The sequence below is a fragment of the Primulina eburnea genome, chromosome 1 (genome assembly GCF_022965805.1).
Source record: "Primulina eburnea isolate SZY01 chromosome 1, ASM2296580v1, whole genome shotgun sequence".
Classification (NCBI taxonomy): Eukaryota; Viridiplantae; Streptophyta; class Magnoliopsida; order Lamiales; family Gesneriaceae; genus Primulina; species Primulina eburnea.
This window is the reverse complement of record NC_133101.1, coordinates 52,916,783-52,988,871: the sequence shown is the minus strand read 5'-3', so window position 1 is coordinate 52,988,871 and position 72,089 is coordinate 52,916,783. Positions and strand designations below refer to the sequence as shown.

Below are 72,089 nucleotides of genomic sequence, written 5' to 3'. Positions count from 1 at the left end.
TCTTGCTGACTGAGAATGTATGAGATTCGAACAGACATGTATGATATAGACAGATTAGATCAGTCGTGACAGAATTTGTACAGAAATGTTGGCAGAAATTGTACTGATACGTCTGAATCGCTAACAGAGAAGACAGAAAGAAAGAAATCAAAAGATTTATTACAGACTTAGTATATTTCTGATTCGACATAGGGAGTATATTTCGATGAATTTCGTAATAAGATTATCCCAATATTTTCCAGATTGGGATATAATATGATTATGATTGACAGATTGTTCAATCTATCTATTAGTTTGTACAAGATTATGTACAAACAGAACCAAATGACACAGATTGATGTCAGAACATAGTCAGAGTGACTAGAATGTAGAAGTAAACTATATCAGATTGTGATTTTGATTAAGTTTGCAATTATGGCAGACCATACCATTAGTTATTTTGCAGATTATTCACAGATTGACAGACAGTCAGTGTAACGTCCCGAAAATTTAAAGGTCCACGCGAACCACATGCTTGCAATTATTAAATTCTCTTGTATTTTGATTATATGTTTTAATTGCATTATTTAATTATGTGGTGCATAATTGCATGTTTAAAATATATTTTTCTACATTGTTGCATTAAAATGTAATTTTTAAGGAGATTCAAGTGATGATCGAGGAACGGGGACCGAGGGCTAAAATGTAAAAGATTTTTATTAAATAGTTATTCTTAATTATTTAAAATGCGGTCGATGTTTTTAAATTTTGAAAGTATCGGGTTGTGAGGTGATTTTATAAGCCGGAACGTAATTTTTATCGGTATTGGCTTTTTAAATAAAATTCGAGCTTTCGAGCATCCCGGCTATTAAATTCACATTTTTATTTAAAAGAAAACTTTACTATTATTTTATTTAAAATCCAAGTAATTTAATTGGGCTTTAATTTATGGCTTAATAGGCCTAAGCCTATTTAGAAAAATTAAACTAGTATTTAAAGTGTAAATTGCCACAATTCTAGAATCATCCATCGGCTACTCTCTTTATTTTTTTTTAAACTCTCTCAAGCTCCAACACACACACACGCACGGCACTTTTTTCTGGAAATAAGAAAACCAAGGGCAGCAGCCGTGAGTTGGAGGGATTTTCGTGCGGTTCTTGCCTCGTCGTTTCCTCCGTTCTTCGTCGTCGTCGAATATCCGAGCGTTAATAACGCAAAGGCACACCCTAATCTCCTTTTCTCATCCATCATATCATATAATTGTTTTAAATATTGGTTGCATGAAGATCAAAGAAACTTTCTGAAATTTTCGTAATATTGCATGGGCATGTATATAACTTGGGAATTTTTGATCCAAAATCATGTTTTATGTGATCTAATGGGGCTGCCATGACTAAGGATTGTTAAGGGGCGATTTTACACAAGTTATAAGGTCCTAGACACACACCACACTCGCTGCACAAACAAAGGAAACAAGCTGGACCCAAACTCACGTTATTTGGTGGCTGTGTGTTCGGTTGTTGGGGATTTGGGTGCATGGGCTTGGCTTGGTTGCATCCAGGGCTGGGCTAGAGTCAGGAGGGGTCGAGGGTCGAGTCCTAGCCAGGCTAGGACTCGAGGAGTACGGTTGGGGAGGAGTCCTAGCAAGCTAGGACTCCACCCAAGTCCACCCGAGAGCAGTTTAAGGGCAGCACAGGTTTTGCTGGTTCAGGGAAGGAAGTAGCTCGGCTAAGGGGCTTTGGGGCTGGGCTAGGCTAGGTCTTTAGGGCCCTAGGAGGGTGCATAATCGTCTGGGCAGGGGCCGGGGCGGCTTGGGAGGCTGCTGTTTCAAGAAAACGTGAAGATGCACATGGCAGCATGAGTGGCGCGCGAGGCTGCTGTCTGGTGCAGGGCTTCGTGCGCGCGGTCAGGGCCTGGGCTAGGCGTGGGTCGGGTTTAGGCGTGGTCTAGGGTCAGTAAGGGTCATGGGTCCTCATTGGTTAAGGGCTGGAAGAGTTCTAAGGCAACTAGGAGTCCTAATGCCACTAAGACACTCACGTACACACACCTACAGCACATGGTTTGAGTTTCCAGCAAGCTTTTGGAGGGTTTAAAGGGCTAGTTAGGGGCCTGGGCTTTGACAGTAGGGTCCCTAGATGGGTTGGCTAGGTTTTGGCTCGAGGCGGCTCGGGCGTGGCTCGAGTAAATTAGGAGATGGCTCGGTACGTTCGTCGAAGGGTCAAAAACGAAAATTTAAGAACAAAAATGATCCAAGGGTCCACGGGGGTGGCTCACGACTTGGAAGGGTAGAATAAATCATAAAAAGGTTATGTTTAAAATTTGGGATCAAAATAACGAGTTTTGGATTTATTCGGGATTTAATCGCCGCACAAAACGCTAATTAACGAGTTAATTGAAAAGTATAGTTTTAAGCTTCATAAAATCATGAGAAATTAGATTTAAGCTTAAATAATTATTATAGGTCTAAGTTTTTAATTTGGGAATTTTATTATGAGATTTGGGATTTTTCGGGATTAAAACGCATTAATACGTCTCACTTAAAGGATAAATTAAAAGTCACTGATTTAGGCCAAATAAAAATATGAGAAAATTCATATAAGCTTAAATAATTATTTGGGACATCTTAGAGTCATAAAATCAAGAAAATAGCCGAATTCGTAAAAAGTCGAGTCCAGGGGTAAAACGGTCTTTTTACGTCGAAAAACTAGTAAAGGTCATGGCAGTGCCCGAAATGCTGTTTTCATGTTAAAAATGATATTTTTAAATGTTTATGAATTTCTCATGATTCAATTATGATTTTTAAATGTCTATTTGATTTTTATTATTTAAGAAGACATTTAAAATACATGTTGCATGATTGGTTTCAAAAATGGAAAATGTAAATGTATTCATGATTTTTCTAAAGTGATGTGAATGAAAAATGTTGAAGGATGTGAAGTGATTGTGACTAATTCGTTAATGGTGGCGACGTCGTGAGGGTTATGGTCCCAGTGGGAGCCCGACGATCGTGTTTCCATCATTGCGAATATGTGGTAACGGATATGTGGTAACGGTTTTGTGGTAACGGAAGAATGGGAATATCGTGAGGGGAGAAGGCCCCAGAGGGAGCCCATTTATGGGAAAAGGCCCCAGAGGGAGCCCCGACGATCGTATTTCTATTCGATCATGTTAGGCCAAGGCTCAGTTGACCGGTGAGAGTGTCGCTGATGTCCCCGCCGCCCAGTACTGTGGTTTTATGTAGATGGATCCATCGTCATGTCATGTCATGTTGAGGAAAGTCACAATTAACGATCTGAATTCAACAAAGGAAAAGGAAAAGGAAAAGGAAAATGTTTATGATCATGTTAAAATGTTATGTCATGTTGAGGAAGAAGGAAAAAGATTAAGGTTTATTTATGCATGTCATGAAAATGTTTATGTTTAAAGTTTTATGCATCATGAAAATGTTTACGAAAATGTTTATGTTTAGGCATCTTTATGAAAACGATATTTTAAGTACAAATATTTTTCACCGTTATATGTTGACTGTATTACGTATTACTCGTTATAAAGATTATGGTGTGTTGAGTCTTTAGACTCACTAGGTGTGATGGATGTAGGTGGTTCTGAGGGAGGACTTGACGGGTGATACTACTGGACTGAAGGTGCACACAACCCGAGGACCAGCGCTTCTACTTTTCCGCATTTACGATTATGACTTATGAATTATGTTAAAGATTTTTAAGATTATTTACTTAAGCTTTTTGAGAGATTTTTGAGAGGTTTAGTATGGGTTTTACTTTTCAAATTATTGCTTTTTAAGTTTGGTAAAACGTTTGACGATTTCTGGTTTGACTTTTCCCTTTCAATTTTCAAATACTAGTTGGATGATTTACTTTAAAATGGTGCAAGATTATTTTATTTGCATGTGCATGCAATGACCGAAAATGTGAGAGATTTTTAAAAAAAAAAAAAATTTCTAGTACTTTTAAAGCAATAAGAGATGAGGACGTTTCAGTTGGTATCAGAGCAGTGGTTCTGTAAAGGGTTGTGCCACCATCAGCGCCAGGAAGATCAGTCGTCAAGCCTCAAACTTGTAAGTTTACATGTTTTATATGATTTTATGATGTTACCTGCTTAAGTACATGAATTATATGTTTACGTCACATGTTTAATAGTTTTATGAGAATATATGTTTTATATGCTTTGAATTTTTATACGAAATACGATATGAAATGAAAAAAATTATTTTATTTTAACGCATGTTGGCTTTGTGGTGGAATTGGACGATGTCGATTTTTGGGTTTTAGTATCGATGTTCTATTTTTGGGCTATAAGTTAATCGTGAATATTATGAACGCTTTTGGGACACGTAGATTTTTGTAAGAAAATATTTATGATTCGTGGTTACTAGTCGATATAATTTTTGGGAATTAGACGTAAGGAATAATCATTCGAGGATTGCAACGACTTTGGGAATAAGAAAATGAATAAATTGGGATTTTAAGTTGATGAAAAGAAAGATTGGTTATAGGAATTGATTTTGGGTAAATAAGTTTAAGTTTATTGAAATGATATTATGGGAAACCTGTAGAAGAAATTAAGAATGCCAAGAACTTATGGGTTAATTGTAGGATTTTTGAAAATTTAAGGACGAATTAGGATAAATTTTGAGGAAATTAAGAATTGACTTTTGCAATTGTTAAGAAATTCGGGGACTAGTTTAGCAATAAGCGATAATTGAATGGTTTAAATGATAAGAATTTTGAGGAATTAGACTTTTAAGAATAGTTGAAACATTGGGATACCTTGGTTATAGTGCTATAAGAAATGTTGAATTGTGAGTTTTTAAGGATGAATCAATATTAAGCTTGAAGATCTAAGTGTTAGCGAATGTGTTTGGGATTCTAAGATTGAAATATGATAAGTTGATTAACATTTTGGGTATAAAATAAGGAAAATAATATACGATAATTTGGTTATGCATCTTTTAATATGAGGAATTGTAAGAAAAATTGAAATTCGAGGTTATAATAGTAATAGCACAAGTCATTTGGGTCTTTTTAAGTTGCGATTTGAAAATAAGGATTTAGAGGGAAAATTTAATTGTGATCAAAGAGACGTAAGGACAATTAGAATTTAAGTTTGATCAGAGTAACGCAGCGGAAGCGTGGATTTTTGGGATACTAGAACTGAATCTAAACTTTGGGTTATTAAGGATAAGCGAATTTCGAGGACGAAATTCAATTTAAGGGGGGAAGATTGTAACGTCCCGAAAATTTAAAGGTCCACGCGAACCACATGCTTGCAATTATTAAATTCTCTTGTATTTTGATTATATGTTTTAATTGCATTATTTAATTATGTGGTGCATAATTGCATGTTTAAAATATATTTTTCTACATTGTTGCATTAAAATGTAATTTTTAAGGAGATTCAAGTGATGATCGAGGAACGGGGACCGAGGGCTAAAATGTAAAAGATTTTTATTAAATAGTTATTCTTAATTATTTAAAATGCGGTCGATGTTTTTAAATTTTGAAAGTATCGGGTTGTGAGGTGATTTTATAAGCCGGAACGTAATTTTTATCGGTATTGGCTTTTTAAATAAAATTCGAGCTTTCGAGCATCCCGGCTATTAAATTCACATTTTTATTTAAAAGAAAACTTTACTATTATTTTATTTAAAATCCAAGTAATTTAATTGGGCTTTAATTTATGGCTTAATAGGCCTAAGCCTATTTAGAAAAATTAAACTAGTATTTAAAGTGTAAATTGCCACAATTCTAGAATCATCCATCGGCTACTCTCTTTATTTTTTTTTAAACTCTCTCAAGCTCCAACACACACACACGCATGGCACTTTTTTCTGGAAATAAGAAAACCAAGGGCAGCAGCCGTGAGTTGGAGGGATTTTCGTGCGGTTCTTGCCTCGTCGTTTCCTCCGTTCTTCGTCGTCGTCGAATATCCGAGCGTTAATAACGCAAAGGCACACCCTAATCTCCTTTTCTCATCCATCATATCATATAATTGTTTTAAATATTGGTTGCATGAAGATCAAAGAAACTTTCTGAAATTTTCGTAATATTGCATGGGCATGTATATAACTTGGGAATTTTTGATCCAAAATCATGTTTTATGTGATCTAATGGGGCTGCCATGACTAAGGATTGTTAAGGGGCGATTTTACACAAGTTATAAGGTCCTAGACACACACCACACTCGCTGCACAAACAAAGGAAACAAGCTGGACCCAAACTCACGTTATTTGGTGGCTGTGTGTTCGGTTGTTGGGGATTTGGGTGCATGGGCTTGGCTTGGTTGCATCCAGGGCTGGGCTAGAGTCAGGAGGGGTCGAGGGTCGAGTCCTAGCCAGGCTAGGACTCGAGGAGTACGGTTGGGGAGGAGTCCTAGCAAGCTAGGACTCCACCCAAGTCCACCCGAGAGCAGTTTAAGGGCAGCACAGGTTTTGCTGGTTCAGGGAAGGAAGTAGCTCGGCTAAGGGGCTTTGGGGCTGGGCTAGGCTAGGTCTTTAGGGCCCTAGGAGGGTGCATAATCGTCTGGGCAGGGGCCGGGGCGGCTTGGGAGGCTGCTGTTTCAAGAAAACGTGAAGATGCACATGGCAGCATGAGTGGCGCGCGAGGCTGCTGTCTGGTGCAGGGCTTCGTGCGCGCGGTCAGGGCCTGGGCTAGGCGTGGGTCGGGTTTAGGCGTGGTCTAGGGTCAGTAAGGGTCATGGGTCCTCATTGGTTAAGGGCTGGAAGAGTTCTAAGGCAACTAGGAGTCCTAATGCCACTAAGACACTCACGTACACACACCTACAGCACATGGTTTGAGTTTCCAGCAAGCTTTTGGAGGGTTTAAAGGGCTAGTTAGGGGCCTGGGCTTTGACAGTAGGGTCCCTAGATGGGTTGGCTAGGTTTTGGCTCGAGGCGGCTCGGGCGTGGCTCGAGTAAATTAGGAGATGGCTCGGTACGTTCGTCGAAGGGTCAAAAACGAAAATTTAAGAACAAAAATGATCCAAGGGTCCACGGGGGTGGCTCACGACTTGGAAGGGTAGAATAAATCATAAAAAGGTTATGTTTAAAATTTGGGATCAAAATAACGAGTTTTGGATTTATTCGGGATTTAATCGCCGCACAAAACGCTAATTAACGAGTTAATTGAAAAGTATAGTTTTAAGCTTCATAAAATCATGAGAAATTATATTTAAGCTTAAATAATTATTATAGGTCTAAGTTTTTAATTTGGGAATTTTATGATGAGATTTGGGATTTTTCGGGATTAAAACGCATTAATACGTCTCACTTAAAGGATAAATTAAAAGTCACTGATTTAGGCCAAATAAAAATATGAGAAAATTCATATAAGCTTAAATAATTATTTGGGACATCTTAGAGTCATAAAATCAAGAAAATAGCCGAATTCGTAAAAAGTCGAGTCCAGGGGTAAAACGGTCTTTTTACGTCGAAAAACTAGTAAAGGTCATGGCAGTGCCCGAAATGCTGTTTTCATGTTAAAAATGATATTTTTAAATGTTTATGAATTTCTCATGATTCAATTATGATTTTTAAATGTCTATTTGATTTTTATTATTTAAGAAGACATTTAAAATACATGTTGCATGATTGGTTTCAAAAATGGAAAATGTAAATGTATTCATGATTTTTCTAAAGTGATGTGAATGAAAAATGTTGAAGGATGTGAAGTGATTGTGACTAATTCGTTAATGGTGGCGACGTCGTGAGGGTTATGGTCCCAGTGGGAGCCCGACGATCGTGTTTCCATCATTGCGAATATGTGGTAACGGATATGTGGTAACGGTTTTGTGGTAACGGAAGAATGGGAATATCGTGAGGGGAGAAGGCCCCAGAGGGAGCCCATTTATGGGAAAAGGCCCCAGAGGGAGCCCCGACGATCGTATTTCTATTCGATCATGTTAGGCCAAGGCTCAGTTGACCGGTGAGAGTGTCGCTGATGTCCCCGCCGCCCAGTACTGTGGTTTTATGTAGATGGATCCATCGTCATGTCATGTCATGTTGAGGAAAGTCACAATTAACGATCTGAATTCAACAAAGGAAAAGGAAAAGGAAAAGGAAAATGTTTATGATCATGTTAAAATGTTATGTCATGTTGAGGAAGAAGGAAAAAGATTAAGGTTTATTTATGCATGTCATGAAAATGTTTATGTTTAAAGTTTTATGCATCATGAAAATGTTTACGAAAATGTTTATGTTTAGGCATCTTTATGAAAACGATATTTTAAGTACAAATATTTTTCACCGTTATATGTTGACTGTATTACGTATTACTCGTTATAAAGATTATGGTGTGTTGAGTCTTTAGACTCACTAGGTGTGATGGATGTAGGTGGTTCTGAGGGAGGACTTGACGGGTGATACTACTGGACTGAAGGTGCACACAACCCGAGGACCAGCGCTTCTACTTTTCCGCATTTACGATTATGACTTATGAATTATGTTAAAGATTTTTAAGATTATTTACTTAAGCTTTTTGAGAGATTTTTGAGAGGTTTAGTATGGGTTTTACTTTTCAAATTATTGCTTTTTAAGTTTGGTAAAACGTTTGACGATTTCTGGTTTGACTTTTCCCTTTCAATTTTCAAATACTAGTTGGATGATTTACTTTAAAATGGTGCAAGATTATTTTATTTGCATGTGCATGCAATGACCGAAAATGTGAGAGATTTTTAAAAAAAAAAAATTTCTAGTACTTTTAAAGCAATAAGAGATGAGGACGTTTCAGTCAGAGTGTATTATCCAGATATTGGAAGATATCCAGAACTGTGATGCCGGATGTTAGCACTAATTGATATGACTTATTATCATTGTGTGACAATAGCTATGAGCTTATCAGATAGGTAAGGAGATAGTTATAGACAAGACAGTATACGGTGAATACTACAGATTTCTTTTGAAGAAAATTCGAAAGAAGATGAAGATAGTTCAGAATGAACAGATTGAAGAAAACAACGTCGGATGATGACGATTGGTAATTGAAGCTGAAGATGGTATATGTCCTTGATTGGGATAAACAGACTGGATAACACTATTAGCATTGGGTTGTTATGAACTGTGATTGGTTTATACGGATGTTGTATAACCAACATGGCAAGATTGATTTTGTCAGAGTTAATTTAAGAAGTATTATGATAGCATACTTCATGAATTCGTATTCCAGATGGGGATCAGGGAGTTGAGTTTTGATTTAAACTCTAGTATACATTTCTTCTCGTATATCTCTAAATTGATAGTTTATGAGTTCGAGGACGAACTCAAATCTAAGAGGGGGAGAAATGTAAGGCCCAAGAATTATGGAATTGATAAACCAAGATTATCAATCTTCATTAACGTGAGACTCGGAAGATATGAGAATGCATGACATGCAATGAGGGAAGAAAAGACATGAGAAAATAGGGTTTGCAAGACCGCACCCGCGCCCAGAACAGGAGTGCACCCGCGGTCATGCAATGATGGATTTTTGCAAAAAAGGCCGAAGCCACACCGCACCCGCGGTGCAACCAAGACCGCACCCGCGGTTGAGTGGCAGAAAGTTGGGAGTTTTTGGAAATGGCCAGACCGCACCCGCGGTGCTAACAGGAGCGCACCCGCGGTAGGGTCACCGCACCCGCGGTACAATACATGACCGCACCCGCGGTCATGCGTGTCGCATGAAAAATGATGCCACGTTTTATGATTTGCATGCAGTATATATATAGAAGAATTACACGTTTATTCTTCAGAAAATTCAGAAAGGGGCGAAAACTTTTGAGAGAAAAATCCTTACGCCTTTTAGATTTGTGATTTCGAAGAATCCGTGTATCAGAATTCGAATCCGAACGCAGTATTGTGTTCCTCTCGCTACGAGCTATACAAGGACGTAAGTTTTATTACGTTTTGAGATATTTTAGAAATATCATATTGTCAGAATTGAATATGATTCAGATATGGTGTTTCTGCTACCGTAGGTATTGTATAATCAAAGTCAGATTAAAGAACATACTGGTTATACAATTGTTATGAATTTCAGAAGATATTATCTGAGATTAAACACTGGAATTGTATTATTCTTGATTCAAGAATAGAGAGATGATCATGCTTATGTGTTCTGGATAGATTATTCAGTATGTTTATGAAGTCAGATCGAAGAAATTATACAGTATGTTTGTATTATGAATTTCAACAGATCCTGAGTTGAATTCAATAGATATTGACATACTAGAATTAGAAGAAAGATGATATGGTATTGATTATGCCTTTAGATATGATATCTGTGATGTTGAGATTGACAGGGTTACAAGATTGTATTATTATACCGTTGAAACATCAGTTGAGTTAGATTGATCAGATTCAGTATTGATTTAGATTGATCAGATATGATATTGATTGAGATTCATGGTTATACTGTTGATTTTGATCAGATTGTATACCGATTTGAGTATTGATCAGAACAGATTCTGAACTGAGATATATACTGATATTGTATTTCTGTGATTTGTCATTATCAGATTGATATGGACAGATTTGACTTCGAGACTTCGTCTTCGTCAGACCGGGACGGCAAATGTATAAGTCAATGTGGTATTGGGAGATCGACTTGAGTCGGTTAGACTTGAGTTTCCCTAAATCACATACTTTATTTTATTGCATTGATATTGCATTGATTTGATTGATATACTTGTTCTCTTGATTATAGACAGCAGGTATTAGACGAGTAGTCTTATGACAGAAGTGCCTGATAGTGGTGGGATCACCACGGGCACATTGCACGATGTCATGAGATATTGTATTGGCGGAAGTGCCATAGTCTGCTACTGGATAATTGGCTATCGATGTGGATAGAACTATAGCTCATTCTATTACTGATGATCAGTACTGTATCGATATGGATAGAATTATGACTTCTTCTATTACTGTTGATCGATGTTATATCGATGTGGATAGAATCAAAGTTTCTTCTATTACTGGTGATCGATACTATACTGATGTGGATAGAACCAGAGCTTCTCTATTACTGGTGATCGATATTATATCGACGTGGATAGAACTGGAGTCTTTTCTATTACTGTTGGTCGATATGGAATGCCAATGTCTGGAAACCGGGATCCCTAGACTAGGATTGAGTCTAGTCTGAATTATAGAATCATGTCGACAGATTGATATTGATTATGTTTCAGATTTTGATACATATATCTGTTACCTGATTACATGCTTTATATTGTTTTATATGATTGCATGTTCCGTTGATTTATACTGGGATTATATTCTCACCGGAATTATCCGGCTGTTGTCTTGTCTGTATGTGTACATGACAACAGGTGGGACAGGACCAGGGTCCAGGAGATGAGGAGAGATCGTGATTAGAGTGGAGGCTCCGGACTTGGATTAGAGATAGGGTTGAACACTTGACATTAGTTGTTAAACCTTAGTTTATTTTAAATGCATGCAGTACAGGACTTGTATTGTATTTTATACTGATATGTATATGAGTTTGATTTCACTACGTTCCGCATTTAAAAAAAAAAAAAGTTAGACCATGTTTTTAATTGATTAATTAGTCCCAATTATGATTAAGAACTTGATTAGCGTCCGGGTCCCCACAATCAGCAAAACTTGAACCAAGCTGCTCAAACAGAACAGATTGACTTGTGAAACGTCCACCAATTTTTAACTTTAAAAGCCTACTAATTTTTTTAAACATTATTTTGAAAATTAATAATAAAAATAACTTAACATTTTCATAAATCCAAATAATTTAACATTTAAAATCTCAAGTGCATAAAAATCCTTAAATCGTCCATTAACAAAATTCATCATACACATCTTAACAAGATCGAAAATATCCTTAAAATAAAGCATAAAAATCTCTAATCAAATCGTTAAAAAAAATCTTTTAAAACTTTGACTATCAAGCTAATACGGAAAATAAATGTCCCTCGTTAGTGTACTGCTGAACTTGATCCACTCAAGCGTCAGCGCCTCCCTCAATAACATCATCACCTGCAGCATTCAAACCTAGTGAATTTAATGACTCAACACATTCTAAACATTAGTAACAAATAATATATATACAAGCACATACATTAAAATCATACTTTTATTTAAAATAACTTGTAAGCATAAATAAATCGTAAATCGTCAAATCATAAAGTTTTCAATCACTTATCATTTCGGTGAAATTTGATTCTTGAAAGTGAGTAGAACTTTATCATCTGGTCGGCTGATCGATCTTAGCTCACCATTGCGCTTGGGGAGCTAATCAAGCTTACAAACACTTGTATTTCTCTCAAAACTTCTCATTAACAATCAAAATGTCTTCATTTGTTAGCAACGCTCTTCAAATCGACTTCGATGCAGTTTATCTATTGATGGATGTTGACATGGTTGCCATGTTCAAAACTCTGGAAGCCACTGGACTGAAGGGATTTCTTGGTTGCTCTAGCCATATGTATGAAGAAGGACCATCTCAGTTCTTTGCATCTGCAATAATTGAATATGAAGCTATTGTCTGTACTATCGTTTATCAAACATTATCATTTAACCAGCAACAGTTCACTGACACGTTCGATATGCCAACAGAAGGAATAACTGAGTTCAACAAATTGCCATCTGCAACCATTGAAGCAATGAAAGTCAAGTTTTCTCTATTGGGTGAACATCTCAAATCATTCGAGAAAAGAAAGAAATGAAGATTGAATTAAGACTGTTGAATGACATGGTGGCCAAACCTCTGACAGCAAAGGCAAGTTCCTTCGATGCATTCACAGTGGAAAGATTGGAAATGGTGAGTGCCATCATTGCAAGTATAAAATCAACTAGTTTGTTGTCATGTATAACATATTAGTGACAATGGTCTCTCATCCAGACAAACAACACCAAGGTTTTGTTGTTCAAATATGTCGACAGATGGAAAAGACTCAGGCACAACTTGGGCCGTCAACCAATCTTCAAGTTTATAAGGTGCTCAACAAAAAGTCAATTGATGTTTACAAATCAAAGAACACCATCACCACATATAATGACCTGTTTAAGGTCAAGAAATGAGTCGATGACTAAAAGAAGAAGAAATCACCCAATAAGACACCCGTCAAAAGAAAACTTAAAGTTGCGGTGTCTGACTTAGAAGACACTTATTCTGATCAAGAGAAGCTATCTCTCACTCAAGTATTCTCAGTAGCGACCAAGAAAATAAAACTTGTGAAGCACTTCAATGAACCTATCAGACCTACTTCAATCCTAGCTGTTCCAATCAATAAGGTTCTATCAGACATCAAGATAGTTGAAAAAACATTGCTTATCATGAATCAAGCTTACCTCAGATTGACCCTAAAGCAAAAAGAAATGATATTCTTATTGAACCACCCAAGCTGTTGTCAGCTGTTCAAACATATGTCAATCTGACCATGCAAAAAGTAGAAACATAGTTCAAATTTGGCTGAAGAAGTTTGATAAATGGGCAAAAAACATAATTTTCGGACATTATTAAGAGATAAAAAATCTAAAGAAACTCGAACAAATGACAACTCAAGAAAATCCAATTATGGAATGGACTGAGACTCGTGTCATTCCTGAAGCTCTAAAGCGAAGAAATTTTTTGGCCATGATGATAAGGGAGAGAGGTTCACGGCTTCTAATAAGCAAGAAAAGACAAAATTTTAATCCTCAAGACCCAATATCACATGATGACTGCAATAATCAGTCAGTTAGAAATGAATGCACATGGGCTATCCATGAGAGTCAATTTGATGAGAACAGAGCTTCAACTGCCTCTACCTGTTGAAGCACTTCATGATGACAATCTTTCAGATAACGTGGATCTAGAGGAACAAATCAAACACTTTGATAGAGCACAAGAAACGATAAGTCAAGCTGACCAAAAATCAACATCTGATCACTCCATTGATCAGATTCTCAAAGAGGTGGTTCACCCGCAACAAAGTGAACGACTTAAGAAAGACTCAGTGACCAAGCACTGTTCAGAAGCTATTCCTGAAATTTCACTGCTTACAACAATAGAGATGCTGCAGACTATGGACAATATGATTACTTCTGAAATAACTTCAAAATCTACTCAAGAGACTGATGCACTGATCACAATGACTATACCACGACAATCAGTAGCAATAGTCGATTCTAAGTCTGACGATGCATCCCCGACAGAACAAACAAGTGTCTTATATCTTAAACATATCCATACGACATATCAAATAGATGTAGCATCTTTGAGTCGGCTCTTATCTATTAACACAAATTAAGCTTAACATTATTTGACATAGCTTGCATATTGGGTAAACATTCATATAAACGTAATAGTCTACAAATCATGCTAACCAGGTAAACCTCACCGAGCAAGACATGTACGACAATCTCGACCGAGAAGGTGTTAACAGAAGAAATCGAACTCCTGAATACTTTCCAAACATCCATCTATTCCACTGACTCAGACACCGTCTTAATGGCCTCTACTAAATTTTTTTCTATGATTAATTTGGTTTATATTTAAATTAGATTCATACCGTAGTTGTGGAAAATAATAAGGAAATAAACTGTAATTTTGAAATTATGAAATTTTTTTAAAATGAAATGAGAACTTCTATTCTATAGACTATGTTACATGTATTTTGTAATAAAAAAATTGACACTTTTTAATATATAATATAATTAAAAAATAGACCACGACCACAAATCTTTTGACTTTATTATAGAAATTTAATAAATAATAATATATTTAATAAGATATTACATAAAAAGTTCTAAAACAAAGTTCAAATCAAATTACTAATAGCATAATAAGATAAAATTCAATTCAAATTACTAATTACAATAGGTTTTTTTTTTTAAAAATAATTCATTGATATTTTTTTCAAAATACTCGTTAAACATACGACTATCTTAGTCGGAATTGACTAATTATAAATTACGCAGTTTTTTCATGTTTCATATCATCACTCCACATAATTATCTCATCGAAATCCCTAACTACAAATTATTTCTAAATCTCAACGTCATTAATTTTTATGATATAATAATCCAAGACTAAATATGAATCAATTAACAAAAAAAAAATGCCAAATACATTCTTACACACACTCTTCAACCTAAGAAAATTCTAATATGAAGCCAAACAAGAGTCAAATATACTACATGAACCGATTATAAAGGAGGCTTTGTTTTATCGCAATTGGTCCGTAACCATAACGCGCACCGTTGGGGCGTGGAACAGACACTCAGATTTCACCCGTAAGACAGACTTGCTGGTGGCTCCACCGGCATTAAAAGCTCCCCACCACCCCGTTCCATCTCTCTCTTCCCTCCCTTTCACTCAAAACTCCGCTTGTATTTCTCTCTCTACAGTCTTTCTCAAAAGCTTCACCTCAAGATCTTCGCTTTTTTTTACCCTTGCTTTTTCCAAGATCCACTTCTCGTGTGATACACCTCGCATTCTCAAGTTCCCTACGCTTCTAATGTTTGAAAGTTTGTTTAGATCTTCGCTGGAGCTCGTGGATCTGCGAGTTATTCGTTGAAACTACCTGCATTGCTGTTTTGAGCTAGGGTTTTGGACCATACTTCAGTTTAATCGAGCAGTGAGTTGGGTTAGTGTGTGGAAATAGATATGCGGGGTTTGAATTTCCGGGGAGAAGTGAATGCAAGTGTTTGTCGGTGGGGAGGGGTTTACTGTGTCGCGGGAAAGCTCAGGCGTGTGCTAGGTGGTGTCGTTTTTGTTTGAGAACAATGCTCGTCAGTTGCATTTTGGAAAGAGAAGATGCTCCTCTTTCTGTTGCCCTTGCTTGCTCTGCTTCATACTAGTTTCGGTAATTTCTGCCTGCTTCTGTTAATTTTATGCAGTTGGAGTTAATTGTCTCGTAAAGCATATGTGTTTGTTTATACGTGCGAGGCGGTGTATGTGAGAGGCTCTCGAGCAAAGTTACCTGTCTGTGTATTCTCTCAAGTACTCTTAACCATTTTATTTCTACCGGTAAATTGATGCGAATATACTCCGACTAGAATTTTTTAGAATCGTGAAGGGGAGTATAGTACTATCACGTGGGTTATGCTAAAACGTAAGTTTGTTTGTTGCTTCGTGCTGGGTTGGATAGTTCGCATGTAGCTAATGGTGAATTTTTTCTTGTCTGTAGATCATTTCATTTTTCTGCTTTCGAAGGTTTTTACTGCTAATTTGGGTTCTTCTTAAGAGCCAGGCTTGCTTAGAAAAGATACCATGCATGCTGTCACTGACACTGTATGTTGTTTGCCCTTAATTTTAACTATATATAACATAAAATAATAACAAAACTTCAAGATGAGAATTTTGCAATGTGTCCAACTCATCTTCTGTTTTAATTTTTTTCATTTTTCTCGTAAGAATTTTGGATTGAAATTTTTTCTGTTGTTTAGGGATTCCTTCGCAGCCCATTTACTTGTCTCCTTCGATACTGCCAGCCTTACCATCATTTGTGGGGAAGAATTTTCAAGAACATGGTAAGTTAATGAACTCTTTTTGTTAGAATGTAAAGGAAAATGCCACTTCTAATTTTGTTCCCTTTTTGGGATAGTTTCTTTTTAATGACGAGTTTTAGCCATTCTTTATTTTTAGCGACTGCAGCGTCATTAAGTGCTTCATTTGCTCCATTTATTGCTGTCCGAAGGCGCCATTTTAGGCATCCGGCAGCTGCACCAGTCTTATCTCCTCTCTCTCACGGTAATGATGATTCTTAACATCTTGATTCTTGTATAATTTTTTTGAGATATTTTTGATGTAAAATTCTGTTTTAGGCCCCCGCGCAAGTCCTGCTGGTAGTTCGCCGAGACATCACAACCATCATCATGGAGCTAAAAGTCGTGCCATTTCTCCCTCTCCTTCAACTTCCCCAGGTAATCTTTTCATCTATCTCTTATCTAGTTATTACATGAAGACTTGGCTTTTGAGGTTTCTTGAACCTATGTTCAAGAGGGAAAGGAAAAATAACGCTCTAGTTGTGTAAGAGCTTGATAAGTTTAGTCGTTGAATACTCTCACATCAAATGATGAATACTTATTTTTTTTTATGATTTACTGGTTGAAATAGTAGTTCTGCGCACTGTAGGCAACCAACTTTCCTACTTGCAGATCTCTATTGGTGATTCTAGCCTCACTCATCATGTACGATGTTGTACTTTTCATCCTATTAGTAAACCTTTTAATACGAACTAAATGCTGACCAACTTACCTAATATGTAGAAGTGTTAAAAAGGATGTTCTAACATTTCTACTAGATTGCACAAGCTTGAAAATGTTGAAAAAAATAGCAACTCAGTAGAAATCTAGTGAATCCACGTGTTACAAAGGGCTGAGCCAGGCTCAGTATCCTTAGAATTTCATCACATAAGCTTTAATCATATATCAGTTTAATCAATATAAAAGAACTGAAACGCAACTCGTGAAATAATTGGTTTGTCAGAGGGTGAAACCTCAATGAATGTCATATTTGTACTTTTGCTTGTATACCCAAGGGCTTAGCGAATGCTAAATGTCGGTTTTCTTCTCGTTGATCTTCTGGTCACACATTTCTTGTTCATAATCTCTTGTTCATAATCTCTGAACAAGTTCATTAATGGATAATTTGCGGAAAATGTTTTTTCTGGTCAGTATTCACCTCAACTTGCTTAAGTTGATGCTTCATGGTGTTGCGCCATTATATGCCATGGTCTCTTTCTATAGAGATTATTGGCACACTCAATGTGCAATTCTGCTACTATTTTTTCCCCTTTTTTACTGTCATGATCTTTTCTTTGGTGTTTGTCATGACAAGATGCATTTGATAATTTATCTAGCAGGTTGTGGTCAAACTTGCGCAGAGCCACTTGCTTCAGCTCCATTTGGTTCACCATGTGCTTGTGTATTTCCAATGAAAGTCAGACTTCTGCTTAGTGTATCCCTCTATGCTATCTTTCCGGAGGTCACAGAGCTAGAGATAGAGGTTGCAGCAGGTACTTACCTTAAACAAAGTCAAGTCACCATAATTGGTGCCAGCGCTGATAGTCAAAATCAAGAAAGAACAGTGGTTGATATTAATTTAGTTCCGCTGGGAGAGAAGTTTGATAATACAACTGCCATCCTGACCTATCAGAGATTCTTGCACAAGAAAGTGCCTCTGAATAGGACACTTTTTGGTGATTATGATGTACTGTACGTTGCTTATCCAGGTAATTTGGAACTTATTCTATATCTGCTGAGCACTAATTGATTTCTTCAATTAATGATAAAGATACTTTGTGCAGGTCTCCCTTCTTCTTCTTCATCTGGCATTTTATCTGGTGAAGGTCCCACTGGAAGTGTTGGAAATCAGCAATACCCTATTTCCGCTGATTTTGCCAGTAAAAATCAGAAAATGAGTCCTCCAATAATCTTTGTTATTGGTTTGTCCGCATTTGTACTTCTGGTTGTTTGTTGTGCTGTGGTGGTTGTTCTTTTAAAGTGCAAAAAGGCCAGAAGACCATCCAATGCTGTTGGTCCAGGATTCGCACCATCTATAAACAAACGATCTGGTAAGCATCCAGGCTATGTATGTGGTTTGACTTGTCTAGAAAAACATACCTATGTGGGGGCAGTTTTTGGAGTAAAAATTGGAGGTTGACTAGTTATACGGGGGAGAAGCTACGCCTTGTTTGTTTTTGTTCTGGGGAAAGGATTTTCCTTCCCCCATAACTAAAACAATCTCATTAAATCCTTCCCCAAAAACAGGAACAATCCCATCCATTTTCATTTTTGAAAAATATATATTTTACATCCTTTATATATCTCCATATTATTATTTTTAATTTGAACTCCATCTCTTCCCAAAAATACCCTATCATTGCACTATACTATATACCAGACAAAAATATAATATTTAACACTTTAAAATTATGTTGTCAATCAATTTCTGGCATGATTTTTTATCTTTAGTAACAATTCTATTTCCCCAAATAAAACCAAACATACAATTTATTCCCCCAAAATGTATTCTCAAAAAAAATTCTCCAAGCCTCTCCTCCAAAAACTCTCAAAACAAAGCCAAGCAACCCATTAGTTTCATCACCTATGATAATGTGTGACCGATATCGGGGTTTGCGACCACTTTTGATTTCCCACAGAACTTGGATGTATTTATTTGATGGTTGATGGTTATGCGATGTTGGAATATGACGATTGTCAGCCTGTTTAGAGGTTTTTAATACCATCAATTATATTCATTTTCTATGTTGCAGGAATAGGATCGATGCTATCAAGTAGCCCGGCCAGTTCGACTTCAGTTTCTCTGGCTTCTGCCATGCCCACAGCTGTGCTTTCCGTCAAAACATTTACTCTAGCGGAGCTTGAGAAAGCCACAGAAAAATTCAGCCCAAAAAAGGTGTTGGGTGAAGGAGGATTTGGGCGTGTGTATCACGGGATCATGGAAGATGGAACTCAAGTAGCCGTGAAATTACTAACAAGGGACAATCAAAATGGAGACCGTGAATTCATTGCTGAAATTGAAATGCTAAGCAGGTTGCATCACCGCAACCTTGTGAAATTAATTGGTATCTGCATTGAAGAACGCACACGCTGTTTAGTCTATGAGTTAATTCCAAATGGCAGTGTCGAGTCTCACTTACATGGTATACTTTTTTCTTTCTTCCTCTGATTCAACATATTCTCTTTTCATTGTGATTAGGAGAAGAGCTGGAAAAATGAGTAAGCTATTCTTTTCTGTCTTATTGATACCTGGTAGAGAAGCATAGCAGCATCTGGCAACCTTTTTAGACTCAATCATGTGCCTGTTGTTTCAGCTGCTGGAACTAACAAGGGACCTCTAGATTGGGATGCACGGTTAAAGATTGCTCTTGGTGCAGCAAGAGGGCTGGCTTACCTTCACGAAGACTCAAATCCTCGTGTCATTCATCGAGACTTCAAAGCTAGTAATGTTCTACTAGAGGATGACTTTACCCCCAAGGTGTCAGATTTTGGTTTGGCGCGGGAAGCAACAGAGGGAAGTCATCACATTTCTACTCGGGTCATGGGAACTTTTGGGTATGTTCCTTTGCCAAAGTGTCTAATTCGAGTTCTCTTTATGTTGTCCAAAACAAGGTTTAGAACCATCAAATTTCAAACCAATTTTTGATTGATATTTAATGATAAGCAACATATGGCACATAGATTGAAGGGTTTCAAAAGATTAACATCAAACATACAATTCCAGAATAGAAACCAGATTTTTACTACAAGAAAATAGCTGTCCAGATTTATTTATTTGCTGCCTCTCCTTTGGTCTTGACATTTTATTTGCAGGTACGTTGCTCCTGAATATGCAATGACGGGACATTTGCTGGTCAAAAGTGATGTTTACAGTTATGGGGTTGTGCTTTTAGAGTTACTCTCTGGTAGGAAACCTGTGGACATGTCTCAACCTCCTGGACAAGAAAATCTTGTGACATGGGCACGACCTATGCTAACCAATCGAGAAGGCTTAGAGCAACTGGTGGATCCTTCCTTGGCTGGGAGCTATGATTTTGACGACATGGCAAAGGTAGCAGCCATTGCTTCCATGTGTGTCCACCCAGAGGTAACTAATCGGCCATTTATGGGAGAAGTAGTCCAGGCACTCAAACTTATCTATAATGACATGGATGAGACGTGTGGAGATGCTTGTAGCCAGAAAGAATCCTCTGCTCGTGATTCAGACTTCAGAGGTGACTTTGCCCCCTCGGATAGCAGCTGGTGGAATGCTGGTGGCATAACCCCTCGTCTGACATATGGCCAAGCTTCATCTTTCATCACAATGGAATACAGTTCCGGCCCTCTGGAAGACATGGAAAACAGACCGTTTTCCATATCAGGTTTAGAGGGTGGGGTTGCCTTGCCGATAAAGCACGGGAACCGATCAGGTCCTCTTAGGACTATAAGGAGTAAACGAGCATTCTACAGGTTACAAGGGAGTATGAGTGAACACGGGTTGCTCCCGAAACGTGGTTGGAACGGTGGTACTAGCATCGGATATGAAGCTTCGTTTTAGTGTGTTGTAAGATGTACAGAACTGGGACGCCACTGAGGGTGTTTAAAGATAACTGGTTTTTCAATGTAGTTTTAGGTATCTGAAATTGTGGCAATTTCCTTTGGGAGAGGAGAGCGAGCGGAGATATACGGTGGCCAATGGCTACTCATTTTGTCGATCTTGGGATTCATTAACGTAGTGACTCGGTGGGTGTAATTTGGAGTTTCGGTATTTGCATATGCATAATTAATTTAATTTCAATAGTTGATCTTCCTTCTCTTGATTTGAATTGTATTTGATGGTCAAAGATGGGAAAATGTTGCGCAAGAAATGCCTATCATCTGGGCTGTTTCGTTCCTAATTGATAATGTCTTGAAATAGGCCCAGAGGTTTTATATATAAGGAGGCTCACTCAGCATTCAGCAGATCCATATCTTGCACTTTTTCTCCGCCGGTTGCGGCGGTGATTAATCTGTGTCACATATAAATATTCGTGAAACAGTCTAAAAAAACTTTTAATTTGGATCACCCTCCGTTATATTCAATAGTTATTCATTTTCGTGTGTACCCAACATGTAAAATAAATAAGAATAGTTAAATAGCACAAGAGTACTCTCGCAACAGAATTAACTCACGCAAGTGTACGCAGTGTCTGTTGCAATCTTGTCACTCCGCTTCAACACTGTATAAAATATATTAGAAATATATTTAGTGGTATTTACATGAGTTAATTTTAAGTGTTTTGTCCAATGAAATGTCTGAAAAATACTTAAAATAAGCTTTTAGAAACACTGCCTATCTATTTTGCTATCATCAAAGTTAAATATATTATTGTAATACTGACTAATAACAATATTTTAGGTTTAAAATATTAACAATTTTATATCGATATGGTAGCTAAACAATATTGAATAGTATATAAAGTTCTATTTTATATTTTTAATTAATTAAATTATAATTGATTAAAACTCATTCAATAAATATTAATTTAAAATTACATGAATATAACTGAAGAAAAATAATAACAGTAATAATATGCATAGAATTATATTTATATAATATATGGGCAACAAAAATATGATTTACTAATTATATTTATGTAAGAGAAAAAGTCTAACAGTGAATGTAAAATAAATTAAGGTAATGAAAGATCCTTAAAAACAGTGTTCTAAAAAGCACGCTTAAGTTCTACGCGCTTAAGTTTAAAGCTCGACAAAAAATGGAAAAAAACGATCAAATTGTAGTTTGATCGAATTAAGCATAATTAAGGTGTTTCATTAAGCGTGTTTAAACACAATTAATCACATATGTTTATTTTTTAATTTATTTTTTAAAATTTGAAGGTATATCTTTTTATTTTAAAATAAAAAAATTAGGTTTATAATTTAGATGTTTATTTTTTAATTTTAATTATGATTAAACGTGTGATAATTATCAAATATTTAACAATTTTTAATGTAATTTAGTTGCAAAAACAAATAAAGATTGTAATTTTGAGATTTTTATATTTTTATAATATGAAAATTAATCTATCAGACTTAAATTTATCATATTTATGTATTATTTTATCTATTTATTGGTTTGAGATAATTACAATCACACTAAAAATAAAAAAATGTTTTTTCACGCTTAAGTCTATACTAATCTCGTTTAAACTTAAAAAATTTGGAGCTAAAACTTTCGGCCCCGCCTATTGTATTTAATTGGGTTTTTCCAACAAAAAAAATTATTATTTTATCAAACCGAAAAAAAATATTATTACTTTATCTAACCGCTTGGGCATTTAAAAAAAGCGGGGCCCACATTTGTACGCGTAACGCATCTGTCGGGGGGCTTGGGTTTGCAATAACGCGGATCTAGGAAGGGCATTTATGGAATTCAATTCATTAAAGAAACGTTTTAGCTCTTAATCAACTGACGATTACTTCGCTCAGACAGAGACCAAATCTTCGAACAACGTGGGATAGAATAAGTTAAGAATAGGAAAAGAAAAAAAAGGGAAAAAGGGAAGAAGAAGAAGAAATCACGTTAGCTCAACTTAGCGATGAAACGAAGGGTTTATTTAAGTTTTAATTTATATTAATTAACCCTTTCTCTCTTGCTATTATTTTCTTCCGATTTCTTTTTTTTTTTGTTCGAGGGAAATTTGTGCTGGTGAAAATACGGAGACCAATCTTTTTTTCCCCCTGCAGATCTCTGGTTTGTGAAGAATACTTGAAGGGATTCAGGGAGTTGTGTGTCAGATTTGGTGATTTTTTTGGGATTGGATTGATTCAGTGATTCTTTGTGTTGGATTTTTCTTTTGTTTGATTTAAGTTGTGGAAGCAGTGGTTCTTTGATCTGCTTTCAAGTGTTGTGGATTTTTCGTTTTCTCGAGGACTGGAAGCTGACCGAGTCTGCGCTAGAGTTTCTCGATCTGCTTGAAGTTATTGTGAAATGGTACTGAATTCTATTGATTTTGGTCGTATGATATTTTCTTTTTCTTCAAGTGCATGTGCGTGAGATTGCTAATCTTATTTGTCTTGATTAATTGATGAATTATTGAAATGCCGTCTATTTATCCCGCTGTTAATTTGTATGTGGACCGAAATTCGACCATTTAGTTGTTCAGAGTCCTTCATTTTCAATATAGTTTTTGAAAATTATATATGTCCTTTGATAGTTGCTATTCGACATTTTAGATCTTAATTGCCGAATCTGGTGGACGGCTGCGGGTGTATACATTCCATTTGATGCCACATTTTTGTCTAGTGCTGTTTACTCTTTTGATTTTTTGTTGAACTCGCAACTGCCATTTGGGAACATGCTCTCATTGCATTTGATATGAAATGCTCATGTAGTGTTTTATCTTGTAATCCTTTGTGGTGTGGATTCCGCGATAGGAACATGGCTTACATAAAAATCAAGAATTGCTTTAATTCTTTTTCCATCTGTCGATAGTCTTCACTTGTCATCGGTTGCTAAGTATTGTTGATTTTTATAGGTTGCTTCAGCCAGTTTAGGTGCTGGATCACTTATTTGGGTGGAGGATCCCGATGTAGCCTGGATAGATGGAGAGGTAGTGGCAGTCAATGGCGAAGACGTCAAGGTGCTTTGTACATCCGGGAAGACGGTGAGTGCCTTCGTCATATCATAAAACACTGTTTACCATGTACCTTCCCCAAACATATATTTTATGAAAATTCTTGCTTGTCATTCAATGTTTCTATTTTAGTGACTTTGAACCTTCCAGCTCGTTTTATTCAATGTTGAAGATGAAGTTTTTTTTATTTACTTCTGATGTCTATTTTATTAGCTGTTTTTTGTTCCACTCCTTGAGTGGGTGATTTAAGGATTTTCTAAAGTAATGCGGTCTGTTACATGTTTTCTACAGGTTGTGGTCAAGTCAAGTAATGTCTACCCCAAAGATTCTGAAGCCCCGCCTTGCGGGGTAGATGATATGACAAAGTTGGCATACTTGCATGAACCTGGAGTTCTAGATAATTTAAGATCTAGATATGACATCAATGAAATATATGTGGGTTCCTAATAGTGGTTCATCACATTAGTAACTTTTTTTTCTACCTGTATATCTTGCCTAATGTTATTGAAGCTTTCCACCTTTTGTTTTCAGACCTACACCGGAAACATATTAATAGCTGTGAATCCTTTTCAAAGATTGCCACATCTATATGATAGTCATATGATGGCACAGTATAAAGGAGCAGCCTTTGGTGAGCTAAGTCCGCACCCATTTGCTATTGCAGATTCCGCATACAGGCATGCATTACCTTTTGCTGATGGCATCAGTTGTTGTATTTATGTGTCTTGTAAGCATACCAGCATTTTGTGACACAGGCTCATGATGAATGAAGGAGTAAGTCAGGCAATCTTGGTCAGCGGTGAGAGTGGAGCAGGTAAAACAGAAAGCACAAAATTGCTCATGCAGTATCTTGCTTACATGGGTGGACGATCAGCAGGTGAGGGAAGGACAGTTGAACAGCAGGTTCTTGAGGTAATTACTGTTTCATTGAGTTGATAACATAATGTGAGTTGGTGTTGTGATTTGGGTGTGGACATTAAGTGTTTTGCATCACAACCTATTGATTGCATTGTACATGTTATGTTTTTTTCTTGCAGTCAAATCCTGTTCTCGAGGCATTTGGTAATGCTAAAACAGTTCGAAATAATAATTCAAGGTATTGAAGATTCTAGGCAAATTTGACTTCATATGGTTTTCATCCTTCTTTTTTTCTAATTCCCATCCTATGTTATGTGCAGTCGTTTTGGTAAGTTTGTAGAAATTCAGTTTGATCAAGGTGGTAGGATATCTGGAGCTGCCATCAGAACGTACTTGCTGGAAAGATCTCGTGTTTGTCAAGTGTCTGATCCTGAGAGAAACTACCATTGTTTCTACATGCTTTGTGCTGCACCCCCCGAGGTAATGATATTTTGTGCCTAGTTTTTAAAAAATTGTTGAAATAGAATTTTTCACATGATCATGTGATGACTACTGAAATTTTACCCGGATGATATTTTGGAAGTAATCTACGATGTCTTGTCCCCGATTTACCATGTCCTAGAAAGCAGAAAACAAAAGAGGGGCAATGAAATATTCACCCCCTTGTGAGGTTGAGAATTTAAATATAAGGTTTTTTTGTGCAAGAGGTTAACCGGATTGCATTCCAATCCTTTTCTTTTCTCTTCTTTTCTTTTGGCAAGTGAAGCTGATAAAGTTGTTTGAGCTCCTGGTTTTTGCTCAAATTCAGTTACCTCATTGTGTGAACTATAAGTCTTGCATTCTATGTGTATGAGAAACAATATCAAACATCATTTTCATATTTTGAAGTTCAATATTTCAATTTTTTTATTATGATGATTATTCATCTTGAAACCCCTTGTATTTCAATCAGGCGGTCTTGGGCCTATTGTTGTCCAATATGCAACCAAATGCATGTATACATCTTCTGATGTATATTTCCTGATCATGGCTTTATGAGAGTTCATATTAAAGTATAAAAAATCTAATTGTGACCTCCTGTTAGCTCGCTCTTTTGGAACAATACTTTCCTGATTAATCATCATATGATTAACTTAGATTGGTAATACAAAGATAAAGAGAATTTTTTGAAAATGCTCTCTCCCTCTTTGTTTTTTCAATATTCCGGTTTCCTATCTAGCCGTTGTCGTTTCCGTCCAGTCCTTTTCTAAACCTCGGCGTCGCCTTCCCTTAGCTCCGTCGACTGGCCCTCGGCCGTCGCCGGCCCTTCTGCTTTTCTTTTCTAATTTCTCTTCGCCTTTTTCGCCTCAGATTGTTTTCTTTTCGGTTCTTCTGAGGCCTAGCAGCTTATCTTTTTTCCACCTGCTCGCTCTTTCTTAGTTTTTCTTTAACTATTCCGTGCTGTGGGTTTCTTTCGAAGGATGTTTTCTAGGAATCGCAAAGTCTTCTATAACGGTTCGTTGGCATCTGGGTCAGCAAATCGTGATGTGGTAATTAAGATAGAACACAAGATCTTCTCGCTGAGACTGGGGAGCGGAGGAGGCTCGATTTGGTGGTCTGAGCGTACCAGGAATTCATGTTACATGCTGGATTTTGATAGACAGGAGGCGCACTGGATCCAAATGAGATTCTTAGATGCCATTAACTCTTCTCAGCTCGAATCGCCATTTTTCAGACTCAGAGGTCGGAACGCGGTTTTTACGGTTCAGATTTTCTCCAACAAGAGAGGAAGGTTCCTGGAATTGTCTAAATATTGTCACCAAGGTAAGAAGCAAACTACCATTGTGCCAGGTGGGATCAAGTCTGTGGGTTGGACTTTGGAGAACTATAGCTACTTCGTTGGGAAAGATGAGGTCCGGGAATCATCAGAAAGGTACCTCTATGAACAATCAAGGGCCCATCACAAGGAAGCCCTTTAAAGATACATATAGAGCCAACAGGGTTCACCGGGATCTTTCATCACAGGGGAAGATTTCACATCGTCTTAGAGGTCTTTCGAATTTAAATAAGAAGTGGGAAGAAGCTCTGATTGTTACCAAAAGTAAGGTGACCATTTCTTGGGAAGACATTCAAAAGGCTCTGGGAAAAACAGCAAAAAAGAACGTTAAGCTATTTCCTTTTCAGGCAAATAAAGCGGTCTGGTGGCCTTCAAATCAAGATGAATATTCATTTCACTTAAGACTCAAGAGAGGCTTCTTTGACAAGGGAATTATGCTGGACTTCGAGGGTTGGAAGCAGGATATCAATTCGGCTTTCATTACAGAGAGATGTTGCAATAGCTGGATTTCTATTTACGGATTACCTTGGAACCTTTGGAAGGTGGAAACTTTCAAGACCATTGGAAATCTATGTGGAGGGCTACTGGATATCAGTGAACATACTCTTTCAATTAGTGATCTCGAGGCAGCTAGAATAAAGGTGAAAGGCATTGAGGGTGGATTCATTAATTCTCGGATGTACGTTCCAATCTACGGGGAGCTGAAAGAAATAAGTATAAGGGTTGAAACTTTTGACCCCATTGCTTATCAACAATACGACAATCGAACGTATGCTCAAGCGGTGGTGAATGGTAAAAGAACATTGGCGGGTTGGGGTGACAACAACATCCGCAGGATTCGTGATTTCCAAGATTGTAACAGAGCAGAACAAATTCCAGAAACTCTTCATACATCTCATGGAAAAGAACCAGCCGTAGTGAATGACTACGAACAGATGAAATTTGATCCTGTGGCTACCTCTAGCACGAACGAAGCAAGTAAGGTTTCTGCATCGAAGGAGAAGACCCAACTTTCTCCCGACAATAAGGATGATACGACAACTGCTTCGATTAGGGAGATACTTCATCTTTCTCCCAAAAATAAGGCCTTGGACCATGCTTCCTCAGCAGATAGTAAGGTGGTCAAAATACTTTCTAGAGTTGTTCCTAAAGATTTAAACGAATTCCAACACTCCCAGATCAACACGATGCCTAATTCACCACCGAAAATATTGATCAGTGAAGAGGGTGTGGTGAGCTCAAGAGCATCGCCAAAGTTTGAGATAACCTACCAAAGAAGGAAGAGGAGTGAAGAGTCAGCTATCAGATACAAATTTGGCACTCAGGGGATTAATGAACAAATCAATAGTAGTCCGATTAAGTCATTCTGTGATATGATAGGCACAGAAGATAAAGATGTTGAAGGAGCTCACGATAATATGTCCGAAGATGATCTTCTCTATTCGGATTCGGATAGCCATGTGTCTTCAAGATCGGAGTTATCTACCACTTTGGAAGACAAACTGGAGGACTTAGCAGCTCTGTTCTCTTCGCCAAATAAGTCAGGAGATTCAAAAACGCTGCAACATACGGTAATTGCGAGCTCCAATGTGGGACAGGTATTATCTGGAATTCATTCTTCTTTTCTCAATCAAACTTTCAAATTTCAGAGTATTCTTCCATCTTCTTTCAATTCTTTGGGGTTGTCTAGTGGTTTTTTAGGAAGAGGGGTTAAATTAATCGATGATAAGCCGGGTAACGATTCAGAATCCCAGGAAGTGGAACCGATGGGTTACAAATGTATGACAGGCAATGGAAATGCTGATGAGGATCCTAAGGGGAACTGTGAGGCAGGGGATAAGAAGCATAAGTGTAATTTGACCACCGAAGCTAATAAGATAGATGGTGATTTCAGTGATGACACATGTTCTGATTCTAAGGGATACTCGGTTTCTTTATGAAGATTTTGTCATGGAACATACGAGGTGGAGGGTCGGCGACTAGGAGAGAATTAATTAGGAGCATCATTCGAACTGAAAAACCGGATGTTGTTGTATTACTGGAAACCAAAAGAGTGCGGGTGGACAGGTACTTTGTGGCTAGCATATGGAAATCAAGATTTGTTGAATGGGTAAGCCTACCGTCGATGGGAAGAGCGGGAGGTATCTTAGTTCTATGGGATCCTAGGATGGTGGTTGTGGGTGATAATTTGATAGGAGACTTCACGGTTTCGATAGAAATTTGCAGAAATGTGGATGTAAAATGGTGGTTCAGTGCTGTCTATGGGCCAGTTAAACCGAGAGACAGAGAGAAGTTCTGGGATGAATTAGCAGGTCTGCATTCGATTTGTGGTGATAAGTGGTGCTTGGGAGGGGATTTCAATGTGGTGCGGAGTATGGAAGAGAAAATGAATAGTAATTCGAGAACTACGAGTATGAGATGCTTTGATAGTTTGATTGAGGAATTAAATTTAATAGATCCACCACTTCTGAATGCAAAATACACTTGGACGAATTTCAGGAACCATCCAATTTGCTGTCGTCTTGACAGATTCCTCATCACCAAGGGTTGGAAAGAAATGTTCCAGAATTACAGACAGAGGGTGTTACCTAGAATCACCTCCGACCACAATCCGATATTGTTTGACACTTGTATTCTGCGGTGGGGACCTACACCTTTCAGATTTGAAAATGCATGGCTATCACACCCGAACTTCAAACAGATGGTCAACACATGGTGGAATTGTGGATCTCCCCAAGGGTGGGAGGGATATAATTTCATGACAAAACTTAAAAAAATCAAAGCGGAAGCAACCAGTTGGAATAAAGAGGTTTTCGGAAATGTTGATATTAAAATTAAAGAATTGACCAGCGACATTAGTAGACTGGATGAATTAGAAGAGTCAGGAAGGTGGTCTGAGACTTTGAAAGACGAAAGGAAAAATTTGAAAATCCAGTTGGAGATAAATTCCGTTAGAAGGGCGCAAATTCAATGTCAAAAAGGGAAAATCAAGTGGATGAGAGAAGGAGACCATAATTCAAAATTTTTCCATTCCTTACTAAGTGACAGAAGGACCAAAGCAGTGATTGATGTTGTGGAAAAGGAGGATGGATTGACAGTCACGGATGAATATCTCATTGAAGAGGAAATCATAAGTTTTTACAGGAAACTTTATAAGAAAAGAGATGAAGGACAGGGAGAGTTTGAAGATGATGTTATAAAACTTAGAGGGTTGGACTGGTGTGCGATAGATCAAGCGCAATCACAAGAGTTGGAGATTCCATTTTCTGAGGATGAGATAAAAATTTCGGTTTTTGAAAGTGATGGCTGTAAAGCACCGGGCCCAGATGGATTCACAATGGCATTTTATCAACACAATTGGGCAACGGTCAAAGAGGACTTATTAAGAGTCCTAAATGAATTTTACAGAAATGGAGTGGTCAACGGATTAACAAATGAGACATATATATGTCTAATACCGAAAAAAAAGGAAGCCACGAGGATAAAGGATTTCAGACCTATTAGCTTAATTACGAGCTTATATAAAATCTTGGCAAAAGTATTGACGAATAGATTGAGGAAAGTCATTAGTGCAACAATCGAAGAAAACCAATGTGCTTTCATTAAAGGTCGACAAATATTGGACTGTTGCTTAGTCGCCAATGAAGTGGTAGAGTTTTATCGAAGGAGAAAAAAGGATGGATGGGTGTTTAAAGTGGATTTGGAAAAAGCATATGACAGTGTTGACTGGAAATTTCTGGATTGGGTATTGATGAAGAAAGGATTCGGGGTAAAGTGGCGGAAGTGGATAATGGGTTGCGTTTCCAGTGTCTCTTATTCAATTTTTATTAATGGAAGGCCGAGGGGGAAAATTAAAGGGGAGCGTGGTCTTAGGCAGGGGGATCCGCTCTCACCCCTTCTCTTTAATTTGGTAATAGATGTTCTGGGAAGAATGGTAGATAGAGCCATGATTGTTGGAAAAGTTAGAGGTTTTGAAGTTGGTAGGAATCATGAAGAAATAACTCACTTACAATTTGCAGATGACACTATTTTTTTCGCAAATTCAGGTCGGCACTTGATGGAAATTTTAGAACTTCTCAAAGTATTCTGCCAGCTCTCGGGTCTGAAGATAAATATGGATAAAAGCATGATTGTGGGTTTGCTTATTGATGAAGAGGAATCAGATGCAATGGCCAGTAACATTGGGTGTAAGAAAGGAACATTTCCGATTAAATATTTGGGACTGCCGTTGGGAGGAGATCCCTTGAAAATGGAATTTTGGGATCCGGTCTTATCGAATATGAAAAGAAGACTAGCCTGCTGGAAAAAATCTTTTCTATCAAGGGGAGGGAGGCTTACGCTGATCAAGGCTGTTTTGTGTGCACTTCCATCCTACTATATGTCCATTTTCAGAGTACCGAATAAGGTGGGGATTATTATGGAAAGATTAATGAGAAACTTCTTGTGGGACGGACCGGACGGTGAGAAACATTGTCATGTGGTGGGATGGAATCAAGTGTGTAAACCGTTGGCGAAGGGAGGGCTGGGAGTGGGTAATATTCAACTCAGAAATAAATCGTTGCTCGGCAAATGGTGGTGGCGAGGTTTGGTGGATAAGAGGGCTATGTGGAAGAAAGTTATTTTGAGCATTCACGGTTCTAATGACAATGGTTGGGATTTGGGGTTAGCTGGGATCTCCACTTACAAAAGTCCATGGAAAGGAATTTCTAAATCGTTCCCGGCTTTCAATCGATTAGTTAGAGGGGTGTTAAAGGAGGGGAAATTTATTCGTTTCTGGGAAGATGAGTGGGTGGGAGGGGTACCTTTTTTCATTCGTTTTCCTTCTCTGTTTGCAATCTCAAGTCTTAAAAATAAAACAGTCTCAAATTTCGTAGAGACTGCCACTAGGGATGGGGCAGGGGATCATCGCTGGGACTTAAGATTTAGGAGGAATTTGACTGTACAAGAAGAGTGTGAGTTTACCGAGTTGCTAGGCGTCTTACAAAATGTTCGTATTGAGATAGGGGTAGAGGACTACAAAATCTGGTTGGGGGACTCCTCGGGGATTTTTTCGGTGAAGTCTTTTTATGATTCTTTTTTCCAGTCGCATGAATCTTTTCATACTTCTTTATTCTTGAATATTTGGAAAATACCTGTCCCGCCAAGGGTGCAAGTATTCTCGTGGATTGTGGCGTTGGAGAAAATTCAGACTTGCGATATGATACAAAGAAGATGGCCTACATGTGCTTTAAGACCTCTTTGGTGTTGTTTGTGTTGTTGTGCTGAAGAAAATCAAGATCACTTGCTCTTACACTGTCATTACAGTCAACAGATTTGGAATAAGGCGATAAAGGAGCTGGAATTGATGTGGGTAATGCCGGAGAAGTCTAAAGACATGTTCATAATCGAACCGAGCTTACATAATGACAGGAAAAATCAGCGGTTCTGGTACACTATAGTACATTGCATAATATGGTCTATTTGGATGGAAAGGAATAAAAGGATATTCGAAGACAAGGAGGACACGGTCGAGGAGCTATGGGACAAAATTAAATTGAGAGTGGCTAGTTGGGCGATTTTACAAGAAGACTATAAACACCTTGGTGTATCGCAGTTATATAGGGATTGGAATTTTATTTTTCATTGACCGGAATTCTTGTAGCGGATATCTTGTCCGCATAATGTTGTGTAACTCTGAACTTCTATATTTTTAAATTATAATGTTTCTTATCAAAAAAAAATACAAAGATAAACTTATAAACAAAAAATCATTATGTGAATTGGCCAATTCGATTTTCTTGTACATGAATTTTATTCTTCCTTTTTCTCAGGAGATTAAAAAATACAAATTGGGGAATCCAAGAACATTTCATTATTTGAACCAGTCGAATTGTTATGAACTAGAGGGTGTTGATGATTCCAAAGAATATTTATTGACCAGGAAGGCTATGGATACTGTTGGAATCAGTTCCAAGGAACAGGTATCAACTGCAGTATTTCAGCATCCAAAATCATCTAAAGACTTCATATACGTTTGCTTCCTCATTTTTAATATTTGGTTACTCAGGAGGGAATATTTCGAGTTATTGCTGCAATCCTTCACCTTGGGAACATTGAATTCGCGAAGGGAAAGGAAATCGATTCATCCATGCCTAAAGATGAAAAATCTCGGTTTCACTTAAAAACGGCAGCGGAGATGTTTATGTAATTTGATTATATTTGAGCTATTGCTAACCGACGAGAACTGTTGTACCATGTCATTGTCTCTCTCTATTCTTTACTGAGATTCATTGATATTCTGCTTTTAAAGTTTAAGCATTTTGTAGGTGTGATGCAAAGGCTTTGGAGGATTCCCTCTGCAGACGTGTAATTGTGACTACGTGACGAAACCATCACCAAAGAGTTGGACCCAGAGTCTGCTACGGGCAGTAGAGATGCTTTGGCCAAAATTGTTTACTCCAGATTGTTTGACTGGTAAACTTTTTCTTTATGGTTTAAAGAGAGGTGCTTCACTGGACTTTATTTTATGATAGCTTATTTTGCATTTTCTAGTTGCTTCATTAATATCTAGCATGTGTTGAAAATCACATGTTTTATTCATTGTCATATTCCAGGCTTGTGGATAAAATCAATAGTTCAATTGGTCAAGATCCCAACTCAAAGTGTTTAATCGGAGTGCTGGATATATATGGATTCGAGAGTTTCAAGACTAACAGGTGCTTAACGGGTATGCTGTGTCTTGATTGTTGACGTGATCTGTTCTATTACGGTCAGTTATGCCGAGTTTTTTACAAACCAAGCAGAGCCAGTTTCTCCTGCCTTTGCTAATTTTCAGGCTTCTTTGTCCAAACACACATAGCCTATCAGTGCATGTCTCTGAATATACTTTTATAAATATAAGCAAAAAGTGATTATCAAAATCTTTCTGTAGTTTTGAGATGCATAGTATTAGGACCATAATCCTCTGTTGAAATTGGTGATTAGATATGGGCTTGTTTCATTATTCTTCACAGTCTTCTGACTAGTTTGTATAGGCCAACAATTTATGAGTTGTTTACGCTAAAAAATTTCTGAAGGTCTTGTGGACTTCTTGTGTATTCTGTTGAAGTAAGTTGAATTTACTTCAAAGTTTTGTCTATAATCATCGTTGGAATATGAAGAATTAGATTATCTATACTTTATGGGTTTACAGGACACAAAATAGTTATAAAGCATAATTTAATTAAAGTTACTTATTTTTTTATTTTTGAGCAATCCATGCTATTGCGTTACCCGATTTGTTTCATGACCATTGAGGTGAATTCAAACCAATTCAATGCGTATATCTTGACAGTTTTGAACAATTTTGTATCAACTTGACCAATGAGAAGCTTCAGCAGCACTTTAATCAGGTGCCTTCCTATTTTTGTTCTTTTTGCGTTCTTTTGTATTCTGTTATTGCAGTTGTATGATACTGAAGTCTTTCTTTGGCAGCATGTGTTTAAAATGGAGCAAGAAGAGTATACAAAAGAAGAGATCAATTGGAGCTACATAGAGTTCATTGACAATCAAGATATTTTAGATCTAATTGAAAAGGTTGTGCTACATGTTTTCAGTAGTTATTTTCCGTCATTTTGTGACTATAAGTAATCATTAATATTTGTTGTTCTTGTTTTCCATGTAAAAAATTTTTGATGCTGCATAGTTGAAACCGGTAATGGTTTTAATGTGTAGCAGCATTATATAACATCCTTCATTCAGTAATCGGGTTATATCTAAAAAATTAACACTTCTCATTCAGCAATGATGTTATGCCTAAAAATTAAGACCCCTCATTCAGTAATGAGGTTTTATCTAATGAAAATAAAGAATATGGAGTTACTTTTTATTATATTCACTCGTTTTCTTTGATGTTTGTCATAATTTGAAGTGATTTTCAATTAAGATGCATTTTTTTTCCTTGGCAACATCTTCCAAGTTGTGCATGCATGAATGGGAAGCCTTCATTCTTTTGCTCTAGCTACTGAACTTGTGTTTCTTGATTAAAAGTTGGAGTTTACAGAATTGTTATGAATGTGGTTATCGTTCATGTGTCACGTATCTAACATGCATTTGTTTATGAAATTCCTCAGAAGCCAGGTGGAATCATAGCACTTCTTGACGAAGCTTGGTAAGCTGAGGGGAATCTGTTAACAATTGTTTGGCTTGTTTTATGATAATGGCTATGGCATTTGATGGTTTTTGGCAATCTCATTGGTATGAATTTGTCTTGTAGTATGTTTCCACGGTCTACTCATGAAACATTTGCCCAGAAGCTGTATCAGACTTTTAAGAACCACAAGCGCTTCAGCAAACCCAAATTAGCCCGTTCTGACTTTACCATTTCCCACTATGCTGGTGATGTAAGTCTTCACTGTGCGTTTTTATATTAATTTTTAATTTAGAAGATCAATTTTGCACCAAACCACATAGCAACAATCATTTTGTAGCTGGATTACATAATGAGTTGTATGTGTCAGGTAACTTATCAAACTGAGTTGTTTCTGGACAAAAACAAGGATTATGTGATTGCTGAACATCAGGCTCTCTTGAGCGCTTCCAAATGTTCTTTTGCTTCTGGTCTATTTCCAGTATCTAATGAGGAGTCCTCTAAACAATCAAAATTTTCTTCAATTGGCTCAAGGTTTAAGGTAGGAAACTGCTTAAGTGTGTCATTTGCATGTGCCATTACCTTTATTCTTTGTCACATACATATACAAACCTTCATGTTTTACTTTTGCAGCAACAATTACAAGCACTGCTCGAAACTCTTAGTGCCACGGAACCTCATTATATTCGCTGTGTGAAACCTAATAATCTCCTCAAACCAGCTATCTTTGAAAATCATAATGTCTTGCAACAGTTGCGATGTGGGGTAATGATATCTTCTTTATATTGGTTAATTCTACATTTGTTTAGAAGTTTGGTGGATTGCAATTTTTTGTTATTTATATGTGTTATTGTCATCTATCCAGGGAGTCATGGAAGCAATTAGGATAAGTTGTGCTGGTTATCCTACCAAAAAACCCTTCTATGAGTTTGTCGATCGATTTGGCCTTCTTGCTCCTGAAGTTTTAGATGGAAGGTATGATCATTGTCGCCCCAATACTATTCCACATATGATTGTGCCGTCTCTCTTTCCACTTACTATAGATTTATGATAGTACGGATGAGGTTGCTGTCTGCAAGAGGCTTCTGGAAAGAGTGGGACTTGACGGTTATCAGGTAGGAGCTTTGTTCGATGGAGTACAGTAGTATAGTTTTTTATGCTGTATTTATCATATTAATTACCTCAAATTACTTTTATCATTTAATTAGTTCATGATGAAACCTGTTATTGTGCCATCCTTGTGGAGTTTATAATACACTTTTGATATCCACTGGTTGGTACGTGACTAGTTTCTGGCTTAGCTCTCTGTTTATTTTCCAATTTTAGTCCAGAAATGTAACTGTGACGTAGGGATGCAAGATAGTAACATTGTTGTCATATTTTAGTTAGGACTTCATAGTATTCTTTTGCTAGTGCTGCCCAAGATAAGTTCTGTGAGTACTATTTTATTTTTTTGATATATGCTTGTAAGTTGCACTGTAAAAGTTCAGGGATGTTTGTTTTTGTCTCCAGCATTTCGGAGGTTCGTTTTGACAAAAAAATATAGTTTGAAAGTGTATTGGGGAGTGAAGTGTAATTTTGGTTTTGCTTTTGGAAGAAGACAAGGATTACTATAACAATTAGTTGTGTAATTTTAGTCTAGTGATTGATTTTCAATTAGTTAATGGTAAAATACAATATTCATTCCATCACTGATGGCTTATGCTGCCCATCTGGCAACAAGTTCCTAACTAGGGATGATGTTTTGAGATTGAGATGTAATTGTAACAAACTCTTCCCCTGTTTAAAAAATAATAATGATATGATACTCTCTTTGTCTTATATATATAGATTTATTGTTTTACCACACAGATTAATAATATCATAGGAAAAAAATCAATTATACTAATAAATTTCTTATTTTATCTTTATTTGATGAGTGTTTTTGTTATATATATAAAAACTTGTTGGAAGTAGCCAACATATTTAATGGTTTTAATCTTGGGTCGAGATAATTACAAGAATGCATAGAAGAAATATTACTAAATAATATAATCACTTGATTATATGTTTTGGATAAGTAAAAAAGGAAATACAACCTATATATTTGAAACGGAGGAGGGAGTATAAGAATTGAAAATATGTGAAAAAATTGAATTAAAAGTGATTGTTAGAGGTTGGAGATGTGAGAATGAGTTTTTAGAAAAGAAAAAAAATGAGACCATAATCCAATTTTTGTTTTAAATATGTGAAAATATCTTCAGAAAATCAAAAGAAACAGGGTCTTCATATCCAGAAAGATCCCATTGAAGTTGAGCTGTGTATTATAGTAGATATACATGCCAATGAACAAAGGGATTTTTTCACAGTCTGATACCCTGGAGTCTCTGGAAGGTGTAATAGTCATCTGAAACTTTTTCCTTTCTACTTTTCGTCTCATTGTTTAAATTGTACCCAACAAGTGTAAAACCGCAAGAGATACCTCGCGTCCTGGTGTACTTCTGAATTTCTCCATCAGTCAATACAATTGGGAAATATGAACGGGCTACCAACACCATCTGATGCATTTTACTTTTGCAGATTGGTAAAACGAAGGTGTTTTTGAGGGCTGGTCAATTGGCTGAGCTTGATGCTCGCAGGACTGAGGTGTTAGGAAGATCAGCGAGCATTATCCAGAGGAAAATTCGTTCATATATGGGTCGAAAAAGTTTCACATTGTTGCGTCGGTCAGCTATACTTATGCAATCTGTATGCAGAGGTACTTAATTTGACTGAATTGGTGGTTCTCTGTATAGAGTTGCTGGAGATTATGCTTATCAGGATTTCAGTTGAGAAATTTTGTTTCTCTGTTTGCAGGTGAACTTACTCGCAATGTTTATGAGAACATGCGGAAAGAAGCTTCTTCTATTCGGATTCAGAAAGGTTTGCGGATGCATCTTGCCAGGAAAGCATACAAGGAACTGTGTTTATCTGCTGTTTCAATTCAGTCAGGAATGCGTGGGATGGCTGCACGTAATGAGCTTCGCTTTAGACGGCAGACAAGAGCAGCAATCGTGATCCAGGTACATTAGCTCTTGGCATACTTTTCAAATAAGACTTACCTTTTCTTTATTTGACCCAATGAGAAAACTCGACTATTTTCTTTTTGAAACTGAAATTTTGGTGCCTGAAATGACTGCAGAGTCACTGCCGTAAATTCTTGGCTCAATCAGAATATAAGAATCTAAAGAAAGCTGTACTCACCACGCAATGTGCATGGAGGGCACGAGTTGCACGGAAAGAATTGCGTAAACTGAAGATGGTCATATTTCTCTCTCTATATATACAGATAGACACAGACACACACACACATATCCTCTCCCATTTACTAATTTTATCATAGAATATGTGTGATAATATTTATCTCTTTACACTAACATGAATTTTCATATTAACTGGGAATATTTATTCCTATAGGCTGCGAGAGAAACTGGTGCTCTGCAAGCTGCCAAGAATAAATTAGAGAAGCAAGTTGAAGAATTGACCTGGAGATTACAGCTGGAGAAACGAATGAGAGTAAGTTTACCTTTCTATACCTTCTTTTTGTTATTTTAAATTATCTTGCAAAAATACCAACTTGTTTTAGTACATGACTGAAAATGGCAGACCCATCCCTGATAGAATTGAGAATAGATCTCCAACAATGAAGTATGATGAATCTTAAATAAAAAGAAAATTCAAGTTTCTATGACTGTATTGATGGATCTGCTTTCTGATGGTTTCTCTTGTTAACTGGAGTTTCAGTTTGCAATGCTTTATGGGAAAGTAAATTGTTTGTATGTTTAACGTCATTGGATTTTGCCAGACGCAAAATGGAAAACAATTCTTGCAATGTGAGAAGAGGTGTAATACTGCCTTAGGATTGATTATGAAATGTAATGTCTCGATACGTTTACAGCTTTCATGGGAACAGAAAATTTTGAAGAATCCTTACCTTACATTGCAGAAAGGATGTATTACAATGAAACCAGGATTTTTTTCCTCTTGTTACAAATTATACGTATTTTTAATCATTCATAATCTTTTTTACCTTCTTGTTCCCCTGATCCATGAACATGTGTTATTTTTATATAGTCTGATCTCGAAGAAGCAAAAGCACATGAAAACACGAAACTGCAAACAGCTTTGCAAGAGCTTCAGGATCAGTTCAAAGAAACCAAAGATATGCTATTGAAGGAAAGGGAAACTGCAAAAATTGCAGCTGAGAAAATTCCTGTAATACAGGAGATTCCAGTTATTGACCATGAACTGACGAAGAAGCTCAATGATGAAAACATTAATCTAAAGGTAAGATGGCTTGGATCTCTGGGACTTGTGTTACTAAGTAAATATCATTGAACAGATTTAATGTTTTGTTAACTTGTTTTAATATCATGGCATCTTCTTGTGCTATATGACAGGCTCTAGTCAGCTCTTTAGAGATGAAAATAGATGAAACAGAGAAGAAGTTTGAAGAGACGAATAAGCTTAGTGAGCAGAGGTTGAAGCAAGCCATGGAGGCTGAGTCTCTAATTGTTAAGTTGAAGACCACGATGCTTGGGTTGGTTTTATCACACTATAGTTGAAATGTTTATTTGTGAAAAAGATTTAAGTTGAATCAAGAATTCTTTTCCACTGGTGATGTTTTATATTCTTGTTTACTTAAATTTTTATTGTAAAAATTGTAATATGTTTCTTCCTTGTATACAGTCTTGAAGAAAAAATTACTGACATGGAATCCGAGAATAAAATTCTTCGGCAGCAGACTTTGCTTACCACTTCTAAAGGGCTGTCAACGCTTCCACCAACTTATGCGGCCAAGGTGCGGTTCTTGTCAATAAATTCCAGTGTTTTTTATTTTATCACATGTTTTCTTTATGTATCTCTGGTTAATTCTTTGCAACTTAAGTGCAGATGCTGGAAAATGGTCACGATGTCGATGAATCAATTAGAAGCAATGTACTATTTCTTTCTGAAACAATAAAATGAGTTTCGTTTATCATGCTAATGGATTTCTCTTCTTCTTTTTCTTCTTTTTTTTACCTATCTTAGGTTGTCATAGTTTCTCTGTTAACGTAAAGATTAATGTCTACAGGATTTGTTGCATACTCCATCAAAAGTTTACGAGACTCCTGATAACAAACCGAGGAGACCCCCAACAGATCGTCAACATGTCTGTACATCTAGAAATTGATACTTGCTTCATTTTGCCATGGTTAAAGGTTTGGTTGACTGGATGAAACTAAATGTAGACTTTGCTGCAGGAGGATGTTGATGCTCTCATGGACTGTGTAATGAAAGATGTGGGCTTTAGTCAAGGAAAGCCTGTTGCTGCTTTCACAATATACAAATGTCTTTTGCATTGGAAATCCTTTGAAGCTGAACGAACAAGTGTATTCGATCGTCTCATTCAGATGATTGGCTCGGCTATTGAGGTATTGCACGGCTTACTGTGTCATTATCACGTGTCACAGAAATGTTACTTAAGTTGAGCTTTCATATGTGCAATAAGGGTGTCTTTGCTTAGGCACTTGATATTTATCCTGCTTTGATTTAGAGAAAAGCCTTGTCCTTTTGACTTAATTATTGATGACAAATTTTTGAATGTGCTTGCTGCGTTGTATCCGAACATTTGACTCTTTATCATTCTAATTTTGAACCTTTTTGTTTCCATTTTCCTTGATGAAACGGGACTGCAATTATGTCTCTTGCACGTTAACCATACACAGGTCAAAATTTGCCGGCTTCATTAAAAAGATGTGAAAAATAACTGTGATTGCTTAATCGCAGAATCAAGAAAGCAATGATCATATGGCTTATTGGCTGTCAAATACCTCGACTCTACTGTTCTTACTTCAAAAAAGTCTCAGACCTGCTGGTGCTACACCAGTTCGTAAACAAGCTCCAACGTCACTATTTGGGAGGATGACAATGGTATTCAGAGTCTTTCATGGTTCATCTCCTAAGTAGTGTTTACCTGAGTGAAACAGGTGATGTAACTAAAATTTGAACAGGGCTTTCGCTCATCCCCTTCTTCTGTCAACCTAGCGGCAGCTGCGGCAGCAATTGAAGCAGTGCGCCAAGTTGAGGCCAAGTACCCAGCTCTACTTTTTAAACAGCAGCTTACAGCCTATGTTGAAAAAATCTATGGAATTATTCGAGACAACGTGAAAAATGAGTTGGGACCACTGCTTGGTTTATGTATTCAGGTAATTTGAATCTCTGTATGATCCTACTTGTAAGTAAGTTCCACTCACGTGATTTTGATTTTGTGTAAACATTTCTGTATAAGCTTCTGATTTTTTGTGCTACTTTTTGCAAGGCCGGTGAATTAATGTTCTATAACGCATGTGAAGACACACTAGATCTGTTTCATGATGTACTTTTATTAATTATAGGCACATCGAACGTCTAAAGGAAATGCGCTAAGATCTGGCCTGTCTTTTGGGAAAGATTCTCCTACAAATCACTGGCAGGGCATTATTGATTGCCTGAACTCCCTTCTCAATACCTTGAAAGAAAATTTTGTATGTAACTTCTTCATTCTATATACTCATATGTATCTTCAAAAGTGCTAATACTAGTTGGATTTCCAGGTTCCCCCTGTTCTTGTTCAGAAGATTTATACTCAAACATTTTCATACATTAACGGACAGCTATTTAACAGGTGATTAAGTTTTTTATTTTTCTGTACTTTGAATCATTCCACATGGTCGTGAGAAAATCAGATTTCTAATTTCCCCTTCCCCCTAATTTTATCTATCAGTCTTCTTCTACGCCGCGAGTGTTGTACATTTAGCAAGGGGGAGTATGTCAAAGCTGGATTGGCTGAGCTAGAATTGTGGTGCTGCCAAGCAAAAGAGGAGGTATTCCACATGATGCAATTTAGACAAACTGTTTATGTTTATTTGATGTTTCTGTGGCTTGTCAATTAATTTTTTTCCCCGGATTCCAGTATGCTGGTTCAGCTTGGGATGAACTCAAACACATAAGACAAGCTGTTGGGTTCCTGGTGAGTTCATGTTTCGACTTGCCACGTTTTCGCTAATGTATTCAATGTACTTTTCTGTGATTTTGGAATTATGCAGTTCAGTCACGGTGGTGCGATATTGTGCATCATGTGTAAAAAAGATGAAATATCGCATGCCTTTATTTGTTTTGTAGATAAATTTTAAGAGTCTCACCGTTCATTGAAATTTTTAAATGCGATCCTGCCTGTCTTCACTTCCAATTAAAATTCATTTTCCTTATTTCATCTAACCTCATTTGAAGTCAATTGTACGATGATTTGGTCTGTCTTTTCTTTTTTCCTTCATAATTCATATTCTTCATGCATCTACACGTCTTATACTATTCCTGCTAATTTATATTAGCTTATCTGTTGATTCTCCCCGCAGGTTATACATCAGAAGTACAGAATATCATATGATGAGATCACCAATGATTTGTGTCCTGTAAGTCAGTTACCTCCAGATATGAACATAAATAAACAGGAAGAAAAAAGAACCCATGTACAAAATTGACTCAAAATCGTTTCTCAAACTGGAATGTTTTGTATCCTCAGATTCTTAGTGTCCAGCAGCTATACAGAATATGTACTATATACTGGGACGATAACTACAACACTCGAAGTGTGTCTCCTGAAGTAAGTTACACTTCACTACCAAATTATGAGTTAATGGCCAACCTATACGAGAACATGTGTTTTAAGGAATATCTATCTTACAATCATGATGACAGGTGATATCCAGCATGAGGATGCTAATGACAGAGGACTCCTATAATGCTTCGAGTAACGCGTTTCTGTTGGATGATAATTCAAGGTGCTGATATATTTATATTTAGATCAAATTGTTACTTCGGGGCTAAATTTCAAGAAATCAACTGTTCGTATAAAGCAACCGTGCATGCAAAATATCACAGCTTTAGACCTCTGCTTGACGTAGTTGATGAGCAGAGGCAGATCCAGCCTGAGTGAATCATTTGCAAAATGAATTTTTTTTGAAAATGATTTGCAATCTACTGAAAGCTGTGATTTTTTGCATCTTGCATCAGAAAAGATCTCATATCCACAAAATTTGATCTACTTATATGTCTACATGCAGCATCCCCTTCTCTATCGATGATTTTTTGAATACACTCGAAGTGAAGGATTTCGTAGGCGTGAAGCCTGCCGAGGACCTTCTCGACAATCCGGCCTTCCATTTTTTACATGACTGAGGCCAAGGAAGAACCACCATAGTACCTCTCTTTTTGTTTGGGTACAAAAAAGCAGCATGTTCATGCCCGACACGGATCCGTCCAGCAGCGTATACTGTAAATCCACCCATTTTTATCCTTTTCAATTGTTATTATTAATTTTATTATCTAGCTTGGTGAAATTATTCATTATATGCTGTATTTCCAGAGATTATCAGCATTTGGGGGTTTGGAATTTGTTACAATTTCTTTCATAGGGCAAATGCCTAATGTTTTTGTCTGTGCTGAAAAGGGTAAGCATTCTTTATAGGGACTTAGGTGCTAGAATATAATTTTTTATTTTTTTTTTGGTTTGGAATACCACCCCACATTTTCATGTATTATTACACAAGCCATGAAAGTGAAGTGTGTGCATGAAAGTGAAGTGTGTTTGAAATATATATATATATATATATATATATATATATATATATATATATATATATATATATATATATATATATATATATATATATATATTTGTTCATAATTTATTGTAGCAAGTAAGGTTATTTTGGATAATTAAAATGCTTTTTATAAAAAAAAAAATTAAAAGTTGTTTTAAGAAAAAATATGAGTTTTAATAAATGTTTTATTTTTAAAGTTAAAAAAGCCAATTGTTCTTTAAAAACTAAAATGTATATGGAGAATAATTTTTGTATTTAAAAAAACTATTAATATATTCTTTACAAAAATTTTGTTAAGATATTTTATTTAAATTTTTTTCATTTATTACCCACTAAAAACATTTTGTCTGAAATGTTTTTATGGATATTAGTTTTTTTCCAATGAAAATTTTAAGCTATATTATCGTATTTTCAAAGTTCATTTGACATTAAAATCTCAAAAAAAATAATAAAAATCTTCAAATGGCGTCGTCTTAGTACCAAGCAAAGGCGTGAATCGATATCGTATAATGATAATGTGAAAATATAAACTTGTGGAAAATGAATAAAATTAAATACACGAGGCTTGAATTTTTTTTTTTTTTTTGTAAAAGAATGAATTGAGCTTTAGAAATGGCTTTTGCGATAAATCTTCTATGTTTCCCAACTTGTTTCATAAACATATTTTCTCAAATATACTGGAAAATTCCCTTTTGGCAAATCTTGACTTTGGCATCCAATTAATAAAAATGAGACCATATCATATAATTATTTTATTCTAAAATCATGGACCAATTCACTTGAATCGTCATTATTTTCATTGGACCATTTATCATCGTAATTTATAGCCAAATTGGACCAAATTTCAAAGTCCCCACAGCTCTAACTTTACATCTTTGGTCCAACATTCTTCAGCCTCAGGCCCTCAAACTTCATCAAGGGATGTGCAATTGGCGCTATTTTGTTTGTTTGTTTTTTTTTTTTTTTGGGGGTTAGATTTTTATTTGATTGAAAGATGCAATAACACGGAAAATTCGACCCTACCCCTGCAGGCACTGCCTGCAGGGGTAGATCCAAGGGCCAGAAAAAATTCTGGCCCATTTTTTTTTATTTTTTATTTTCCCCCTCCCCATGAAGTGAATTTTGGGCCCTTGATATGGTGTGGGGGCACTGCCCCCACACCCAGCGTCTACTTTACCCAATAACACTATGAACATTTCAAGATTAATTTAAGAAATAAAATTCGAAATTAACCACGTCAACGTATCCTATCTTGATCTTAATATGAGGTTGTATTTAGATGAATTGATTTGAAATCTATGGATTTCGATTATATTTTTATTGTTAACAATGAGAATGAATATCAGATGTATTTATTATTGGGTGAGTCTGAAATTCTTCATAACAAACCTGAAAACATTATATAAAAATGGAATATGTGGATTTGAAGTTTATGATCTTTTTTTATTTAAATTACAAAAATACATTTAAATATTTTTGAAATATGTGAATTTTGAAACCATGGATGCAACCATGAAATTGGTACATGGACAATATTACGAAGGTCCCCCTTGAATCGGAGTTTGGAATTGACCTCATTCGATTTAAATATTCCACAGAGACACCTGGCACTGTTGGGCCCAACAAATGGGCCGCCTAAATCATCTCCAATAATTGGTATGTACTATGGGCTTGCCATGGTACTTGGGCCTGTCGGCACACCAAATTAATATTAATTAAAAATTAAAGTCATTTTCATCCACAAATCACTACTTGTAAACGACATGGACTGCATGCAACAAATTTTTGTACACTATTTATTTTATTTTATTTTGATTATTTAGGAGCGATATGTTTCTGGGTTTTGAGGGCATTTAGTATTTGAGATAATATTATTCAAAATCACCATTTTAAATTCTTTGACTCGTTTTGATTAAAAAAATCGAGTAAATTCAAGATTCACTTCATATAAAATTAAGCATTTTCATTTGTACGTATGATATATTTCAATTACACTCAACATTAATGTCATTCGAAATCTATCATTTAAATATTTATCCAAGTCACTTTTTTTCCCTCTCGTAGGGCTTCTTCCCTCTCGTAGGGTTTTTTTCCCTCTTCTCAGATTTTCTGATTTGAGTGGTGCTGATCTCTTGCTTTCTTCTTCGTGTCCATTCTGGCGATGGATCCGGATGAAGTGATTCGATTGGTGGAAGAATTGAAATTGTCTAGCGTGCATCTTTAAAAGGAAAACCTGAACCTTGATGATGGGGACTTACATATTGGTGCTAAACGCCTGGAAAACTGCTTGGTGGCCAAAGTGCTCGCGCCTAAATTGATCAACGTGGTGACGTTTAAACAGCAAATGCCGAAAATTCTCCAGACCACCCGGTCGATCGAGATTGGCTCTCTAGGGGATAACTTCTTTACCCTGGATTTCACAGCGGTTGCGGATCGTCGGCGGGCTATTGTCGGGGGGCCTTGGAATTTTTTCAGAGACTTGGTTGTCTTTGCAGAACCCCGAGGGTTTCAAAACCATCGCGACTTGAGGTTTGATTCTATCTCAATATGGGTCCAGTGCTATAATTTGCCCCTGATATTCATGCAAATGGATGTATTACTTAAAGTTGGCAGCCTCATCGGAGAGGTGGAAGAGATCGATACACTTGACAATGGCTATGCCATAGGGAGGTACGCGCATATCAGAGTCCGTATTGATGTTACAAAACCTTTAAAAAAAAGCCATCAGCGTGTCTGTCAATAAGGACTCGGAGAGTATTTTTGTCATCTTGGCCTATGAGCGCCTTCCTTCTTTTTGTTATAACCGTGGCTGCTTATGCCACCCTTTTAAGGACTGCGAAATGGATCTAGCTGCGAATGGGAAACTGGCTTATGGGGATTGGCTCCGGGCGACTAATTCTCGAGGAGGGGATAAAACAAGGAGATCACCTCCTGGTTTTAACCAGGATCATAGCTCTGCGACCCCGATTGGTACTGATCAGTCCCTGAGCGGGGCCAGTAACTCTTCATCAGCTATGGTTAAGCACACTCCGACAACGACTTCTGTCCTTGGTGGTGACACACTTGATAAATTGAAGGGGGACAAAGCAATACCTGCTACCCACAGTAAAATTTTTGATTGCACCCAATGCCCTGGGATCTCTCTTGAGCCCTCACCTTCGTCGATAATTGTAGAACATCCTCAGCATCATACGGTGCCTGTTGATGGGGCTGGCCAGCTCTTGTCTGCTATTGAAGCTTCAGGTGTTGTAGGGTCTTATGGGCAGCACCACGATAAGAAATTGAAAGGATGGAAACGTCGTGCCCGGGATCATGGAGCGTCTATCAGTAATCGAGTTAGTGGGTTTTTTGGTAAAGATAATGAGTTGAGGCAGGTGGGCAATAGCCTTGGTAGAAAACGGGTGCTCGAAGAGGACACAAATCCTATTGATAGTATTCCAGCGGCGGTGGTTGCTAAGCAAGCCCGTCGATGTCCATGAGTTGCGTCGTTTGGAATGCTCGGGGGCTTGGGAACCAACGGGCATTCCGGGAATTGCAGCGGCTTATCGCTGAAAAGAACCCGTCCCTCATATTTCTTTGTGAAACAAAATTAAGGGACTTCAATTGCAAGCGTTGGAAAGTTGTTCTGCGTTTTTCTGGGTTATTTCTAGTTAACTGTGAGGGCAGAAGTGGAGGATTGATTCTGCTGTGGAAGGAGCCTTTGAATGTCACAGTGCTTTCTTATTCTCCTGGGCATATTGATAGTATAGTGTAGCACGGGGAGAAGAGATGGAGATTTACGGGCTTTTACGGCCACCCAAAGGCGAATAACAGACATATCTCTTGGACGCTCCTGCGTCGTCTGAGTTGCATGCATGAATTGAGCAGGTTTCCATGGATCGTGGGCGGTGATTTTAATGAAATTTGCTTCGACACATAAAAACATGGGGGTAACCCACGGCCCCTGGGGCAGACTAGGGCGTTCCGTGAGGTGCTTGATGCTTCCAACCTCCAAGATCTCCATGCTGAGGGGGAATTATTTACTTGGGTCAATCGCCGTGCTCATCCCAATGTTATTTTTGAAAGGATCGACATATATGTGGCTACTTTTGAGTGGAGAATCCTTTACCCTGCTGCGAGGGTGCATAATCTGGAATTTTTTCACTCGGATCACCGACCGATTTTTATTGAGCTAGGAGGACCGCATCCCTCGCAAGCTCGGTCCTCGGCGTGTATGAGATTCGAACCACTTTGGGCCACAGAAGCAGACTATTCAGATGTTACTATAAGGGGATGGAACAAGCAGAATACCTCCTTGTCACTCCCTAGTAGGCTGGTAAAGTGTTTGGAGCTCCTCAGGACTTGGGCAGGAGACATGTTTCGAAAGTTGCCATTACAGATCAGAAACAAACTCAGGCAGCTGAATGCTTTGCGCACCCATGACCAGTGGGCTCTAGCTGGGGATCAAATCGGGCAGTTGGAACGTGAGGTGGAGATGCTAGCTACTAAGGATGAGCTTTATTGGAAGCAGCGCAGTCGGGTGAATTGGCTTGCACATGGTGACAGAAATTCCAAATACTTCCATGCGTGTGCATCAGCGCGTCGAGCTAAGAACCATATTAAAGGGCTTGTCTCTTCACACGGGGATTGGTGCACTGACACCGGGAGTATGGCGGAGATCGTTCAAAATTATTTCTCCGACTTGTTCTCCTTTAGTAACCCCTCGGAAGAAGACAGAGCACAGATTTTGAATCAGGTTTGCCCTATGGTTGATGATCGATTAAATTATGCCCTTTGTGCCCCTTTTACAGAAATTGAAGTTAGGAAGGCCCTGTTTGATATGCATCCAGATAAAGCGCCAGGGCCGGATGGAATGTCGGTGTTCTTTTTTCAGAAGTTCTGGGAAGTGATTGGGGAGGAGGTTACGATGGAGTGCTTGAATATTTTGAATGAAGGAGCCCCTCTTGAGGATTGAAATGCCACTACCATTACTCTGATACCTAAGATCGCTACTCCTTTGACTATGAAGGACTATCGGCCTATCAGTTTGTGCAACGTTCGTTATAAAATTGTTGCTCGCGCCCTCACGAATAGATTGCGTCCCATACTCAAACATACTGTGAATGAGTTTCAAAGTGCTTTTATCCCAGGTAGACTGATCTCTGACAATATTATTCTGAGCTTTGAAACGCTGCACTGGATTAGAAGCAGAAAACAGGGACAAAAAGGCTACGCTGCTTTAAAACTTGATATGAGCAAGGCTTATGACAGAGTTGAGTGGTCTTTTCTTGAAGGCATTATGATCAGACTGGGTTTCTCTCGATGTTGGGTGGAGAAGGTTATGCGATGCGTCAGAACAGTCAAGTACTCTTTCTCTCTGAATGGTGATCTGGTTGGGAATGTCATTCCGAGTAGAGGACTGAGACATAGAGACCCTCTTTCTCCCTACTTATTCGTCCTATACGCTCATGGTTTATCATCTGCTCTCATCTCACTTGAACAACAACGGCTGATTTCTGGGGTTCAGATGGCCTCGTCCTGCCCTTCTCTTACTCATCTGTTCTTTGCTGATGACAGTCTTTTGTTCTTCAGAGCTACAATGACAAACTGTTTGGCGGTGCAAAACTGTCTGTTATCATATGCGTAGGCTTCAAGACAGCTTATTAACTTCGAAAAATCTTCCCTCTCCTTCAGCCCGAATACTAATGCACAACTGGCTGAGAATATCAAGTCTGTGTTAGCTATCCCAGTGGTTCACGCCCACACAGTGTATTTGGGCCTCCCGGCTGTGTCTATGCGAAGTAAGAAACTGCAATTCAGATATCTGGTGGAGAGAGTATTGAAGAGAATACAAGGTTGGGGAAAAAAAACTTTTTCGGTAGGGGGTAAGGAAACATTGATCAAATCGGTACTCCAGTCTATTCCTACTTATGCCATGTCCTGATTTCGTATCCCCAAATCAGTGTGTGAAGAGATAGAACGTGAATGCTCTAATTTTTGGTGGGGAGTGGACGTAGGGAAAAATCGTATGCACTGGAAATCTTGGCAATCCTTGTGTAAACCGAAATGCATGGGTGGCTTGGGGTTCAGACAGTTGGAGACTTTCAATCAGGCCTTATTAGCTAAACAGATTTGGCGTATTATCTTGGAACCTGATTCTTTGGTGGCCAGAGTCTTGAAAGGCCGGTATTTTCGCCATCAGGATATTATGGAAGCCAAAATGGGCAGCAATCCTTCCTCCATCTGCAGAGCTTTGATGTGGAGCCGTTCTTTACTTGCTAAAGGTTTGTGTTGGAAGGTGAGAGATGAGCACGTATTAATACTTTTGAGGATATTTGGCTTAAGGGTCCTAGAACCTGTCTAGCACCGATTCCTGACTACGCTTCATTCTCTAAAGTGAAGTCCCTCATGGTGCAAGGAAGATGGAACGTGCCTCTAATCCAACAGATTTTCTCTCCACTTATTGCTCAGAAAATCACCTCTATTCCCATCACTCTGACTAATAGAAAGGATGCGAGATTTTGGAAATATGACCAGAAAGGTAAATATTCGGTACGTGATGGATATAAGGCTGCCCTAGGCCTCTATGATCAGCCCTCTTCGTGTTCGGCCCCTTTCCAAAAGGATTGGTGGAAGTTCCTGTGGTCTTTATCGATCCCTCCTAAAGTGAGAATATTCTGGTGGAGAGCGCTTAATAATATTATCCTTACGGAACAAAATCTTCTTGCACATCATGTTCCCGTTACTGGAAGGTGTCCTTTGTGTCAGTCTAACTGGATACTTCCAATCATGCCCTTTTCTCTTGTCCGGCTGTGAAATCTTGTTGGAAAAATAGTTGGATTTGGTCATCTCTTAAGCAGCTTCGCCACTTGGATGTGTTTGATATATTTCTAGGGATGAAGGAGAAGCTGAATAAACCTGATTTCGAGTTATTTGTCATGCGCACTTGGGCCACTTGGAATGAGAGACTTCGCTTCCTTCATGATTGTCATGGCAAGGCTCGAGTTTTGGATGCTGACAGGTGTGAAAATTTGCTTCGGGATTACCGTGCTGCACGTGATTCACTAACGAGCGGCTAAAAGTCACCCTTGATCAGCTCTCCAAGAACTTGGTCTGCCCCGTTAGCTAGCCAATTTCGGTTGGATGTGGATGCAGCTTATAAAGAGGGATCTCCCAGATGTGCAGTTGGTGGTGTGATTTGGGATCATGAGGGACAGCCGATTCTAGCTTTCGGAGAATTGATTGATAAGGTCCAATCTGTTACATTGGCCAAGCTTTATGCCATCCAGGTCGGCTTGATTGTCGCAAGGCAGCACAACATTCAGATTCATCATATCACCTCGGAATCTCTTCTTGCAGTGCAAGCAGTCACAAGGCCAGAAGAGGATCTTAGCTATGCGGGCTCAATTGCTGCGGATATTAGCATTCTTATGGAGGCCCTCGAGAGTCCTCATCTTACTCATGTTAGGAGATCAGCTAACCGGGTGGCTCACTCGGTTGCTGCTTTTGCTTTTTCATCCTCCTCTCATTTTGTTTGGGAGCATGGAGCCTTTCCTTTGTGGTTGATTAAACTTGTAATTACGGACCTATCTTCATCTTAATAAATTACAAGATTTCAGCTGTCAAAAAAATATTTATCCAAGTCAAATTCTTTAATCCAAATAAAACATTAGAGGAAAAATGTAGTTTTATCCGCCCACCTTTTATTATACTTAAAAACTCTTCTGAGACAGTTTCACGAGTCAATTTGTGAGACGAACCTTCGACACAACCCAAATCAAGAAAAAATATATTTTTTTATGCTAAAAATATTACTTCTCATTAAAAAATATGGATTAGACCAACTTATCTCACAAATATAAACTCGTGATATTATTTCACAAGAGATCTACTCTTTTATCATAATATAACAGTGATAGCAATTAGCATCTATTGTCGTTGGCGATCTTACCGGTCCGCATGACTTCTCAGTTTTCTGACGCCCAAAATTTTTCGTAGTGGAAAGGTTGTTTCCTACTGCACATGGTTGATATGTCTGAGAAATAGTACTAAAAATTCATAATTTATTATGAATTTATAGTAATAAAATGATAATGTGCTTAAATTTGTCAAATTTTAAGAAATAACTCTACTTTGCCATTTTTTATTTAATTTGGTGGGTCATGAAAAATGAGCATGATGGGTAATAATAATAATAATAATAATAATAATAATAATAATAATAAATACATATACGTAGTAGTCTCCATATATCTTAGTGATTTGAGTAATTAATTTATGGTCCAAGCCAAATTGTGAGCAAGACAATCTTATCCATGGGACAGGGACGAACTCATAAAGATAAGAATCGTGACAAGTATAAAACAAACTAATTTTTTTTATTTTTATTTTATCATGATTAAAATTCATTTAATTCGATAAGTTGTAATGTCTGTGATAATTTACATTTTTTTCAAATTATTTTATTTTGATCCAGGGAAATATTTAGGTATTATGTTACAATTTTATGTGATTAATTATTTAGCTATTTCGTTTACATTTTTTTTAAAACATCCCTAGTAAATTAGGACATATATAACGAGTAAGACTCCTTATTTGAGTCATATAAAGAGTGAAAATGGTAATTTTGACATAAAAAGTAATATTTTTTTATATAAATTTAGGAAGAGATTTGAATAACAAAATTGAAAATGTGATATAATATATAGTTGTCGGTGTCGTGGAAGCTTATAGTTACTTGGTATTGAAGAATTGTGGTCAATTTTTGTCAAATTACGTGACTGATTTCCCATCAAAATTAACAAATTAATTAGATTTTGGCATATTCTTGTTATAGATTGAGCTACTTTCCAAACCAACAAATTAACGAGTCTCTAAAGGACACTGTCGTCACTTTATTACTCTTCGACTTTTATAAATACTAGTTTTTCGTACTAAGTATTATTTTATATAATTAAAATTAATAAATATTAGTGTTTGAATAATTATTCATAATTATTGTTAACATAAAGAATATAGTTAAATTTTAAATATTATTATAACAATTTATTATAACAAAATATTTATATATTTGATATAAAACTCAAATGATGATAACAATATTTTGTTGTTTTTGACTTATTTATCTTGATTGAATGAAACTGCTAGTAATAAAAAAAATAGAAAAAATTTTAAAAATCATATGTTATTTTGTTTATCAAAATTTAAATAATAAATAAACATTTTTCAAAAATTCATTTTTTTTATCATTTATTAGATGAATAAATTTTGCTTAAAAATATAATTATTTTTTGGACATGTTAAAAATATTTATATTAAATTTCTATTAAAACACATATTTTAAAGTTTTATTAAAATACATAATAATAATAACAACAATTTACAGACACTATTTTAAAAAGTTAAAAAATGTAATATTATATAAAAGCTTTTATATTTTATTTATCATATTTTAAAAAGTTAAAAAATGTAATATTATATAAAAGCTTTTATATTTTATTTAATATGATAAAGAGTTTTAAACATAAAATATATAAAAATATCATACAACTTAAAAACATAATCGAAATTAAATATAATGATATTATCAACGCAAATACTTAAATGTAGTTTATATTTTTAAGGAACAACAAATTTAAATTTGAATTTTAAAAAAAATTAAAAAGAATTCACATTTAATTATGTATTTATTTCCTATATGGATAGATAGTATCAACGAATTAATCAGATTTAAGTCGACTTATTGTATTAATCTAATTCTTTTTCTAACATTAGTTAATCTGCACCAGTAGTTTTTACTTACTCAAACAAATTTTTCGGCAAATCCAATAATTTTCCTACGAACTAGGGTAAGATTGTTTGGAACCAAGATTAAATAGCAAGTTTAATTAGGTCAAAATTAGAATGGTTGAATAATCAATAATTGATGACATATTTATGGAGATTTAATGTGAGAATCTAATAATTAGCCACATTCAAACCTCCATATTTCGGTCAAAACTATATAATTAGCAAATAAATTATTAATGCCATAAACATGAGAAATAATGGCATTATTCCTTGAACCCATTAATTATTGAAGGGTCGGTTGCAGGTTGGTGAAGAGCATGCTCATTTTTATCCTTAATAATTAATTACTTTTTCCACATGTTAGGAATACAATATATGAATACAGAAAAATTAAAACACAAACAATATTTTTATATAGTATATAAATTATTTAAATGGAAAATTAAAATTATATATATATATATAATAATTTTGATGATCTATTTTATCAAATTTTATTCTTATTTTGTTCTCTTTGTTGTTTGTTTTTTCATTTATTTATTTTGATTTTTTTTCCATGTGGTGTTGACATAACGTCGTTTTTATTTGTCAGATCCACACTTTTGATGGCAAAATGTTAAATTGCTCAAAAAATTGAAATAAGTAGAACTGAGATGGGGAGGAGAGAGAGATTGGTTAAAAAATTGAAATTAAAATAAGTAGAATTGAGAGTGTAATGCCCAAGATTTTATATCGTGTTAAATTATGATTATTAATTTTTAATCGAGGCAATTTTGAAAGGGCTAACTGAAACACGAAATGAGATCGCGTGTAAAAATTGATGTGCGAAAACAGTAGCATCGGCGCACATGAGCGAGGGTTCCAGAAGGGTTGGCGCACATGCGCGACTTGGATTCGCGCACATGCGCGAGACAACCCGAGAGGGGGCATTTTTGAGCAGAAGCCTCGCGCATATGCGCTGACTAGGGCGCGCATATGCGCGAGTCTCCTTGAAGCCACACGCTGAGGCAGAATGTCTCGCGCATATGCGCGGAAGGTGGTCGCGCATATGCGCGAGACGTGTGCTAAAAAATATTAAGCCACTCGTCCTTTGCATGTACGTGGGAGTATAAATATATATATATATATATATATATATATATATATATATATATATATATATATATATATATATATATATATATATATATATATATATACCTTCTTCAGAAAGCAAAACAAAAGAAAAAAGGGGACGAAAGCTTGGGAGAAAATTAGCTTTAAATTTCAGAATTTGATTTACGATCGATCCGTCCGTTAGATTCTAAATCCGACTTCGGTACTGAGTTCATACCAACGCAGGCTACTACAGGACGTAAGTTTTATTACGTTTTGACATGTTTTGAAAATATGATGTTGTTAGAATTGAATACACGTCATATATAATGTTCTTGACATGTTAGACATCGTAGAATCGAAATCAGATTAAGAAACGGATATCATATAGAATTGTTATGAATTTCAGAGTTGAATTGACTGAGATTGATATCATATTTGTACGGTGGTTGATTGTAAATTATTGGAATTAGTAGATATTAGTTTTGTATCACCGGTATCGCAAGATCGTGCTGTTGCACCGTCAGAATTTGATTAAGTAGAGATATCGTGATTTGATTAGAATATTGATACAGTATATTGATATTGTCATTGCCAGATTGAACAGTGACAGATTTTGAATCAAGAATTTGATTGTATCAGAGCGACAACAAGAAAGGTATAAATAAATGTTGATTCGGGATTGCACAACTCGAGTTAGGTTTGACTTGAGTTTCCCAAAATCACATACTTTATTTTATTGCATTGATATTTGCAGATTATCAGATTGATATGTTAATCTATTGACTTAGAGCAGAGTCAGAGTTTGAGTCTAGGGCAGATCAGCCTAGCTAGGGCAGAACCGCCGAGTCTTTGTCAGAACCGCTAAGACTCTAGACTTACGGTGTATCGATGAGCTTAGATGTAGATCGACTTCTATTGTAGACATTCGATACAGCATGCCGAAGTCTAAATTAGATCGGGATCCCTAGGTCAGAAATAAGATAAGATAAGATAACAAGTCATTGACTTAAATACAGATTCGTATTTGTTCATGTAGTCAGATTGGATACATGTTTTAATAATTGTTTATGTTTTTATATACGTTTTATATGATTGCATTGATACATTGTTTATACTGGGATATTTATATCTTTCCGGAGTTATCCGGCTGTTGTCTTGTCTATATGTGTGCATGGCAACAGGTGGGACATGTTCAGGGTCACAGAGGTGAAAAAAGATCTAGTTAGAGTGGAGACTACAGACTTGGACTAGAGATAGGGTTTAAACACTTGACAGTTAGTTGTTGAACCTGAGATGTGTATGATTGTATATTTTATCAGATTTATACTTTGATACTTATATGTATAGGAGTTTGATTCCATTACCTTCCGCATTTTTAAAAAAAATTTAGACCCTGTTTATTATAATTGGTTAATTAGTCCCAATCACGATTAAAAAGATTATTAGCGTCCGGGTCCCCACAACAGGTGGTATCAGAGCGATAGATCCTTTAGATTAAGATAGAAGAGGCTAGTGAGCGGAGTAGATTGAGGTTTTCTTTCCTGCTTTTGAATGCTAGCATGTATTACTGCTTTAATACATGTTACTTCTTTATCTGATTTGATATAGTAATATGTTTTATTAAGACTGGATCAGCACCGATTCTAGATCAGCAGTAAGATGATCAGAGGAGGATTGAAACAGAATTGTGGTATTTGTTACTAACTTATTTGGTTATCAGATATGCCTCCGAGACGAGTACCAGAACAGGGAAATACATCAAATCCTCCAATGGATGTTACCCCGACTCCAATGGAAACGTTACTGAAACGATTTCAATCATTTCATCCGCCAACTTTGAAAGGAACAGAGAACGCTGTGGAGTGCGAGAGTTGGCTTGATGATATAGAGATGTTGTTCGAATCCTTGGAGTATACAGACGAGAGGAAAGTGAAATTGATTGGACACCAGTTACACGATGTTGCAAAGGACTGGTGGATTACGAGAAAGAGAGCCATGGAGCATAGAGGTACGACTATTACCTGGAATATATTTAGAACTGAATTCTACCAACGTTTCTTTACAGTGTCGTACCGAAAGGACAAGGGGGCGGAATTTGCCAATTTAAAGCAAGGACAGATGAATATAGAAGAGTACATGTCAAAATTCTCCACCTTGTTGAAATTTGCTCCACATGTAGCTGACAGCGAGGAAGCTACTGCCGACTAGTTCATCAATGGCCTGAACCCCGATATTTTCACATTGGTGAACACAGGGCGACCGAATAACTTTACTGACGCCCTGAACAGAGCTAAGGGAGCAGAAGCCGGTCTGATGAGACAGAAATGGGCTTCATTTGTGCCTCCAGCACCGAGACCACAACAACCACCTCCCAGATTTGAGGGTGGCAGCAGCAGTGGAGGGAAAAAGGAATTTTTGAAAGCCAGGGGAAAGCAATTCTAGAAATCTGGCAGTAGTTCTTCCAGCTCCGGTGGTTCTAGATAGAGTTAGAGTTACATTGGAGTTTATTGCAAGACTTGCAGAGGAAGGCATGCAACTGAGCAATGCCAGGAGTGACTGGTAGTTGCAACATCTGTAAACAGCCGGGACACTTTGCTAAAGTGTGTCCACAAAGAGGTTCCCAAAGATCCCAAGGAGCCGAGTCATCGGGATCAGCAGCACAGACTGAGAGACGATCAGCTGCTGTTCACACATTCCAGCCAGCGCCATCTCAGTCACAGCAGAGGCCAGGAGATAGCCAGACCATTAGCCAGCTTACTAGACAACATGCCAGAGTATTCGCTTTGACGGAGGAGCAGGCTCAGGAAGCACCAGATGACGTTGTGGCAGGTAACTGTTCTTTATGTGGTTACTCTGCTTACGTATTGATTGATACCTGTGCTTCACACACATTTATTTCTGAACGATTTGCATTAAGTCATGCATTGCCTGTAGAGTCTTTAGTTATTGTAGTGTCTATCTCTTGCCTTTGGGGATAGGTCTGATATCTGTAAACTCTGTTAAGCATTGTGTACTACAGTATGACGGGCATGAGATTGAATTAGATTGCATCGTACTTGGGTTGTCCGATTTTGATTGTATTATCGGTATTGATATGCTGACCAAGTACAGAGCGAAAGTTGATTGTTTCCACAAGATAGTGAGATTCAGACCAGATATGGCTGAAGAGTGGAAATTTTACGGTAAGGGTTCTAGATCGAGAATTCCTTTAATATCCGTATTATCTATGACTCGATTGTTACAGAAAGAAGCAGAGGGATTCCTTGTGTATTCAGTAGATTTACTGAAGTCGAGTCCAGCATTGGCAGACCTGCCAGTGATATGTGAGTTTGCTGACGTCTTCCCAGATGAAATCCTGGGATTACCTCCAGTTAGAGAGATAGACTTCAGCATTGAATTGATGCTAGGTACAGTGCCAATTTCTAGAGCACCAGTACAGAATGGCGCCAATTGAATTGAAAGAATTGAAGAATCAGCTGGAAGACTTACTGGCCAAGGGGTACATCAGACCGAGTGTATCTCCTTGGGGTGCTCCAGTACTGTTTGTAAGAAAGAAGGACGGTTTGATGAGACTCTGCATCGACTATCGGCAACTAAACAAGGCAATGATAAAGAATAAATATCTTTTGCCTCGTATTGATGATTTATTCGATCAGTTGCAGGGTTCTTCAGTAAGATCGATTTGAGATCTGGATATCATCAGCTGAGAGTCAGAGATTCTGATATCTCAAAGATCGCATTCAGAACCAGGTATGGACATTATGAATTTATTGTCATGCCGTTTGGTTTGACGAATGCTCCAGTTGTGTTTATGGGATTGATGAACCATATCTTCCAGAAATATCTCGATGATTTTGTGATTATTTTCATCGATGATATTTTGATTTATTCAAAGAATATGAATGAGCATGCTGAGCATTTAAGAACGGTGTTGCGAATTTTAAGGGCGGAGAAATTATATGCTAAACTATCAAAATGCGAGTTTTGGCTGAGACATGTAGTATTTCTGGGTCATATTATATCCGGAGATGGGATATCAGTGGATCCTAGTAAGGTGGAAGCCGTGATTTCTTGGCCAAGACCGACATCAGTGCCCGAAATTCACAGTTTCATGGGTTTAGCGGGATATTACCGTCGTTTCATTAAATATTTTTCGAGTATAGCTAAACCAATTACTCAGCTGACTCAAAAGAATGCTCCATTTGTTTGGTCTGAAGAATGCGAGACCAGTTTTCTGGAGTTGAAGAAGAGGTTGACCAGTGCCCCGGTGTTGACTATCCCATCCGGTACTGGTGATTTTGTGGTTTATTGCGACGCTTCCCACAGAGGATTGGGATGTGTGCTGATGCAGCGAGGGCATGTTATTGCTTATGCCTCAAGACAACTTAAACCACGTGAGACTCGTTATCCAATTCATGACCTTGAATTGGCAGCCATTGTCTTTGCATTAAAGATATGGCGACATTATCTTTACGGGGAGAAGTTTGAGATATATTCTGATCATAAAAGTTTGAAATATCTGTTTTCATAATCTGAATTGAATATGAGACAGCGAAGATGGCTTGATTTGCTTAAAGATTTTGATTGTGAAATCAAATACTATCTAGGAAAGTCTAATGCAGCAGCTGATGCACTAAGTCGAAAGGTATGTTCCTTATCCTTGTCGACGATTGGTGTTTCAAAGTTGATAGAAGACTGCTGTTTGTCTGGAATAGCATTTGAAACAGATTATAGACCGTTGAGACTTTATACGGTGCAAGTAGAACCAGAGCTGATTTTAAGAATTAAGACATCTAGAAAGTTGATCAGAATATACATAGATCAATATCGATGGTTAGAACAGGACATCGATTGGAATATCAGGTACGTGATAACGTCTTGTATGTGAATAATCGTTTGATTGTGCCGAATGTCCCAGATCTGAGACGACAGATATTGTCAGAAGCGCACAACAGTCGATTCAGTATTCATCCTGGTGGCAGAAAGATGTATAATGATTTGAAAAGACAGTTCTGGTGGAAACAAATGAAGACTGACATTGTCGAATTTGTTTCCAAATGTCTGAATTGCCAGCAGGTGAAAGCAGAAAGAAAGAAACCAAGAGGATTATTACAGAATTTGTCCATTCCTGAATGGAAATGAGATCAAATTTCCATGGATTTTGTGACGCAGTTTCCGCGTTCCTCCAAAGGTTGTGATGCGATTTGGGTCGTGATTGATCGACTGACCAAATCCGCATGTTTTATTCCGTACAATATGACGTACAAATTTGACCAGATGGCAGAGATCTATGTCAGAGAGGTGGTCAGATTGCACGGAGTGCCGAAGTCAATTGTATCAGACCGTGACCCTCGATTTACTTCGCACTTCTGGCAGAGTTTGCAGCAGGCTCTCGGTACGAAGTTACATCTGAGTACCGCATATCATCCACAGACCGACGGACAGTCAGAGCGGACTATCCAGACACTGGAGGATATGCTGAGAGCAGTAGTGCTTGATTTTAGCACATTGGCAAGATGCATTGCCGCTTTGTGAGTTTTCGTACAACAACAGCTATCAGACGAGTATTGAGATGGCACCATTCGAAGCGTTGTACGGAAAGAAGTGTCGATCCCCTCTCTATTGGGATGATATCTCTGAAGTGCCTGAGATTGGACCTGATATGATCAGAGATATGACCGAAAAAGTGTAGCTAATTCGAAAGAAAATGAAGGCAGAACAAGACAGACATGCCAAATACGCCAATGTTCGACGTAGACCGTTGGTATTTGAAGTAGGAGACCGAGTATTGTTGAAGATTTCACCTTTTAGAGGAGTTGTCAGATTTGGCAAGAAAGGAAAACTGTCTCCACGATACATTGGGCCTTATGAGATTCTCGAGAAGATAGGAGATCGTGCCTATCGACTCGCCTTACCGCCTTCATTATCCGGGATACATGATGTCTTTCATGTATCGTTATTAAGGAAATACCTTCCTGATGCTTCACATGCTATTCAACCAGACAAGGCCGAACTGGATGAGACGTTGAGCTATGTTGAAAAACCGATCCATATTATTGATCGTAAAGAAAAACAGCTGAGAACGAAGACTATTCCACTTGTAAAAGTTCAATGGACTCGTCATGGCACTGAAGAAGCAACCTGGGAAACTGAATCAGATATGAAGCAAGAGTTCCCAGAGTTATTTCGATGATGTAAATTGCTTATACAGTTTTTGTATATATACTCCTTATTGATACGATTGATTACCTGAGATTTCGAGGACAAAATCGTATCTTAGGGGGGGGGGGGAGAAATGTAATGCCCAAGATTTTATATCGTGTTAAATTACTATTATTAATTTTTAATCGAGGCAATTATGAAAGGGCTAACCGAAACACGAAATGAGATCGCGTGTAAAAATTGATGTGCGAACACAGTAGCATCGGCGCACATGCGTGATTATATGCGCGCACATGCGTGAGGGTTCCAGAAGGGTTGGTGCACATGCGCGACTTGGATTCGCGCACATGCGCGAGAAAACCCGAGAGGGGGCATTTTTGAGCAGAAGCCTCGCGCATATGCGCCGACTAGGGCGCACATATGCGCGAGTCTCCGTGAAGCCACGCGCTGAGGCAGAATGTCTCGCGCATATGCGCGTAAGGTGGTCGCGCATATGCGCGAGACGTGTGCTACAAATATTAAGCCACTCGTCCTTTGCATATACGTGGGAGTACATATATATATATATATATGTATATATATATGTATATGTATATGTACCTTCTTGAGAAAGCAAAACAAAAGAAAAAAGGGAACGAAAGCTTGGGAGAAAATTAGCTTTAATTTCAGAATTTGATTTACGATCGATCCGTCCGTTAGATTTTAAATCCGACTTCGGTACTTCGTTCATATCAACGCAGGCTACTACAGGACGTAAGTTTTATTACGTTTTGACATGTTTTGAAAATATGATGTTGTTAGAATTGAATACACGTCATATATAATGTTCTTGACATGTTAGACAGCGTAGAATCGAAGTCAGATTAAAGAACAGATATCATATAGAATTGTTATGAATTTCAGAGTTGAATTGACTGAGATTGATATCAGATTTGTATGGTGGTTGATTGTAAATTATTGGAATTAGTAGATATTAGTTTTGTATCACCGGTATCGCAAGATCATGCTGTTGTACCGTCAGAATTTGATTAAGTAGAGATATCGTGATTTGATTAGAATATTGATACAGTATATTGATATTGTCATTGCCAGATTGAACAGGGACATATTTTGAATCAAGACTTTGATTGTATTAGAGCGACAACAAGAAAGGTATAAATAAATGTTGATTCGGGATTGCACAACTCGAGTTAGGTTTGACTTGAGTTTCCCAAAATCACATACTTTATTTTATTGCATTGATATTTGCAGATTATCAGATTGATATGTTAATCTATTGACTTAGAGCAGAGTCAGAGTTTGAGTCTAGGGCAGATCAGCCTAGCTAGGGCAGAACCGCCGAGTCTTTGTCAGAACCGCTAATACTCTAGACTTACGGTGTATCGATGAGCTTAGATGTAGATCGACTTCTATTGTAGACATTCGATACAGCATGCCGAAGTCTAAATTAGATCGAGATCCCTAGGTTAGAAATAAGATAAGATAAGATAACAAGTCATTGACTTAAATACAGATTCGTATTTTTTCATGTAGTCAGATTGGATACATGTTTTAATAATTGTTTATGCTTTTATATACGTTTTATATGATTGCATTGATACATTATTTTATACTGGGATATTTATATCTCACCGGAGTTATCCGGCTGTTGTCTTGTCTGTATGTGTGCATGGCAACAGGTGGGACAGGTTCAGGGTCATAGAGGTGAAGAAAGATCGAGTTAGAGTGGAGACTATGGACTTGGACTAGAGATAGGGTTTAAACACTTGATAGTTAGTTGTTGAACCTGAGATGTGTATGATGGTATATTTTATCAGGTTTATACTTTGATACTGATATGTATAGGAGTTTGATTTCATTACCTTCCGCATTTTTTAAAAAAAATTTAGACCCTTTTTATTATAATTGGTTAATTAGTCTCAATCACGATTAAGAAGATGATTAGCGTCCGGGTCTCCACAGAGAGATAGAGAGTTCTCGTGCGATTCAAAAAATTTGAGTAACCATCAACTATAACTTTTGCTATTTGAGTCAAGATCGCGTGTTTGTTGGGAAGGTAATTGTTGGGATAAAATAATTGCTCTTGTTGGAAAAAAGATCGAATTTTTATATTTTGGTTGTTGTGCGATTTAAAATATTTGAATTGTATCGTTACAACCAAATATAATTTTTTTTTTATAAATTGTCAAATGTTTGATCCTAAGTAAAGTCCAATTTTGATGAGACAAATGACCAAACCTTAACAAGGGAAAATATAAAAGATTAGAAATTGCAATTTTCCTTTATTGAAAATTTCAAAAAAGATATTATGGGAGTTTTATATTTATAACTTTTATTCTTTTATCATGCACGAGGATAGGTGTATTTCGAGTTTTATGATATCATGTAATAGTAATCATTAAAATGATTTATTCAACTAAATTTGTTTGACTAATTTCTTTGTTAATCATGTCTCATGAATTCTCTATAAATATTGCTTCGATCTGAAAACGGCTAAACCATGTGGTCTCAGACTAGATCCCAAGCATATAAATTTGTTTGTTTTTTTAACATAAAAATTAACTTTTTATTTTTTCTTATTTAATTCATTCAAAAATGGTCGTCAAAGATTCATTTCTCTAATGACAAAAATTTGTGTGAGACAGTCTCACGGGTCGTATTTTGTGAGACGAATATCTTATTTGGGTCATCCATAAAAAAATATTTTTTTTTGCTAAGAGTATTACTTTTTATTGTGAATATCGGTAGGGTTGATCCGTTTAACAGATTAAGATTTGTGAGACGGTCTCACATAATAAGACCCACTCTTTCCCTCGTGGCAAGGGTGAGGATTCAATTCCCACTACTTGCGTGGAATGTTTGGTTATTTATGTAATTAAGTTATGTTTAGGTAAATCTCTCGTCTTGATTGTATCAAAATCAAATAAAAAAATGGTTGCACGATTATTTATTAGAGAGAGAGATATTTTTGTTTAAAAAAAATAAATGTAGAAATTAAACTATACATTTGTGACAACTAAAAAAAGAAAAAGAAGCCTATATAATTGGACAGAGAGAGTATAAATAATTACTAATAATTAAATATTTAACCAGATGAATTATTGATAACTACGAAAGAATTAAATGTGAACTGTATTTTTTTTTTGTAGATTACAAGTCATTACTAATTAAAGGAATTAAAGAAAATCGAAATTAAAAAATGTTATGTAGACCGGAAATAGGATCATTTGATTAATTTTGAAATGAGATATGCATCGCTTATTGATCATGACAAAATGGCTTGCGTACACATATATAACAGTCAAGAAAAATATCTAATTTTCGATATATAGAGGTTATCGTATAGAGAAATAACGAATTTACCGAAATTTTCGATATGATATTGTAAGGTCCAAAATACGATAACATAATCTAATTTCCTGTAAATCTAAGAAAAATGAAAAATCTCTAATTAAATTATTTTAATTGCATTAATTAAATGTGTTAGTCATGTTTACATTTTTTAAATACGGTTTTCTATTAGAATGCATAAAACTGTGTTTTAAAGGTTATTCGAGATGCGACCGAGGAATGGAGAACAAGGACTGTAAAGGGAAAATATTTTTATTAAATTATTATTTTTAATTATTTAATATATGATATGGTGTGAATTTTGAAAAAGGTGTCTTTTGAGGTGTTTTTGCATGTCGAGTCACATTTTAAATCAGAAATCGATTTTTGAAGAAAACAATAACTTTTTGGAGGCTCGATTATTATTTTCGAAAACTTTCCTAAACGAGAAATTTTTCCTACATTATAATAGACCTAACGCTCCTATTATACCATGGTTATTGGGCTCAGCTTTCTACCCAATTATTTATATTAAAATATGGATTTTCGAAACCACAAAACACTTCATATCACACAAGAAACCTAGGGTTTCTCCCTAGCAACACACGACCATGCACACACCCATGTTTTTGAAGCAATTCACATCGATTTTTGATGGAAGAAAACGCAACAAGGTCTCTCATGTCTATCCGACAACGTCCCTTTGCGTCTAGAATTGTTTATCCATGCATGAATCAACAAAGGCATGTCTTATTCATTTTTTCTCATCATTCATACCATATTTTGTGTTAATATGTGTTCTTGCAAGAAAAATTTTAAAAATCCGAGATGAAAAAAGTCAATCCAGCTAGAGATGTTGGAAAATTTGAAGCTCGGTGGGAAGGACCTTTTAAAATAACTCAGAAAGTTAGTTCGGGAGCATTTTATCTAGAGGATGCTCAAAGATGTTCTCTTAAAAGACCCTGGAATGTATTTTATTTAAAAAAGTATTATGCTTGAAAGATGTAATTATTTGTTTGAAGACATAATGAAAGTTATTTTCTTCTCAGAAAGTGTATGAATATTATACCTAAGTCCGGGAGGTACGAAGCCTCCAGTTAATCTACAAAGTGCCGGGACAGGATCCCTGGCCTAAGGCTCCGTACCTTGGTTATTAATAAGCCCAGGGCTCTACACACTGGCTCGAGACACTACACTTCGACCATTCCCAAATCCCGGGACATGATCCCCGGCCCAAGGCTCCGTACCATGGTTATTAATAAGCCCAGAGATCTACACACTGGCTCAGGACACCACACCTCGACCATTTCCAAGTCTCGAGACATGATCCCCAGCCCAAGGCTACGTACCTTGGTTATTAATAAGCCCAGGGCTCTACACCCTGGCTCGGTGCACCACACCTCGACCATTCCCAAGTCCCGGGACATGATCCCCGACCCAAGGCTCCGTACCTTGGTTATTAATAAGCTCAGGGCTCTACAACCTGGCTCGAGGCACCACTCCTCGACCATTCTCAAGTCTCGGGACATGATCCTCGGCCCAAAGCTCCGTACATTGGTTATTAATAAGCCCAGTGCTCTACACCCAGGCTTGGGGCACAACACCTCGACCATTCCTATGTCCCGAGACATGATCCCCGGCCCAAGGCTACGTACCTTGGTTATTAATAAGCCCAGGGCTCTACACCCTGGCTCGGGACACCACACCTCGACCATTCACAAGTCCCGAGACATGATCCCTAGCCCAGGGTTTCGTACTCTGGTTATTGAAAAAATCCAGGGCTCTGTACCCTGAATTAGAGGATTTTACACCTCGATCATTTTACTAAGTACAAAGATTTTATTCAGCCCAGGGCTCAACATCCCGACTATTTATTTCAAGAGAACCAGGGAACTCCCGGAGTATCAGACTGGGGTGGGGAGGAAGTTCGGGCTTTGCCCTTACCCTTGTCCTTTTTCAGAGCTCAGGAAAGGCCAGAAGATGAAGGTTGGTGTGAGGCCCGGGGCCGAAGAGGGCGGGGGGTGATCGCCGGTGCCATGAGGTTGCACGGACAATGAGCGGCTCCTGACAGGCTTCTAGGCGGAGGGAACATGAATGAACCGATCTTACGCCGGAAGGAGAGGGATTCCGAGACTGTTCAATGTAATGGACTGTACAGTTGAAGAGGGCTTAAAAGATTTGATTGGTACAACTCATATCACGAAGGTGCATCTTCTTTTCGGTAGCTCATCATATATATGTATATGATGAAGGAAAATTTTTAAGTTTATGCATATTAATGAAAAGCTATTTTTATTAAAAGTATTTTCACTGTTGCATGTGGATGTATACACATTACTTGTTACTGTGGTTAATGCTTACTGAGTCAATAGACTTATTAAGTGTGAATGATGCAGGTGAGGATTTTGAATATGTTGGGCTGATGGTGCACTAAACTGAGGACCTATGCTTTGCTAGTTTTCCACACTATGACGTTTCAAGTATATATAGTATCGATATCGAAATATTCGGTACGTTAACGATATAAATTTGAAATTTTCATTATATACCGAAATAATATAAATAAATCAAAAAATATATAATATTTTTAAATAATAAAGTCAACATTTTTTAAAAATATAATATATTATTTTGATATAAAACAGTATATACTAATATCGTACAAAAATATCAATATATCACATTATTTCGATATAATCGGTATACTAATTATACATACGAAAATTTTGCTATATCAAAACTCGATATTTGATATACCATATATTTTTTGATACAATATATCACCCCTACACACATACACGTGTACTGCACATTCTAAGTGTGAGAAATTGTCTCTGACATAGTAAAGAAAAAATATACAACATCAGAACGGAATTTTGAATAAAGTTAATTTAAAATATCATTTATTTTCGAACACACGTCCTTAATCCACTGATTTGTGTGTTAAAAAATAGTTAATCTTCACTTCCATGTGGTTTCGTTGACATGAATTTGTCATCCTTGATGGGAATGAAGAACAAAATCTCTAGCTAGCTTAATTGTTTGAATTACATTTGAAATGAAACTGGTTGATTAGTTGGTATTTAAAATGTCGCTCAAGATAATATCAGGAAAATGTTCCACTATTGATTTAATAAAACACCAACACAAAAATTCAAATAATATAAAAAATTCAATATATATATTTATATATATATATATATATATATATATATATATATATATATATATATATATATATATATATATATATATATAGATTCATCCCCCTCCTTTCGACTAGTTGACCAAAGGTGTACAATTACACATCCCACGTCGGAAGCCATTATATATTAATTTGTAGCATTTCGAATCCAAAAAAAAAAAACCGATAAATCTAGGCGTTTGATACGTGGCCAAGAAATGCCTGATAGTATTATGATTTTATGCTATATAATTGCATGTATAAATTATCTCAATCCAAACCATCATTAATTCGAAGCTCCTCTCTCATGTTTTAAAAACGTAAACTTTGTTGAAATCTGAAATGAAATATGTACCCAAAGACAGGAAATATGTATTTTTTTCGATCTGGTTATGTCTTAATGGATATTTAAATAGAGATAGAAGATATATGAAGTTAATTTCTTCGTAAATTTTGTTTTTATAAATTATTTTTTAAATATTTGCGAGATTTTAGCTGTGAGCTAAACCTAGATAGAGGATTAAAATAAATATTAATAAATTAATTTGAACTTCCACAGAATCTCTTTAGGAAAAAAAACTGAATATTACAGCGTAAACTTTCTGCTGCCCAATCAACACACTCACCAAAACCAGTGCTTCTAATATAATATATCTCACTTTATTTCATCCCGAATTATATATTCTTCTTTTCCTTTCACGCGTGATTGTAAACTAATGTTATAACTCACACCTTTCCCAATCTTTTTGCGAACCACACACCACTACGGACATTCTTCTACAGCCGACCATGCCAGTCCTAACAAATTTTCGACGAAACCACCGCGAAATCGGGCTCAAAAACTCGATACATGCGTCTCGAGTAAGCTTACTTATATATAGGATGGATGCTTCATGCTTAACTAGCATACTACTTCCCTAAAAAAATCATGCACAGATGACAGATTATATATATATAATCTTTAGAATGAGTGAGTACGCGGCGAAAGTTTTACATGTGGTCCATAGAAATTGCCAAAAAAAAAAAAAAAAAGAGTGGGAAATGAATAATAATAAAAGAATAGGAATTGATAAAGTAAATCCAAAAGTAGTGAAGGGTCTCTGAGGAGTTCACAGACTGGCGGTGGAGCATACTCTAAAAGGTAAAGAGCTGCAAAAAACTAGGTAGAAATTATTTATTTATACATACATATCCCTATCCAATCGTGTGTGTACTTTCAAGCCTTTACATTTTATTTGCTAATTATTATACTTTCTCTCTTAATCCGTAAATCAAAATGGTAAAAAATACCAAATTTAACATGGATTTTTGTCGTATGAATCAGGGTTTGAACAAGTGTCTGCAAACATCGATGTTGCGGGCTCCGGATTTCGAAGCCTGTCGTGTAAGATGGTCAATTTCAGGCCTATGGAGAAAATGGCTCAAAATTTCATGCAGCTGGATGGAGTTCCGATACTTGACATACTTTTGTCTTCAGATCATGAAATTGCATCTTCCTATAGGTAAAACGTCTAGTCCTTTCATATTTTTATAAATTAAATTAGTTGATTATATTTATTACACATTTTATTATTTTTTATTTTTTGCTTTAAGGAAAAAATATATATTTTTGTTGGGATGGCTATATATCACTCATTCCAATGCCTTTTGTTCAATAAAATAAAAGCATTAACCTTACAAATTGCTAAAGTTCAAAGCATACATATTATTATTATTTTCCATGAAAAGGTGAGACTCCAAGAAAAAACTAAGGTTTTCCTTCACATGCTCCCCTCTCTTCTTCTCAGAAAAAAAAAAAAGGAAAAAAATTGCACCTCAAAAAGTCCATGTGACTAGGGGATGTAGTTACCAGAATTATTAACATCGACCAATATTAACTTCTATACATGTGTTCCAATCTCAATCGACGAATTATAAAACATAAGATATCGGGCATTCACCATGCGAGAAATAAAATTTCAAATTATAATATGCGAGTTCTTATCCGAAATACAACAAAAAACTTGTCACTCTACTGAAAACAAGATACAGTGCAGGATTTCGCGATTAAGTTACAACAACATCGATGGCGAGTCTTGGAAGTCATATATTCTACTAGAAGAAACCACTTGGGAGGGTTAGGATCTCAACAAAGATCTGCCTTTAATGCAAAAGTAGTCTCATTTCTCCGGTTTATTTCATCCTACCTATGTGGGCATTGCCCTCATGATAGGATGGATGGTCAAGATTTGTCAATACATATGTAGGACCCACAATTTTTTTTTGAAATTGTATGTTTGACAAGATCTTGACATCCATCCTCTCATGGGGCAATGCCCACATGGGTAGGATTTCATTAACCCATTTCTCCCCTCCCCTCTAAGCTCGTGCTAATATATTTTGAATAAAGAATAATGTGGGGTCCGCTAACGACACCACGTAATGTAAAGATGGGTTGGCAGAATGGGCTTCTTGGGCCTAGAGGGCCACAAACCCAGATGTGGGGGGTCCAATAAGGAGTGGGTGAAGTTAGTCATCCAAGCTGAAATTAGTGGTTCCACTCTACGTGGTCACAGAATTTATTATCCTACTCAGCTTTCACTATTGCCAGATAAGCTTCGATTCACGTAAAAATCAGATTTTTTCCCCTTCTAAAATTGTTTATTTTCTATTTCGTTCGGGCCCATCAGAGTCAGATGGAGATGACATATCACATTCACTCCTCCCTAATTCTCCTAATTCTTGTTTCGAGTAATTTTCTCAGTTTCTCATACATTAAAAATTATATTTATTTGTTCATGAGATGGAACGATAAAAATATATAATAATTTATACTATCACTCTTTTATAAAACTTGAATATAAAATAGAGTACATAATTAAATAAGGTGTTATCATTATAATTATTTTTAAAAATTAAGCTGCACCCTTAATTTTTTTTTGGCAAAAACTTGTGTGTAACGGTCTCACGGATCGTATTTTATGAGACAAATATCTTATTTTGATCATCTATGAAACCCGTCTCAGAGATAAAGATTCGTAAAACCGTCTCACAAGAAACCTACTCTGATTTTTTTATACACTTCCACCCGTTCAGTTAAAAAAAAAAACACAAACTCCAAATTAAAATAATACAAGGTGGACTTTAGCTCATGATTTGAGAATGACCCCATTCATTCTAAATTCTTTCAATTCACAGCCTTGATCACATGCATCCCTTCTATTTAAGCCACTTCATCCTCCTTGTTCTTCATTGCAAAAAAATTCAAACCTTTTAGCCTAGAAAACTTCTCTCAACTGTGGATATAAATCCTGAAGAACCATAAAAAAAATGTTCAGTTTTTCAGATAATTCGAATATGTTTACTCGGAGATGTGTTTGGGTGAATGGCCCTGTGATTGTAGGGGCGGGGCCTTCAGGCCTGGCTGTGGCCGCGGGGTTGAAAGATGAAGGCGTGCCGTTTGTGATTCTTGACAGAGCAGATTGCATTGCATCTTTGTGGCAGAAGCGTACCTATGATCGCTTGAAGCTTCATCTTCCCAAGAGATTCTGCCAGCTGCCTAAATTCCCATTTCCCGAGGATTACCCGGAGTATCCGACCAAGAAACAGTTCATCGACTACCTGGAATCATACGCAAGGCATTTTGACATTAACCCACAATTCAATGAGAGCGTAGAGTCGGCAAAGTACGACGAATCTTGCCGTTTGTGGAGGGTTAAGACTGTTTCTGTTGAAGGAGGTGAGGTCGAGTACATTTGCCAATGGCTGGTGGTGGCGACCGGGGAGAATGCGGAGCGTCTGGTGCCGGAGATCGAGGGGTTGAAGGAGTTTGGCGGGGAAGTTATCCACGCCTGTGATTACAAATCTGGTGAAAGCTTAAGAGGGAAGAAAGTTCTTGTTGTGGGGTGTGGAAATTCGGGCATGGAAATTTCGCTTGATCTTTGTAACCATGATGCAAAGCCTTCTATGGTTGTTCGAAGCTCGGTAAGTATTTATATTGATTGAACTTGCAGATATTCATTAAACTTGAGTTACATAATTCGAAATGAAATATTAGAGTTCTAATGGGATTTATGTCTTATGTCTGTTTCAGGTTCATATATTGCCAAGAGAGATGTTTGGCAAATCCACATTTGAATTGGCTGTGTTTATGCTTCGATGGCTGCCTCTATGGTTTGTGGACAAGATTTTGCTGGTTCTGGCATGGATGATTCTTGGAAATATTGAGAAATTCGGGCTTAAAAGGCCGAGTGTTGGTCCGTTGGAGCTGAAGAACACTCGAGGAAAAACTCCCGTTCTAGACATTGGTGCTCTGGCAAAAATCAGGTCAAGAGAAATCCAAGTAGTGCCAGGAATCAAGCGATTTTCTTGTGGCACAGCAGAGTTCGTCGATGGCGAAAAACTCGAATTTGACTCGGTTGTGTTGGCTACTGGATACTGCAGCAATGTCCCTTTTTGGCTACAGGTGAGAAAATGCTCATTTATTCGCAAGAAAATAAAGCCATTTTGGTTACTTTCTTGAATTGCAAGCTAATAATGCCTCTTGATTTGGTTGTTTACAGGAAACCGAATTCTTCTCTAAAAATGGTTTTCCAAAGGAGACATTCCCACATGGTTGGAAAGGAAAAGCTGGACTTTATGCTGTTGGATTTACCAGAAGAGGGATCTCTGGTGCCTCTGCTGATGCTCTAAAAATAGCACAAGATATAACCAATGCTTGGAAAGATGACTTGAAGAAGAAAAAGCTAAAAGTCTCAACTCATAGACGATGCATTTCAACTTTCTGATCGAAAGGGTCTTTTCCCAACGCGTTCTTCGCTGGATTAAACTGATGCTACTCACAAGCACACGCGTCGAGCAGTGCACGAGACATGAGAATGCAGTTGCAAGCTGTGCAAACAGGCATAAATGTATAAATCTGAAGAAATGCAGATGGCCAAGAGATCAATTAGCCTCTCGAAAAAGCCCAAGATTTTTTAAATGTAGGGCATTTTTGTGTACTGAGGATGATGATGTGTTTTATTTTATTTTTCTTTTTCATATGTATACTACTAACTCGTTATAGAGATGTACATGAACATATAAATTTCAATGAAC

The 72,089-nt window shown here is 37.0% G+C and overlaps 3 protein-coding genes across 5 annotated transcripts in view; all 3 read left to right on the top strand.

The window, feature by feature from the left end:
- The first annotated feature begins 15,266 nt into the window (after nt 1-15,266).
- Nucleotides 15,267-21,247, top strand: LOC140830989 (receptor-like serine/threonine-protein kinase ALE2). Of its 3 annotated transcripts, none has more exons than XM_073194639.1 (9): nt 15,267-15,789; nt 16,373-16,456; nt 16,581-16,676; nt 16,751-16,849; nt 17,788-18,159; nt 18,235-18,501; nt 19,204-19,593; nt 19,765-20,005; nt 20,264-21,247. In XM_073194639.1, exons 1-9 carry the CDS (start codon nt 15,741-15,743, stop codon nt 20,985-20,987), a joined length of 2,322 nt encoding a protein of 773 aa, XP_073050740.1. In that variant the 5' UTR covers nt 15,267-15,740; the 3' UTR covers nt 20,988-21,247. The 3 variants fall into 3 exon arrangements, with proteins under 3 accessions (XP_073050740.1, XP_073050724.1, XP_073050731.1); XM_073194623.1 differs by having other exon boundaries at nt 16,572-16,676; XM_073194630.1 differs by having other exon boundaries at nt 15,268-15,789; nt 16,572-16,676; nt 17,791-18,159.
- A 1,638-nt stretch (nt 21,248-22,885) lies between these two features.
- LOC140830982 (myosin-6-like) lies at nt 22,886-43,430 on the top strand. The gene is given in 40 exon segments (XM_073194610.1): nt 22,886-23,405; nt 23,950-24,078; nt 24,340-24,483; nt 24,580-24,725; nt 24,804-24,960; nt 25,086-25,144; nt 25,227-25,386; nt 32,533-32,682; nt 32,769-32,905; nt 33,028-33,079; nt 33,081-33,175; nt 33,316-33,417; nt 34,035-34,092; nt 34,175-34,276; nt 34,813-34,850; nt 34,956-35,082; nt 35,200-35,370; nt 35,463-35,594; nt 35,695-35,804; nt 35,884-35,944; nt 37,389-37,566; nt 37,665-37,870; nt 37,990-38,109; nt 38,265-38,363; nt 38,922-39,134; nt 39,248-39,387; nt 39,537-39,648; nt 39,741-39,785; nt 39,922-39,999; nt 40,091-40,261; nt 40,617-40,760; nt 40,841-41,035; nt 41,225-41,353; nt 41,423-41,493; nt 41,593-41,692; nt 41,782-41,838; nt 42,224-42,280; nt 42,391-42,471; nt 42,567-42,649; nt 42,932-43,430. Coding segments are annotated over 40 exon segments (4,527 nt in total). The 5' UTR covers nt 22,886-23,402; the 3' UTR covers nt 43,047-43,430.
- Nucleotides 43,431-70,250: 26,820 nt separating this feature from the next.
- The window catches only part of LOC140812471 (probable indole-3-pyruvate monooxygenase YUCCA5), a 1,849-nt gene continuing 10 nt past the window's right edge, over nt 70,251-72,089 (top strand). Inside the window, exons 1-3 of the mRNA XM_073170740.1 lie at nt 70,251-70,976; nt 71,086-71,457; nt 71,555-72,089. The exon at nt 71,555-72,089 is cut by the window's right edge and continues 10 nt beyond it. Coding sequence (XP_073026841.1) covers nt 70,323-70,976; nt 71,086-71,457; nt 71,555-71,779 — 1,251 coding nt within the window. The 5' untranslated portion in view covers nt 70,251-70,322 and the 3' untranslated portion in view covers nt 71,780-72,089. The remainder of the gene's footprint in view (nt 70,977-71,085; nt 71,458-71,554) is intronic.

Excerpts from the sequence above, each read along its gene's own strand:
- LOC140830989 (XM_073194623.1), top strand. The coding sequence starts at position 15,741 with ATGCTCCTCTTTCTGTTGCCCTTGCTTGCTCTGCTTCATACTAGTTTC. Across the intron at positions 16,677-16,750 it reads CTTATCTCCTCTCTCTCACG|GCCCCCGCGCAAGTCCTGCT; the intron begins GTAATGATGATT and ends ATTCTGTTTTAG. Across the intron at positions 19,594-19,764 it reads TGTCGAGTCTCACTTACATG|CTGCTGGAACTAACAAGGGA; the intron begins GTATACTTTTTT and ends CTGTTGTTTCAG.